General features: G+C 36.3%; 1 protein-coding gene across 2 annotated transcripts; it reads right to left on the bottom strand.

The window, feature by feature from the left end:
* Window positions 1-12,452: 12,452 nt before the first annotated feature.
* LOC117345224 (feeding circuit activating peptides-like) lies at window positions 12,453-60,433 on the bottom strand. 2 transcript variants are annotated; one of them, XM_033908245.1, is made up of 3 exons: window positions 59,718-60,432; window positions 13,864-14,416; window positions 12,453-13,704 (listed from the first exon to the last, which is right to left on the bottom strand). In XM_033908245.1, the coding sequence occupies exons 1-3, from the start codon at window positions 59,841-59,843 to the stop codon at window positions 12,815-12,817; spliced, it is 1,569 nt and encodes a 522-aa protein (XP_033764136.1). In that variant the 5' UTR covers window positions 59,844-60,432; the 3' UTR covers window positions 12,453-12,814. The 2 variants fall into 2 exon arrangements, with proteins under 2 accessions (XP_033764136.1, XP_033764135.1); XM_033908244.1 differs by having other exon boundaries at window positions 12,453-14,416; window positions 59,718-60,433.
* Between the last annotated feature and the right edge of the window lie 11,656 nt (window positions 60,434-72,089).

Genomic DNA, 72,089 nt, shown 5'->3' with positions numbered 1-72,089 from the left:
AAGTGAAAAACGAATGAACAATTCGCCGATACAAATTGCCGTAACTTGACCGGCTTTTGACGTGGCCGTGATCAAATTGTCAACATCCGAGAAAAAGAAGTTCTATCAACAATACTTTGAAAAATCCAATGCTGAAAGGATTTTTTTTCCAATTTTACTTATGATTTGATTTGCACCTCGACATATTTGATTATTTCACGGAACACACTGTACTTTGTATTGCCAAGCCACATTTTTTATAAAATACTATCTACGTCACTACGTGACGTCACGACTGTCATTGGAATTCCATTCATACAAATGCAGTTCAAGGCTATTGAGAGTGATGTCGATCTCGATCGCCATGACCCGGCGATGTTTCGTGGTGGTAATTTTAAATTCGCGGTGATTTTGGCAACTTCATGTGTGAACCAGCGAACAGTGACTCGATACGAGTATTCGATCCTTTCTGTGACATAGGATTATATGTGTTTAACCAGTTTTCTTGAAAGAATGTCATTATGACGAAGGTAGGTCCGTCGATAACGATGAAAGGCTAGGATAGCAGTTAGTTTTCCTGGTTACTCTACACAAATATACAGTACACTCTGTGTTAAAAATAGAATAAATATTTCTTTATATGAATATCGAGGGGTGTCATTTGTACCGAATGTTCCAAATACACAGGTTATATTACTGAGTTCAGTAGGCCTAGAGTGAACAATCCAGGCCCCTGTGTTGACGGAAACGGAACCTAGAAACTTCTATTTCATCGGTTATGATGTTTGACATTTTCTTTTTTATAAACTTTTCTTTTTTTATTTATGGCTTTTATTCAACTTCCTATCATTGCCAGGTGATTGTGTGTTTGCATGTTTTTAATGGCAAATGACAAACCTGTAGGGTAGGCCAGTCTGTACTGTAACTGTTACAACAGGCCTGTAGGCCTACTCTATGTATGTAGTACAGTAACGGAGTTATATTTTCGCTCAGATGAAATGTCTAATCGTTTAACCGTGTAGCCCTATTGGTTTATAGCTGATATGATATTTTTATAGTTAAATCCTACGTTTCAACCGACACCGACGATATAATAAATCTAAGGACTGTCAAATGTAAATACAAGCACACGACGTTGTAAGAGTTGTCCCCCTTGAACGCAGATTACTCCGCGCGCGTGAAATGCTATGTAATGTAAAATAGATTTATCTTACATACCTATCTTACATGGGCAAACTCTATACAACATGGCGCGATATGAGAGAAAATGTATTCCCTTGGGAAATGATCCCTAATCGTGTAGTATAGAGATAATTTATTCCCTCGAGAACTCCCCCGGGAGCTGGTCCCCGACACTTATGACTTGGAAGGGAAGAGTGCCCATTTTTTCGGGAGCTTGTTTCCAATACTGCTGTCTTGGAAGAGAATGACACATTCCCTCGGGAGCTAGGCAATGATCAGTGGTTTTAATATTTCCAATGGAACTGGTCCCTGATAGAATTATCTTGTGTGTGGCTATTCCCTCCGTAACTGTTTGTATGTATTACTTTACCTTGTACCGTATAGTGTGTAACTGTTTGTATGTATTACTTTACCTTTGTTCGTAGTGTGTAACTGTTTGTATGTATTACTTTACCTTTGTTTGTGTGTAACTGTTTGTATGTATTACTTTACCTTTGTTTGTGTGTAACTGTTTGTATGTATTACTTTACCTTTGTTTGTGTGTAACTGTTTGTATGTATTACTTTACCTTTGTTTGTGTGTAACTGTTTGTATGTATTACTTTACCTTTGTTTGTGTGTAACTGTTTGTATGTATTACTTTACCTTTGTTTGTGTGTAACTGTTTGTATGTATTACTTTACCTTTGTTTGTGTGTAACTGTTTGTATGTATTACTTTACCTTTGTTTGTGTGTAACTGTTTGTATGTATTACTTTACCTTTGTTCCGTATAGTGTGTAACTGTTTGTATGTATTACTTTACCTTTGTTTGTGTGTAACTGTTTGTATGTATTACTTTACCTTTGTTCCGTATAGTGTGTAACTGTTTGTATGTATTACTTTACCTTTGTTCCGTATAGTGTGTAACTGTTTGTATGTATTACTTTACCTTTGTTGGTGTGTAACTGTTTGTATGTCTTACTTTACCTTTGTTTGTGTGTAACTGTTTGTATGTATTACTTTACCTTTGTTTGTGTGTAACTGTTTGTATGTATTACTTTACCATTGTTTGTGTGTAACTGTTTGTATGTATTACTTTACCTTTGTTTGTGTGTAACTGTTTGTATGTATTACTTTACCTTTGTTGGTGTGTAACTGTCTGTATGTGTTACTCTACCCTTGTTTGTATCTAACTTTTTGTATGTGTTACTTTACCTTTGTTCCGTATAGTGTGTAACTGTTTGTATGTATTACTTTACCTTTGTTCCGTATAGTGTGTAACTGTTTGTATGTATTAATTTACCTTTGTTTGTGTGTAACTGTTTGTATGTATTACTTTACCTTTGTTTGTGTAACTGTTTGTATGTATTACTTTACCTTTGTTTGTGTGTAACTGTTTGTATGTATTACTTTACCTTTGTTGGTGTGTAACGTTGTATGTGTTCTCACCCTTTTTTGTATCTAACTTTTTGATGTGTTTCTTTTTCCCTTTTCCGTAAGGTGGAAATGTTTTTTTTGTATTACTTTTCCTGTGTTCCATAGTGGGGTTTAAATGTTTGTAGTGTTACTTTACCTTTTTTTTGGTGTAACTTTTTGTATGTATTACTTTACCTTTGTTTTTGGTTTTAAATGTTTTATGGTTTTTTATTTCCTTTGTTTGGTGATTTTGTATGTATTACTTTACCTTTGTTTGGGGGTTAACTGTTTGTAGTAAATTTCCTTTGTTTGGGTAACTGTTTGTATATTACTTTACCTTTGTTTTGTTATGTGTAATGTTTGTTTATTACTTTACCTTTTTACCGTATGTGTGTACTGTTTGTATGTATTTTTTACCCCTTTTTTGTGTTAACTGTTTTATGTTTTCTTTTTCCTTTGTTTGTGTGTAACTGTTTGTATGTGTTATATTACCTTTGTTTGTGTGTAACTGTTTGTATGTATTACTTTACCTTTGTTCCGTATAATGTGTAACTGTTTGTATATATTACTTTACCTTTGTTTGTGTGTAACTGTTTGTATGTATTACTTTACCTTTGTTACGTATAGTGTGTAACTGTTTGTATGTATAACTTTACCTTTGTTCCGTATAGTGTGTAACTGTTTTGTATGTATTACTTTACCTTTGGTTGTGTGTAACTGTTGGTATGTATTACTTACCTTTGTTTGTGTGTAACTGTTTATGTATTACTGTAACCTTTGTTTGTGTGTAACTGTTTGTATGTGTTACTTTACCTTTGTTTGTGTGTAACTGTTTGTATGTATTACTTTACCTTTGTTTGTGTGTAACTGTTTGTATGTATTACTTTTACCTTGTGTTGTGTGGTAACTGTTTGTATGATTACTTTTACCGTTTGTTTGTGTGTAACTGTTTGTAGTGTTACTTTACCTTTGTTTGTGTGTAACTGTTTGTATGTATTACTTTACCTTTGTTTGTGTGTAAGCTGTTTGTATGTATTACTTTACCTTGTTCCGTATAGTGTGTAACTGTTGGTATGTATTACTTTACCTTTGTACCGTATAGTGTGTAACTGTTTGTATGTATTACTTTACCTTTGTTTGTGTGTAACTGTTTGTATGTATTACTTTACCTTTGTTTGTGTGTAACTGTTTGTATGTATTACTTTACCTTTGTTTGTGTGTAACTGTTTGTATGTATTTACTTTACCTTTGTTTGTGTGTAACTGTTTGTATGTATTACTTTACCTTTGTTTGTGTGTAACTGTTTGTATGTATTACTTTACCTTTGTTTGTGTGTAACTGTTTGTATGTATTACTTTACCTTTGTTTGTGTGTAACTGTTTGTATGTATTACTTTACCTTTGTTTGTGTGTAACTGTTTGTATGTATTACTTTACCTTTGTTCGTATAGTGTGTAACTGTTTGTATGTATTACTTTACCTTGTTTGTGTGTAAACTGTTTGTATGTATTATTACTTTACCTGTGTTGTGTGTAACTGTTTGTATGTTATTACTTTACCTTTGTTTGTGTGTAACTGTTTGTATGTATTACTTTACCTTTGTTTGTGTGTAACTGTTTGTATGTATTACTTTACCTTTGTTCCGTATAGTGTGTAACTGTTGTATGTATTACTTTACCTTTGTTTGTGTGTAACTGTTTGTATGTATTACTTTACCTTTGTTTGTGTGTAACTGTTTGTATGTATTACTTTAACCTGTATGTATGTATTACTTTACCTTTGTTTGTGTGTAACTGTTTGTATGTATTACTTTACCTTTGTTTGTGTGTAACTGTTTGTATGTATTACTTTACCTTTGTTTGTGTGTAACTGTTTGTATGTATTACTTTACCTTTGTTCCGTATAGTGTGTAACTGTTTGTATGTATTACTTTACCTGTGTTCCGTATAGTGTATAACTGTTTGTATGTATTACTTTACCTTTGTACTTGTTTTGTAATGTTGTATGATTACTTTACCTTTTGTTATGTTTAACTGTTTTTGTTTCTTTTTTGTGTGTAATTTTTGTATTATTACTTTACCTTTGTTTGTGTGTACTGTTTGTATGTATTACTTCTTTTGTTTGTGTGTAACTGTTTATTGTATTCTTACCTTTGTTTGTGTGTTTTTTGTTTGTATTTTCTTTGTTTGTGTGTAACTGTTTTTGTATTACTTACCTTGTTTGTGTAACTGTTTGTATGTATTCTTTACCTTGTTGTGTTAACTGTTTGTATTATTACTTTCCTTTGTTTTAGTGTAACTGTTTGTATGTATTCCTTTACCTTTGTTTGTGTTAATTTTGTATGTTTACTTTACCTTTGTTGTATGTTGTAACTGTTTATGTATTACTTTACCTTGTTTTGTTTGTATCTGTTTGTATGTATTACTTTTTTTGTTTGTGTGTATGTTTATTTATTTCCTTTGTTTGTGGAACTGTTTGTGTATTACTTTACCTTTGTTTTGTGTATTGTTTGTATTTAGTTCCTTGTTTGTGAATGTTTGTTGTATTACTTTACCTTTGTTTCGTATAGTGTAACTGTTTGTTGTTTACTTTTTGTTTGTGTACTGTTTGTATGTACTTTACCTTTGTTTTGTAATTTTGTATTTTACTTTTTTGTTGTACTTTTTGTATGTTTTTTTGTTTGTTGTGTTAATGTTTGTTGTTTATGTACCTTTTTGTTGTTAACTGTTTGTTGTATTACTTTCCTTGTTTGTTGTAACTGTTTTGTATTTTTGTTCCTTTGTGTGTGAATGTTTGTATGTATCTTTACCTTTTTGGTTTAATTTTATGTTTTATTTTGTTTCTGTAAGTTTGTGTATTTTTATTTTTCCTTTATGTGTATTTTGTGTGTTAACTTTTTTGTACTTTACCTTTGTTTGTGTTAACTGTTTGTATGTTTACTTTACCTTTGTTCGTTATAGGTTAAGTTTGTATTATTACTTTACTTTGTTTGTGTGTAACTGTTTGTATGTATTACTTTACCTTTTTCGTCTAGTGTGTAACTGTTTGTATGTATTACTTTACCTTTGGTTTGTGTGTAACTGTTTTGTATGTATTACTTTACCTTTGTTGTGTGTAACTGTTTGTATGTATACTTTTAACCTTTGTTTGTGTGTAACTGTTTGTATGTATACTTTACCTTTGTTTTGTGTAACTGTTTGTATGTATTACTTTCCCTTGTTTGTGTGTAATTGTTTGTATGTATTACTTTACCTTTTGTTTGTGTGTAACTGTTGTATGTAGTACTTTACCTTGTTTGTGTGTAAACTGTTTGTATGTATTACTTTACCTTGTTGTGTGTAAACTGTTTGTATGTATTACTTTACCTTTGTTGTGTGTAACTGTCTGTATGTATTACTTTACCTTTGTTTGTGTGTAACTGTTTGTATTATTACTTTACCTTTGTCCGATAGTGTAAATGCTTTGTTATGTTTTTATTTATTTTTTGTTTGTGTGTACTGTTTGTATGTATTTTCTTTTACCTTTGTTCCGTATAGTGTGTAACTGTTTGTTTTCTTTACTTTGTTGTGTGTAACTGTTTGTATGTATTACTTACCTTTGTTTGTGTTGTAACGTTTGTAGTTTACTTTACCTTGTTTGTATGTAAACTGTTTGTTGTATTACTTTACTTTGTTTGTGTGTAATGTTTGTATGTATACTTTACCTTTGTTGGGTGTAACTGTTTAAAGTTTACTTTACCTTTGTTTGTGTATGTAATGTTTGTTTTATTTATTTTTGTTGTTTTTTGTATGTATTCTTTCCCTTTTTTGTTTGTGTTATGTTTGTATGTATTACTTTCCTTGTTTGTGTGTAACTGTTTGTATTTTTACTTTTTTTTCCGTTTGTGTGTAATGTTGTATGTATCTTTTACCTTTTTTTGTTGTAACTGTTTGTATGTTACTTTACCTTTGTTCCGTATAGTGTGTAACTGTTTGTATGTATTACTTTACCTTTGTTCCGTATAGTGTGTAACTGTTTGTATGTATTACTTTACCTTTGTTTGTGTGTAACTGTTTGTATGTATTACTTTACCTTTGTTCGTGTGTAACTGTTTGTATGTATTACTTTACCTTTGTTTGTGTGTAACTGTTTGTATGTATTACTTTACCTTTGTTTGTGTGTAACTGTTTGTATGTATTACTTTACCTTTGTTCGTAGTGTGTAACTGTTTGTATGTATTACTTTACCTTTGTTTGTGTGTAACTGTTTGTATGTATTACTTTACCTTTGTTCCGTATAGTGTGTAACTGTTTGTATGTATTACTTTACCTTTGTTTGTGTGTAACTGTTTGTATGTATTACTTTACCTTTGTTTGTGTGTAACTGTTTGTATGTATTACTTTACCTTTGTTTGTGTGTAACTGTTTGTATGTATTACTTTACCTTTGTTTGTGTGTAACTGTTTGTATGTATTACTTTACCTTTGTTTGTGTGTAACTGTTTGTATGTATTACTTTACCTTTGTTTGGTGTGTAACTGTTTGTATGTATTACTTTACCTTTGTTCCGTATAGTGTGTAACTGTTTGTATGTATTACTTTACCTTTGTTTGTGTGTAACTGTTTGTATGTATTACTTTACCTTTGTTTGTGTGTAACTGTTTGTATGTATTACTTTACCTTTGTTTGTGTGTAACTGTTTGTATGTATTACTTTACCTTTGTTTGTGTGTAACTGTTTGTATGTATTACTTTACCTTTGTTTGTGTGTAACTGTTTGTATGTATTACTTTACCTTTGTTTGTGTGTAACTGTTTGTATGTATTACTTTACCTTTGTTGGTGTGTAACTGTTTGTATGTATTACTTTACCTTTGTTTGTGTGTAACTGTTTGTATGTATTACTTTACCTTTGTTCCGTATAGTGTGTAACTGTTTGTATGTATTACTTTACCTTTGTTTGTGTGTAACTGTTTGTATGTATTACTTTACCTTTGTTTGTGTGTAACTGTTTGTATGTATTACTTTACCTTTGTTTGTGTGTAACTGTTTGTATGTATTACTTTACCTTTGTTTGTGTGTAACTGTTTGTATGTATTACTTTACCTTTGTTCCGTATAGTGTGTAACTGTTTGTATGTATTACTTTACCTTTGTTTGTGTGTAACTGTTTGTATGTATTACTTTACCTTTGTTCCGTATAGTGTGTAACTGTTTGTATGTATTACTTTACCTTTGTTTGTGTGTAACTGTTTGTATGTATTACTTTACCTTTGTTTGTGTGTAACTGTTTGTATGTATTACTTTACCTTTGTTTGTGTGTAACTGTTTGTATGTATTACTTTACCTTTGTTTGTGTGTAACTGTTTGTATGTATTACTTTACCTTTGTTCCGTATAGTGTGTAACTGTTTGTATGTATTACTTTACCTTTGTTTGTGTGTAACTGTTTGTATGTATTACTTTACCTTTGTTTGTGTGTAACTGTTTGTATGTATTACTTTACCTTTGTTTGTGTGTAACTGTTTGTATGTATTACTTTACCTTTGTTTGTGTGTAACTGTTTGTATGTATTACTTTACCTTTGTTTGTGTGTAACTGTTTGTATGTATTACTTTACCTTTGTTTGTGTGTAACTGTTTGTATGTATTACTTTACCTTTGTCTCGTATAGTGTGTAACTGTTTGTATGTATTACTTTACCTTTGTTTGTGTGTAACTGTTTGTATGTATTACTTTACCTTTGTTTGTGTGTAACTGTTTGTATGTATTACTTTACCTTTGTTTGTGTGTAACTGTTTGTATGTATTACTTTACCTTTGTTTGTGTGTAACTGTTTGTATGTATTACTTTACCTTTGTTTGTGTGTAACTGTTTGTATGTATTACTTTACCTTTGTTTGTGTGTAACTGTTTGTATGTATTACTTTACCTTTGTTTGTGTGTAACTGTTTGTATGTATTACTTTACCTTTGTTCCGTATAGTGTGTAACTGTTTGTATGTATTACTTTACCTTTGTTTGTGTGTAACTGTTTGTATGTATTACTTTACCTTGTTGTTGTGTGTAACTGTTTGTATGTATTACTTTACCTTTGTTTGTGTGTAACTGTTTGTATGTATTACTTTACCTTTGTACCGTATAGTGTGTAACTGTTTGTATGTATTACTTTACCTTTGTACCGTATAGTGTGTAACTGTTTGTATGTATTACTTTACCTTTGTTTGTGTGTAACTGTTTGTATGTATTACTTTACCTTTGTTTGTGTGTAACTGTTTGTATGTATTACTTTACCTTTGTTTGTGTGTAACTGTTTGTATGTATTACTTTACCTTTGTTTGTGTGTAACTGTTTGTATGTATTACTTTACCTTTGTTTGTGTGTAACTGTTTGTATGTATTACTTTACCTTTGTTTGTGTGTAACTGTTTGTATGTATTACTTTACCTTTGTTCGTATAGTGTGTAACTGTTTGTATGTATTACTTTACCTTTGTTCCGTATAGTGTGTAACTGTTTGTATGTATTACTTTACCTTTGTTTGTGTGTAACTGTTTGTATGTATTACTTTACCTTTGTTCCGTATAGTGTGTAACTGTTTGTATGTATTACTTTACCTTTGTTTGTGTGTAACTGTTTGTATGTATTACTTTACCTTTGTTTGTGTGTAACTGTTTGTATGTATTACTTTACCTTTGTTTGTGTGTAACTGTTTGTATGTATTACTTTACCTTTGTTTGTGTGTAACTGTTTGTATGTATTACTTTACCTTTGTTTGTGTGTAACTGTTTGTATGTGTTACTTTACCTTTGTTTGTGTGTAACTGTTTGTATGTATTACTTTACCTTTGTTTGTGTGTAACTGTTTGTATGTATTACTTTACCTTTGTCGTATAGTGTGTAACTGTTTGTATGTATTACTTTACCTTTGTTTGTGTGTAACTGTTTGTATGTATTACTTTACCTTTGTTTGTGTGTAACTGTTTGTATGTATTACTTTACCTTTGTTCCGTATAGTGTGTAACTGTTTGTATGTATTACTTTACCTTTGTTCCGTATAATGTGTAACTGTTTGTATGTATTACTTTACCTTTGTTTGTGTGTAACTGTTTGTATGTATTACTTTACCTTTGTTTGTGTGTAACTGTTTGTATGTATTACTTTACCTTTGTTTGTGTGTAACTGTTTGTATGTATTACTTTACCTTTGTTTGTGTGTAACTGTTTGTATGTATTACTTTACCTTTGTTCCGTATAGTGTGTAACTGTTTGTATGTATTACTTTACCTTTGTTTGTGTGTAACTGTTTGTATGTATTACTTTACCTTTGTTTGTGTGTAACTGTTTGTATGTATTACTTTACCTTTGTCTCGTATAGTGTGTAACTGTTTGTATGTATTACTTTACCTTTGTTTGTGTGTAACTGTTTGTATGTATTACTTTACCTTTGTTTGTGTGTAACTGTTTGTATGTATTACTTTACCTTTGTTTGTGTGTAACTGTTTGTATGTATTACTTTACCTTTGTTTGTGTGTAACTGTTTGTATGTATTACTTTACCTTTGTTTGTGTGTAACTGTTTGTATGTATTACTTTACCTTTGTTTGTGTGTAACTGTTTGTATGTATTACTTACCTTTGTTTGTGTGTAACTGTTTGTATGTATTACTTTACCTTTGTTCCGTATAGTGTGTAACTGTTTGTATGTATTACTTTACCTTTGTTCCGTATAGTGTAACTGTTTGTATGTATTACTTTACCTTTGTTTGTGTGTAACTGTTTGTATGTACTACTTACCTTGTTGTGTGTAAACTGTTTTGTATGTTACTTTACTTTTACCTTTTTGTGTGTAACTGTTTGTATTTATTACTTACCTTTGTTTCCGTTGTGTGGGAACTGTTTGTATGTATTACTTTACCTTTGTTCCGTTTTTGTGTACTGTTTGTATTTCTTTACCCTTTTGGTTTGTGTTTTAACTGTTTTATTTATTTCTTTACCTTTGTTTGTGTGTAACTGTTTGTATGTATTACTTTACCTTTGTTTGTGTGTAACTGTTTGTATGTATTACTTTACCTTTGTTTGTGTGTAACTGTTTGTATGTATTACTTTACCTTTGTTTGTGTGTAACTGTTTGTATGTATTACTTTACCTTTGTTTGTGTGTAACTGTTTGTATGTGTTACTTTATCTTTGTACCGTATAGTGTGTAACTGTTTGTATGTATTACTTTACCTTTGTTTGTGTGTAACTGTTTGTATGTATTACTTTACCTTTGTTCCGTATAGTATGTAACTGTTTGTATGTATTACTTTACCTTTGTTTGTGTGTAACTGTTTGTATGCATTACTTTACCTTTGTTTGTGTGTAACTGTTTGTATGTATTACTTTACCTTTGTTTGTGTGTAACTGTTTGTATGTATTACTTTACCTTTGTTTGTGTGTAACTGTTTGTATGTATTACTTTACCTTTGTTTGTGTGTAACTGTTTGTATGTATTACTTTACCTTTGTACCGTATAGTGTGTAACTGTTTGTATGTGTTACTTTACCTTTGTTTGTGTGTAACTGTTTGTATGTATTACTTTACCTTTGTTTGTGTGTAACTGTTTGTATGAATTACTTTACCTTTGTTCCGTATAGTGTGTAATTGTTTGTATGTGTTACTTTACCTTTGTTCCGTATAGTATATAACTGTTTGTATGTGTTACTTTACCTTTGTTCCGTATAGTGTGTAACTGTTTGTATGTATTACTTTACCTTTGTTTGTGTGTAACTGTTTGTATGTATTACTTTACCTTTGTTCCGTATAGTGTGTAACTGTTTGTATGTATTACTTTACCTTTGTTCCGTATAGTGTGTAACTGTTTGTATGTATTACTTTACCTTTGTTTGTGTAACTGTTTGTATGTATTACTTTACCTTTGTTTGTGTGTAACTGTTTGTATGTATTACTTTACCTTTGTTGGTGTGTAACTGTTTGTATGTATTACTTTACCTTTGTTTGTGTGTAACTGTTTGTATGTATTACTTTACCTTTGTTCCGTATAGTGTGTAACTGTTTGTATCTGCTACATTTTCAGCATGGTATGCTGCCTTACTTTCCGATATCCTAGATGATAGCTGAATTTCTCTAATGTAACGAACATGGATTTCTTTAACAGTTGACAGGAATATCGATTATTTTACAGGTGTAGGCTTGAGACAAACTGCACGTGCTCATTGCAAGCTCTCAGGAATCGTATGACGTCACGACAATAATACAAAGATCTAGCGTTTATAATGAAATCAAATCACGTCAACATTTTCTTGCATTGGTTTAAGATAACTTCCACATGAAAGATGGTAGTCTAAACAGATCAAAAAAAAAATAATCCCCCTCCTTTTGAGTTAGACACGGGGATCTGTACCCTCCGAGTAGGATTCTGAGCTTAAGCTGTCAAAACTTGGTAAGTTTTTGGCACCTTTATGGTATTTTCTCATCTTCTTAGATCTGTTTTGTATATAAAAAGTTTACTCCCTTGGGTGTGATAAGGTGAGAAGATTTCCTAAAGTTGGGAAAAATATATATTTATTTACTTTTTTTAAACTAATTCCTTGATCGGACCCATTTATTGCGTAATGTCATTTGACGCTAGCTTCAAAACCGGTTAATTGGACAGTTTTGCTGTCTTTACTGCTAATGAAAACACTTTATATCAACCCGGATATATACAACTTGTATTATCTTCTATATTTTGTGTATTAAAGCAGTTGGTTACTGAAAAACTTGCAATGTTGTCGGAAGCCAAGACGTCTACCCAGCTTGGCTTGCAATCAGTGAAGAAGAAGAAGAAGAAGAAGAAGAAGAAGAAGAAGAAGAAGAAGAAGAAGAAGAAGAAAGAAGAAGAAGCTACTAGTACTAGAATCATCATCAAAATGATAAACAAGAGGAAAGGGACTTTGAATTACATTTTTATATAAAAGAAAACAAATCAAAAACATTGTATTTGAAGAATTGTGTTAAATCTGTGAATGTATTTCCGTTAAATTTTGACATAATTAGCTGAATGTCAATTCCTTTAAAATTTCTCCTTATACATATCCAAAACATATCGCCGCTTCTTCGTCCGTCCGAGCACCGATATCCTGTACACACATACATACAGTCGCATCACTGACTTAACACAGAAGAATCCTGAAAAGATAGTCGTCTAAAAATAGATTTACTTTCATAACATCATATATCAATTAAGTTGTGTATTTGATGGACGTGAATATCTCCTGATATCATTTTCCATAATTAAAATTCATTTTCGGATCATGGTGACGTCTTTCCATCTTCAATGTTGCCTTTTGAGACCGCATCAACTGAACGTTTGTATTGGTGCAGAAACGCGCCACCTAATGGGTCGAGTCCTCGTTTGTATTGATGAAGAAATGCACCCCCAAGCGGATCGAGGGCTCTTTTGTAGCCATGAAGGTAGGTTCCACCTAGTGGGTCTAATGCCCTTTTAAAACCATGGAGATACGTACCTCCTAAAGGATCCAGTGCGCGTTTATAATTATGAAGCCAGGCACCTCCAAGAGGGTCTAAAGCTCGTTTGAATCCGTGCAGATAAGCACCTCCAAGTCGATCAAGAGACCGCTTTTCTTCACTTTCATCATCGTCCATAGCGCGCTTGAAACCATGTAAGTATGCTCCTCCAAGCCGGTCAAGTGAACGTTTTAAATCGTCGTCATCCATGGCACGTTTAAATTGATGTAAGTATGCACCACCAAGTCGATCAAGAGCGCGTTTTGAATCGACCTCGTTCTCGTCATCCATTGCGCGCTTGAACCCATGTAAGTAAGCACCACCGAGACGGTCCAGGGAACGTTTCGAATCAACGTCATCATCATCCATGGCGCGCTTAAATCCATGTAGGTATGCACCACCGAGGCGATCTAACGAACGTTTTGAATCATTATCGTCATCACCGTCATCCATGCTACGTTTGAATCCATGTAGATATGCTCCACCTAATCGGTCCAATGAGCGTTTTGAATCAACCTCATCAATACCATCATCCATAGCGCGTTTAAATCCATGTAAGTATGCACCTCCTAGCCGATCAAGTGAACGTTTTGAATCTACGTCATCATTATCCATAGCGCGCTTGTATCCGTGCAAGTATGCGCCACCTAACCGATCAAGTGAACGTTTTGAATCTACGTCATCATTATCCATAGCGCGCTTGTATCCATGCAAGTATGCGCCACCTAACCGATCAAGTGAACGTTTTGAATCAACGTCGTCATCATCATCCATAGCACGCTTGTATCCATGTAAGTATGCGCCACCTAACCGATCAAGTGAACGTTTTGAATCAACGTCACTATCATCATCATCATCATCCATAGAGCGCTTGTATCCATGTAAGTATGCGCCACCTAGCCGGTCTAGCCCGCGTTTTTTATAGCCATGTATCCACATACCTCCAAGTGGGTCAAGCGCCCTTTTATACCCATGGATGTAAACTCCACCAAGGGGGTCTAGTCCCCGTTTGTATCCGTGAATAAAGGCTCCCCCTAATCTATCAAGGGACCGTTTGGCGGGAATACCATTATCATCTTTTATCGCCTGTAGGACTCGCTTTAAAACAATGAGTTTGTCCTCCGCTGTCCCTGGAGATCCACTCTTGTCTTGTTGGACTTCGTCTTTGCCCTCCCGCGACGGGAAATCCTCATCTTCCACAATGTCCACAACGTCGTATGTATTGCTGTCCTCGTCGTCAGCCTCGCGCGTGCCTTTATGGACATAGATACCACCTAACCTGTCCAGGGGGTCATTACTGGCTGTAGTGGCCGAGTCGGTGTCGGACGTAGGCGAAGGTGTCCAGCCACGTAGATTATTCAACACCCTATGGAGGTCGTCCTGAAACTATACAAGGATGGAAAATGTTAGAAAATGCAGCTGAGGTATTATAATGGCTATTATTCATTTTAATTGATTATTTTCTGCATGAACAGTTAAAAGCATATGTACATGTATGCAATATTTTATTCGATTCGTAAACAAACTTTTTTTAAAGAACAAAGAAATAAAGTGTTTTTGTTTTTAATTTCACAAATAATATACTTAGTACAAATGAGGAAATAAGACACTTTTTCACACATGCTCATGTCTGGCCGAAACCTCTTGATCTACATATCCAAGTTGGCAGCCAGAAATATACGCCAAAGCCCGATACTCCAACATGATCACAGAGACAAATCGTTAGTTAGACGATATGAACACGTGGTCATGTCGTAAGAACCTCGGCTTACTAAACAGTAACTATAGTTCATATTAGAGTTGGCAAATGCCCTGTGTATAAAGAATAATGTATTTCATTCCATGAAAATCAGTTTTCACTTATCACAGATTGTTAATTTAAACAATCATGAACTGGATATCGCCTTCTAACATATGCTAGTGTGCTGCTCCGGACTAGCCCCGGTAAGAGATCACTAAACAGGATTGCAATTAACAATATTATCATTTTATTTTTTTTAAATACGGGGTTATTAAACATTTTATGAAGTCCACCTCTTCTCTTTATCTTCATAATTCCAGCATAACTAATGTATCACCACTTAGCCTAATGGTAAACCTGATTGATCATACATACGAGTACCCTTCATATTAACAGTGTTATTTTTCCGGGAGATCAAATGATATCGTCCTACTGATGTTACTTTCTGTTGTGTTACGAATCAATGTAGACATGAACATAGCATGTGTATTTTTTTTCTATTTTTCTTTTCTTCATTTGCTTGTTTTGGGGATTTCTAAAAAAATCACAATATTTAAAAAAAAGAAAGATCTGGATTATGATATCTGAATATAACATTCTACTGTTTGACGCACGTCTTAGGTCGCAGTTTATAACGAGTTACCCCGCTTGAGATTTAACAAACGAAATTGTGTACATATATATGAATGGCTAAAGCGGAGTAACTCGTTATAAACTGTAACCTAGGATATGCTGTCCATTATACACTGGGTTTTTGTGTGGTCTTATATAAAGTCTCCTATTTCTTGGCGATACGGATATCTTCATCCTCACGATATTTCATTGTCCCATGCCCCAGTCAACTAGAATACAGCTTTTTTTGGTACATTGATTAGTAGAGTTGACTATTAATTCCTGTAAAGCGAGTTAGTTTGTAATTAAGTAGAGGATATTTTCACGTACAAATGTCCCACTGATAGGTTATCACTTTGCTCGGTTGATAATCTGATTAGCTAGGTAATCCCGATTTTATGTTCTTTTTTTTAATGTTTGCGGGAAGTACATTGGTTGAAGTAGGGTGACGTACCAAAGTAAAGAATCATAATAGGACATTAAAACCATGTAATATACAGGAGTATGTAAATGAGCGCTAGGCCACCTGGACTGAGTAGGTCGTACCCCTTGATGCTACAAAATGTAATTGATATTGTGCATGTTTAAACTTTACATCAAGTCCTATGTAATTTTTAACACTCGGTTAAGTTATTCGACAGACTGATACGTAATAATATCAGTGATTTTATTATTATTAGAACATGCACTTATGTTATTACCGACGTATATTCAAATTACACTGGTTGTTGTCTTAAAATATAAGTTACATCGAATTTACATATTTGAATTATAAATATATTAATACATAAGGCCATTAAAGACGATTTACGTTAGAGATGCAATTTACATGAACTACAGTGTCAATGTTTCATTTAAAAAAATTTTTCAACTGTTACAATCAATCAAACATTTAAGGACCTGCCAGAATTTGGAGGTGGAGGAAAGCCGGAGTACCCAGAGAAAAACCACCGGCCTACGGTCAGTACCTGGCAACTGCCCCACGTAGGTTTCGAACTCGCAACCCAGATGGTGGAAGGCTAGTGATAAAGTGTCGGGACATCTCACTTGTTGCATGGTACCATGTATGTGTCTTTACATCTTATTACCGGGTATTTCTGATTAGCGTCATTGTGCGGCATTTCAGCATGTATGCATCATATGGCAAGGTTGTAAGAGGCAACTAAATTTGGGATGTAATATTTTCTTTTGTTTCTAAAGAAATTACTCCCTCCTAGTGCCACCATTGACACTGCCTCTCTTTTGGAATTTAGTTGAGCGTTTGCCTCTCTGAGGAAGACTTTGGGTATTGTCCCCTGGCTGACATATATCGGAGTCCCTAAAGATTTTATCTATTAATTACTACTGCGTAATGCTTAGCATTTGTGGAGTGGGACGACTTGCTCTTCCGTTGTCAGTATAATGTGACCGGGTGCGGTGTCCTGCTGGATGTCTTCGGCAGTATACTTCAGTGGAGTAGCACTTTAAAGTTTGCATATGTCCCACGCTACCATAAGGACGCGAACAAACTACGACAGACTCCCACACACAATCACCACACATAAAATCTCACACACAATTCAATTCAAGTTTATTCCTTAGGCCTTTCAGCCCATAAGAGAAAATTACAACATGTGTATAGATATAAATGCATACAAGTACGTACAATTAGATGAATATATGACAGACGGAGAGTGATCATAATAATAATGGTATTTTCAGGACAATTCAGACATATTGTATATGGAAAATAAGTTACAAACTTTAATAATATACAATCAACCTTTTAGTTTTTTCTGCCCTTTTCCTGAAAGCTAACCCAATAAATTTTCCAATTTTATTCAGTTCTTTTACATTATTAACGCTTAACAATTTTATTAATTTAAAAAAAACTTGGTTTTGTATAATAATACTTCTTAATATATTTTGCACGAATTCTGCATAAAATGGACACTGTAGTAAAAAATGAAATTCGTCTTCAATTTCTTCTAAATGACACCATCGGGAAATGACCAAAGCTGTTGATAGGACTTCAACAGGAATAATCTTTCAAAATAAACCACGTACAGATTACAATTACACACTATAACTGTTCACATGGGTCAGTGCACGTGAGATGGAGATCATTTTGGTATGCTGTCACGCAAGCTTTTCATCAGGATACGTTCATAATGTTAAAACGATCCTTAAATGAATTTTTCATATGACATACATGTCCTAATCACAGCACTTAAATGATGCATTTAACCTGGCACATCATGAAAAGATCAATGAATTTATAAAAGTATACAGTACTCTGTCACATAAAGCGATAGTGCACTTCAGTTGGTTGTTAAATATGGATAGCCTTTATGAACCTGTTATCGTCGGCGAGATGTTAAGATATCTAACCGGTTATCTAGGTCAGAATATCTTGTACTTTTTATGATATACATATAATAAATTGTGTCACCTTAAGGGCACATGCACCAGACCACAATAACGTATTAAAACTTTTCATGTCTGAAAATATCGTTTTCTCGTCTGTTATTTGACATATTCGGGACGATCTATATTACAAGAATGTTGTTTACAAGAGTTCCATCTCGCCAACCCCTGCCCTACCGCCACCCACCACCACCACCACCAACAACACAATTTACCATATCAACAACATCACCAATAACAACAACACCGCAAATGCAACCATTGCCAACAATAAAAACACCATCACCGCCAACAACAACAAAAACGCAACCACCAGCAGCAACAACAGCATCAGCAACAACAACAGAAAAAAAACGATATCAATAATAGCAATGCCAACAACACCAAGAACACCAACAGCGACGTCACCGCTAACAGCAACAAAGACACCATCGACAATAACAACAAAAACATCACCGCCAATAACAACAAAAACATCACCGCCAATAACAACAAAATCATCACCGCCAATAACAACAAAACTGCAAACACCACCATCGCGAGCAACAATTTTAACAACACGATCACAGCTATAACCAACAACAACATGATATAAATTGGAACCAATACTGTCTCGTGATGAACACAAGGGATGGGTAAACAGGTAGTGTAATGACTATGGATTATCAGGCGGATGAATACACAGTCATGTATTTCAAACCTAAATTGTATCAATCATGATATCAGCAGCGGACATATGTATCATATTATCCCAATATGATTATAAGTGGCAACATATATTGCCTCCATCCCGCTCAGCGACCTGAGACGCTTTGTTTCATCCCTCAAGTCTCATTAACGGTATCCTTTATTCATATTATCTGGAATTGACTGTAATTTGTCGCATTTATGAGAATATATCATAATTCTACGAAGAGTGACCCACGTGCATTATAGATGGCTACGATAAAAACACGTTAATTATGGAAAAATAATATGGAGTTGCTAACCCGAACACGTTTTCCCGATTAAACCATCCATCTGTCGCACATTAACGTCCATTGTGTAATATGGAAAGGAAAAGAATCTCGTTCCGCGGAAAATGATAGTCCCTAAGTGAGCTAGCCGCGGATGTATATCCGGTATAATGGTTCCACAGCATTGTAAAATTACTCATAGATAAAAACTTGCTCATCCAATTTGAGCCTAACACGCAAAATCACAACATAGAACTCCATCCGCTCATAGTCGGATGACCAAGTTATTCGTCTAAACGGTTTTAAGAGGATATGGCACTTTTTTCTGGCCACTGTTGATATTAGGCATCAATGCATGTGTATTATAATATCGTTTTGTATTAAAATGCAGTATGAATATCATCGCAACTCCGACAAAAACACGTTCATCAATCTTCCATTTCAACTCCGGATTACCCTTCCTGTACAGTCCAACTATCTCTCATCACAACTCCGGATTACCCTACCTGTACAGTCCGACTATCTCTCATCACAACTCCGAATAACCCTACCTGTACAGTCCGACTATCTCTCATCACAACTCCGGATTACCCTACCTGTACAGTCCGCCTATCTCTCATCACAACTCCGGATTACCCTACCTGTACAGTCCGACTATCTCTCATCACAACTCCGAATTACCCTACCTGTACAGTCCGACTATCTCTCATCACAACTCCGGATTACCTTACCTGTACAGTCCAACTATCGCAATCCATAGACAAACAATACCCCGTACAACTATCTCTCATCACAACTCCGGATTACTCTACCTGTACAGTCCGACTATCTCTTATTACAACTCCGGATTACCCTACCTGTACAGTCCGCCTATCTCTCATCACAACTCCGGGTAACCCTACCTGTACAGTCCGACTATCTCTCATCACAACTCCGGATTACTCTACCTGTACAGTCCGATTATCTCTCATCACAACTCCGGATTACTCTACCTGTACAGTCCGACTATCTCTCATCACAACTCCGGATTACTCTACCTGTACAGTCCGATTAACGTAATCTATAGACAAACAATACCACGTACAACTATCTCTCATCACAACTCCGGATTACTCTACCTGTACAGTCCGACTATCTCTCATCACAACTCCGGATTACCTAACCTGTACAGTCCAACTATCTCTCATCACAACTCCGGATTATCTTACCTGTACAGTCCGACTATCGTAATCTATAGACAAACCATACCCCGTACAACTATCTCTCATCACAACTCCGGATTACTCTAACTGTACAGTCCGACTATCTCTCATCACAACTCCGGATTACTCTACCTGTACAGTCCGACTATCGCAATCTATAGACAAACAATACCCCGTACAACTATCTCTCATCACAACTCCGGATTACTCTATCTGTACAGTCCGACTATCGTAATCTATAGACAAACCATACCCCGTACAACTATCTCCCATCACAACTCCGGATTACCCTACCTGTACAGTATAACTATCTCTCATCACAACTCCAGATTACTCTACCTGTACAGTCCGACTATCGCAATCTATAGACAAACCATACCACGTACAACTATCTCTCATCACAACTCCGGATTACCTTACCTGTACAGTCCGACTATCGCAATCTATAGACAAACAATACCACGTCCAACTATCATCACAACTCAGGTAATCCAACGACTCATCCGCAGCCGTTACAATTGACAACGAGATGCATTTATGCCTGTATACATGCAATAACTCTTTATATTCTCGTGGAGAACATATTGAAATACAATATGGTCATAAAAATGCCAAAGGGTTGTGCATCCGATCTGTTTCCGAGACGAAACTATCGCATGCCTATCGCAGCAAGTGATCCCGTTAGACTCGACTGGCATGTGGGAGGCATTCGGGTTGCTGGCATTTATGACAAAATAAATGACACTGAAGAGTATAATATCATTGTCGTCATGTATATCTTCCCAGCATGACTCTTGAACATCGAACAAAGAAATAATATGGAAGACTATCATGTTCAAAGGAATTAATAGACTTCAAAGACATATCGAAATTGACGTGAAACTGTATATGTATGGAATGTGACATTTCGGTCAGCTGTTCACTTCACATGTCAGATACTGTCGGAATGAGTTTTCCTTTCCTCGTTAACGTTAAAACGTGTTTCATCAGAAGGGAATTATTAGACATACAAGTAGATATTGATGTTCTGAGATGATGTGATGATTTACAAGCAAACTAATTATAAATGCAACTAACCTGCGGCTTAAAATTCGATTTTCTAAGTTTTTTTGTTTTTTTTTTAGTTTTTTTCAGATATGAAACTGTATGGGGGTTTGATTTAAACACGGAAGCATATAGTTTAAACGATTATCATAGATAAAATTCTAAAACAGTAGTAAAAATGAAAACGTCTGTCTCATGCAGTAGTTTAATTCCACTCACATTGCTCTTTCCAGACAAAATCGACTTATTCGTTAAGTATAATATTAATGTAAATAAGAATAAAAAGGAAATATGATCAGCTACAATGCCCTTCTTCCTTGGTTTTAACTACATGTACTCTCAACTAAATTAGACAATAAAACAGCTATGGTGTCTGTTGCCGGCGAGTTGTGTCTGTTCACCATTTCATCCGTCGTAAATGTCTGGATTAACTGTCGTTTGATGTCCACTAAGCCCCACAATACCCTTATCGCAGTTCACTGGCACATATATAGACATACCACCTTTTGTTAAACGTTCGCCCCTATGAGAAAAGCTTTGGGTTATGTCCCCTGGCCAAGACACCATATAGTTGGTATTCTTGCTTAACGCACAGCAGTTTGGGAGTGGTATGACACTGGGTGGGGTGTCCTGCTTGATGTCTTCGGCAGCATACTTCAGTAAGATCGCACTTTAATATCGGCATCAATTTCGCGTTATGTTATCAGAAACATAGCACATACACTTTACTCTTGTATCTCAAACAGCGACGGTTGTCCTAAATGGTCATAGGACTTACGAACATACATTATGCTATTTGAGCTCACTGGCTAATGTGATGCCATCCTGTCTCTAAAAATCGGCTACAAAATTAGTAGGACAGTGATGGTACGCACAAATCAACGCAATGATATTGAACTAGTTCTCCATTTAAAGGAAAATTGCCTTTCCTTATTTGAAAGTTGAAAGTTATTTAAAAAGTAAATGTGAGTCATGTATGGTCAAACATTAACGTCCAATCTACAGAGTAAGGTATTTGGTAGAAAGTCTTAGGTCACAGCTAAATCAAAGTTTTTTCATACAAACGTTTGGTTCATTGTAACCAATCATTATTGGTCACGGAAACGTGCGAGTTTGTAGGGCTTCCGGTAATAAACTCTCGTCCAAGTTGTTGGTATGGTCTAGAGATCAGCAGTGTTACCAATCTGCTTCCAAACCAATATGTCACGTAGAGGATTAGGATTGTTAATTTTAAATTGAGAGCCCAGACGACTTCACAATTATTCTCCCCTTTTAGGGGTTATAAGGGGACTATTTAGACTGTTAATGTGAATTTCATGAGCGAGAAAATGGTAAAACCGAAACTCTTTAATATCACAGCCAAGCGGCAAGTAGGTAATCAACACATCGAGTCTACATTTATAAGACCTAGCTGTTCAGAGGCTGTAATACCTACATGTATATACACATAAACTTTTTCCCTCAACATCAGATTGCCTCACGACAATGATAATAAAGGCGAAAGACGCCAGGTTGAGATTTGGCTTTTTATTTGATATTTCAGATCTTAGTCGAAGTTGGGATTGTATTTTGCTGTTTTATGACGAGTGTTAACTCCAATAAAGATAAGCCTTTTCATTCCACCTATGACGCTATATGTATACGTCTAACAGACAACCATACAGCGGATCATTTTCGCGGGTCAAACTTTTCGCGATTATCTATTAAACGAAACAATTAACTTTTATCGAATTAAAATTTCGCGATCTGACTATAACAGGATATCTAAATTCCGCGAATACTGCTCGAATATGTATCATATAGGTCGATATTGTTTCTTCAGCAAACTCATTATCTCTTACTTGAATTTCTTATTCATCCTTTTACCTTAGAGTATATTTCATTTCCCCCCGTGTCGGTGTAACGCACACTCTACTATATATTGCCACTGGATACATTTGATCAGCTATGTCCGGCCTGCCTACCACATCCACAGCATATTCGACAAATCATGACATTCTGTATTAATTGGGGACGAATAAAAAAAAGGTCAATATATTCAACAAAACAGAATACAACACGAATGGAAATACCCAAACAAGCGACTAGGTAAACACGGTGGGTCTTTTTTGTTGGGAAACATCATGTAGCGCAAATACAGTAACTGGTACCTTTGTACTAGTGTCAGCAGATAGCATACGTAGTGCACCTTGGTAGCAAACAGACATTGAACACGGTGCATCACCATAGCAAATATAACATTGACATTGTACATGAAGTTCACGTCCGTGCCAGACCTGTTCTGTTTCAACAAATCAAAGCACGGACATATCATTTCTCTAGTTAAACACAACGCATCTCTGTAACAGATATATAATTTGCACAACAAATGAGACACGTTTGACATAAAAGTAGGACTATAATAAAAACACGCTCACCACGCTGTTCAGGGTCGGACGTATTTTCTAATACGGTTGTCTTGTGAATTAACAACATCAACATGTGATTATAGCTATCTTCACGTGACCAAAGCTGTCTTCACGTGACCAAAGCTGTCTTCACGTGACCAAAGCTGTCTTCACGTGACCAAAGCTATCAATGAAGGGTCATACATTTAGCTTTTTGTCGACATTAACTGTCGTCACGTGAAATTTAACCGTGGTCATGTGACATTAACTTTCGTCACATGACATAAACTGCCGTCGCGTAACATAAACTGCCGTGACGTGGCAATAATTGTTGTCATGGAACAAAGCTGGTGTCATGCGGCATTAGGTCCAATATATTGTCACATGTGTGTCTTTACCTGGGTAATATCTAGTGGGCTGTTCACCTCTACTGTTACACACACCTATTTCAATTTTGGAAATCGACCTGTCAGTTAATCGAGGTTTGTGATTGTTAGGGAGGTAACGTTGGTAGTATTGACGGTATTACAAGTTAAAATCATTACTGCTCCAGCGTCTTATCCTTAATCCCTGAGATGAACATGTAAACTAAGCAGCTAAAGTGATTTTGTTTCTTTAATCGTCATTGGCTCGTTACACGTATCGCTACTGGTTGTTTCCAGGGAAAACACGCGGACGAATCTAAGACATCATATGATATGATATTACAGATATACTAAACCATTTATAGTGCTTTTACACGAAACTGCCAAAGTAACCTAAATTATTGCTGCTCTGTCGTCAAAGAAAAATTGTGTATGTATTTGTTATCTACTTTAATGTAAGAAGTCGATATTATCAATCCATTAAGGATCTACTATTAATACATATTTATTTTACGGAGGATCATAATTTCCCCCAGCATTTCTCATTATACCACCGCTTTTCTCCTTCCGGGGTTTATTTTCCGACCGTCCTTCCTACATTTGTTTGTGTCAGCTCTAAAGAAGATTCATTGTCAACTAATCTTAGCACAGCTATCTCAGCTTAACAACGGCAAATATTCAATATCTGACCAACTTTTCCATGGACAACACTACTTTTTAACGATCCTAGAGATATAGCACCTAACGTTTCAACCATAAGAAATTCGATCTATAACACTAAATACATTGTATATCGCAGCAAACGCCTTCAATCATTCGAAATTCGATCAATAATCGTACAGATATCGCAGCTATCGTTTCAACAAAATTCTAAATCAAAATTCGATCAATAATCATAAAGATTTCACAGTTTACCTTTAATATAAGTTCATATGTCGATAAATATTCCGAGGGATATCGATGCCATTTTTTTTTTTCAAAATTCAGCACAAAGCATGCTCAAATAGACATCTAAACACTTTTAAATTAAATCGTTAATTTTGTTAATTCACTCTAGTTTACTTTTTTGGAAGATTTACTGATTGGCTTTAACACGTCAAAAAGTATATAATTATCATTATTATAACTAATATCATTTAGGTTATAGCCAAGAATGGATAGTTACATTGAGGATCTTACAAACATCCAATCACCACTCCCTTAACCCCAACAAACATCCAATCACCGCTTCCTCAACCCCAACAAACATCCAATCACCACTCCCTCAACCCCAGCAAATATCCGATCACCACTCCCTCAACCCCAACAAACATCCAATCACCACTCCCTCAAACCCAACAACCATCCAATCACCACTCCCTCAACCCCAACAAACATCCGATCACCACTCCCTCAAACCCAACAACCATCCAATCACTACTTTCTCAACCCCAACAAACATCCGATCACCACTCCCTCAAACCCAACAACCATCCAATCACTACTTTCTCAACCCCAACAAACATCCGATCACCACTCCCTCAAACCCAACAACCATCCGATCACCACTCCCTCAACCCCAACAACCATCCAATCACCACTCCCTCAACCCCAACAACCATCCAATCACCACTCCCTCAACCCCAACAACCATCCAATCACCACTCCCTCAAACCCAACAACCATCCAATCACCGCTTCCTCAAACCCAACAACCATCCAATCACCACTCCCTCAACCCCAACAAACATCCGATCACCACTCCCTCAAACCCAACAACCATCCAATCACTACTTTCTCAACCCCAACAAACATCCAATCACCGCTTCCTCAAACCCAACAAACATCCAATCACCGCTTCCTCAACCCCAACAAACATCCAATCACCATTCCCTCAAACAAAACAAACATCCAATGACCGCTTCCTCAAACCCAACAAACATCCAATCACCGCTTCCTCAACCCCAACAAACATCCAATCACCATTCCCTCAAACAAAACAAACATCCAACCACCGCTTTCTCAAACCCACAATCATCCAATCACCGCTCCCCCAAACCCAACAACCATCCAATTACCATTCCCTCAAACATAACAAGCATCCAATCACCGCTCCCCCAAACCCAACAAACATCCAATTACCATTCTCTCAAACATAACAAGCATCCAATCACCGCTTCCTCAAACCTACAATCATCCAATCACCGCTCCCCCAAACCCAACAACCATCCAATTACCATTCCCTCAAACATAACAAGCATCCAATCACCGCTCCCCCAAACCCAACAAACATCCAATCACCGCTCCCCCAAACCCGACAAACATCCCATCACCACTCCCTCAAACCCAATAGACATTTACCAAACATCAGAAAGACTACCTAAACACGTTCCTATCTGTTCTGTACCACCTGCGGAACATCATTGTTGATGTGTCTGTTCCGAGTCGGTGCTCAACGATTGTATAAACTATATTCATCACATCAAACAATTCACCCAGGCACAGTTACAAAATGTAATTCCGCATCTAGCATGATATATATATTGATACAGGGAAACATGCACCTGTGGGTTTGAATTATTGTATTCTCTGATTAATTTCTGAACCATGCTTAAGAGAAAAATAAAATAGCACTAGAACAAATATATATTAGGGTTTACCCTCTGGGACCAATTAACGATAAAATTGCGCAAGCTGCATCCTTTGCTTACTATATTATCAGACTTCAGGTCGTCTCCGACTTTTGCGGCCGACTGTGGATGAACTCGTCCTTAGGTAGCGTGGAATTTATTTTCTACATTCATTATAAATATTATCTGATATCAGACGCCATATTTACATTCGCAATATCTACACTATATATCTCCAACAATCTGTTATGCAAGTATTCTATGAACCCATTATTTATATTTCGTGATTATTATCATCACGTCTGTGGCCGAGTGGTTAAGATGTCCCGATACTTTATCTCTAGCCCTCCATATCTGGGTCGCGAGTTCGAAACCCACGTGGAGCAGTTGCCTGGTACTGACCGTAGGTCGGAAGTTTTTTCTCCGGGTACTCCGGCTTCCCGCCACCTCCAAAACCTGGCACCTACTTAAATGATTCTGACTGTTAATAGGACGTTAAACGAAATAATCCAAAAGTGACTATTACCATTAGTGACTTGATTGTCATATAAATCCAATCGAAATAGGTAGACTATGCAAACTGATTGAAGTTTCGTTTCGTCAGCTGATAAATCCTTTTCGTGGCTGAGGAAGGATGGGAAGGCCTTACATGTAAATGTGGGTACCAGAAGAATCTGAATCTTTCTTCCAAAGAAATCGAAGAGTTTGTTTGCTGACGGCTCAATTGCAATATTTAGGATGTCTTTGATTTATTTTTCACATGTTGTTTTCAGTGGTGTTTCCGTCTTCTATTTAAGTGGTTTTAATAAAAAGGTCAAGGACACATTGCCAAAACCCTCAAACTAAAATATATCGATGTTTTGCTAGTTGTATAAGAAAACAATCAACATATCAGGACGAAGTTTTATATATGCTGTACTAGGCATAAACTCAAACAGTGCTTATATCGCAATTTACTCGTAACGTTTAATAGTTTACTATCATGCTGTATACGCGTGAAATCTGTTCGGAACCCCTCGCTTCTTCTCGATAGATAGTTGTTTATACGTCACCTTGTTTTTGTTTTTGTTTTTTGTACAGTCAGGGTCATGTTGAGGCTTGATCTCCTTATAGTAACTGATGGCTACCTCACTGAACAACATACAGGATGCCCGTCGCGGGTCATACAGAGCAATGAAGGTAAAGTGTCTAGCTCAAGGACAAGTATCACAAGGAACAAAAGCCGACACGGGTAGGGAGCGTTGAACCACGCCCCTCGGTTATTATACTGGGACAACTTAGTCATGCGCTTTACACGACTGAGCTATCGCGGCTCCTTTATATAACGATTTCTTTGATAAACGTTGACAAAAACATTGATCCGGTTCTGGCAGCATTATCATAACTACCATTATTCACATTTCGATCACTTTTGTTCAATTAAGTGTTTTTATTGCGGATTGAAAGAAGAAACTCCTTTGAAAATCTGACTTTCGTTTTCTTTCCTTGTGGTGCCATGTAGAAGTATTGAAATACCCCCAATGGAACCCTTCTGATTCCAAGTTTAGAATCGTTCCGCCTGTCATGCTCAGCGAAAGTGACATCACTTGACCTAAATTTTACTTGGTGAGTGCTGTCGATGAATGAGATGTTTTCACGCTCGTAAAACGTGGTTTTATTTCTCACTGTACTTTCAAGTGTCTCAATAGAATCCTACTTTTGTTCATATTTGGTCGTCGTTCAATCGATTTTAGGTTGTACCTTTGTTTACATCGCGTGTACTCGATCGTTTTCGTGGAAATATTCAGTTCAAACGTTTGGATGGCTTTCTATTACGACTGATAGAGATTTATGAAGTCTTTGAGAATGAAAAGCGTTACAACATGACGTGGTTTGACTGGCAATATGCAATTTCAAATCAGAAAGTTAAATCCGATACTTTTCGGTCATTTCACAGCTGAAAAAATCATCATCGATTTTTTTCTAAGCACATTGCATGTAACATTGGGGCGTGCATCACATACCCATGGCCGTCTGAAGTTTCCTCACACCCCAAGAGATGTGTCTTTCTGACCAGAGTTACACCAAACTACGTCTTAGAACAATTTTATCGCTGACAACAGGGGAGGGATTTGTTCGTACGTAAATGTCATCCCTTGTCCTCTGGGACATTAAAGTGTGTCTAAAGACTGATCCCATCAGCAGCATAAGCCATCAGTGTCCATATTGAGCATACTGTTAAGACATTAATCTAACTCAAGTGCACTGGCCTCTATATGACACAGAATCATGGAAAACAAGGATGTCCAAACGAAGGAATGTCATTTATAGCATCTGGTTACAAAAAATATTTGTCTTTTTTACCTCAATGTTTTGTCATACGTACAACTTATATATATCTGTGGATATATTAGTCATCTACGTTGCGGACGTGGAGACTGGAATTGATCTGCTATGCTTATTACAACCATAGGACATTTATCACTTCCTTGATTTCTAATCAACCTTAAATTCTTGATTTCCTCTGCCAGGTATACGGTAAGAAAATAGCTCTTCAATATTTCAAGGATTAATCCTGGATGATACATCATATTATATATATATCTGTATATTAAAAAGCAAATGACTTAGACCGAAATTGCTCCCAATGCAGCAATAATTTCAACATGTCTAAGCCAACTCTGTGTCATGTATTATCACCACAAAGGCGAAAGGACAAATGTACATGCACATTGCATATCTTACTTATATGATATTGATACGCTTGATTTATTGAATTATTGGTCCTCATTTTGACCGCCATTTTATCTGTTTGTGTTGTGTATCGAAGTATTTATGTATTATTGTAGCGTCATAACATTTCAACCTTTTTTTTTTATTTTTAAGATATAATTAGATAATAACAGACACGTGTTCACTTTGTCATCATTACTTGGTAACGTATATAGCAAGTGTAACCTGTTGTTGCTTGGTAACGTATGTAACAAGCATAACCTGTTGTTGCTTGGTAACGTATATAGCAAGTGTAACCTGCTGTTGCTTGGTAACGTATGTAACAATTGTAACCTGTTGTTGCTTGATATTGTCTGTGTCACGTCGCATATGCTGTTGCTTAGTAACGTCTCAGATAAATGTCACCTATTGTTAAATACTAACGTTTGTACCACGTGTCACCTGCTGTTGCTTGGTAACGCATGTAACAAGTGTATCCTGTTGTTGCTTGGTAACGTATGTAACAAGTGTATTCTGTTGTTGCTTGGTAACTTATGTAACAAGTGTAACCTGTTGTTGCTTGGTAACGTATGTAACAAGTGTAACCTGTTGTTGTTTGGTAACGTATGTAACAAGTGTAACCTGTTGTTGTTTGGTAACGTATGTAACAAGTGTAACCTGCAGTCACTTAGTTACGTCTGTAATACGCGACACCTTCCGGTGTTTGATGATTTCTGTGACAATTGTCTCAATCTGTTATCCGACTCATTAACCGATGCCTTGCATTTTCAGTAGCTTTTTTTTCTATTTTTAATTGCGTTCTGTAGATTATTCAATTATTCCTTTACTTTGCAAATCATCATATTTAGAATTCATCTTCGAATGCGCTGTTATGTGTGCTAATTTAAAGTTATAGATATATTCTAAAAGAAATAGTGATGTTCGTTAGTCATCTTGTGTTCAAAGCAGGTATTGTCTTCCAAATTCCGTAGGATATCTTTCATCATCGACATACAGGTATGACATTTAATTTTAATACACCATTGAAATAATAGATGCTATCGCTGTTACCATTTTAGCTCGAATACAAAGACTTCCAGCAGATCAAAGTATATATCCGTAATGCACAGCACACTAAGAACCAGCTGATATGTCAAAACGGTTTTCTCTATCACGCGACACAACGCTATTTTAAATAAGCCGGGCATTTAAAAGATAGCATAATTAAATGATGAAAATCTATAATTTTTAAGAAGCAAAAGAGCAAAACCAAAACCACAAATAGAAAGTGTAATTCTAAAAAAGGAATTAAAAAGTATGCATAGCCTGCCAAAAACAAAACAAACAAACAAAAACAAAAAACAAAAAAAACGGAGACTAAGACCAGGTGATTCGTAAGATTGGGCGTCCTCTTCTTCATAGACGACAAAAAAAACGGAGACTAAGACCAGGTGATCCGTAAGATTGGGCGTCCTCTTCTTCATAGACGACATTCGCATGTCTAATCCAGGTTTAGTCACACTCTCAAAAAAGATTAATATGTTTCTATTAACTGTAATTAGTATGTTTCAGTAAGGAGATGTTATAAACCCTTAAGTAAATCAGTCTTGTAGATAGTTCAGATATTATGGTGAGCTCTTTATCATCACTAATGAAAGACTCAGATCAAGAATAACTGATAGGAAATGTGACATTCTGATGGTTAACATGCAAAGCGCTATTTATCACAATAGAACTATGTAAGCCTTCTGGGTCCGCACTCTCGGTTTCCTGTCGTCCTGCCAACACCTATACTTCTACTGAACTATTTAGCTAAAACAAAATGTGATCCTTTACTAGAATAAATATAAGGGATATTGGGTTAACATTTATAATAACTTTATAGTAGAGTTTCGGGGAAATACGGTTTCGCGGCTTGCTTTTAGTAATCAGTACATACAATGAACTGCCTGTTGTCGTTTATTTACAAAAGTGTGAGTAATGTGATCCATTGACTCTCATGTTAAATTTAGTAGACCTGCTCACGGCTAGATAATCCAATCAGTTTTATTTGATATAGTGAAAAATAGACGATTTCTACAGTAAATCGAGTGCAAAATGATCGTGTTCTTAATTAAATCAGCTAAAATTGTCTCTGTCAAGAGCCTGGAGCTTGTAATCTTTACCTTTGAAGGCAGTGCCCTAGTTTGTTTTAAAGAGAATGGGGATATCTATTCGAGCTGTTATATGTGTATGTATCAATTAAAACAAGACAGGAGAATACTAATATATATTCCATAACATCAAATGACAGAGTCGCATATATTTGTTTTTATCGTGATTTAAAATCTGTAGGTTCATCCAGGAATGGAATAAAAATGCACACAATATACTGGCCACACAACGATAGCGTCACAGAATAGCAATGCCAGTCAAAGAACAACTCCGAAAAATCTACAATACTATTTTACTTTTGAGGCATTTGGAACTCATCCAGAAACAAAGGTAGCCACAAATATGTCCATGTAACGTTGCCATGGTATATTATCCGATATTAAGTCTTTCATGTCAGAGTTACGGTCGTAATCCAGGTCCTAATAATATCCACTGAAGATCGTAATGGGAGCATGGAATTGTAAGCGCTCGTGCAAGTTTTATAAGGAATCACGAGACAGGTTAAACATGCGTTATCTGCCAGCGTCACGTTAACACAAACAACATGTTTACGACCCTCAGGAAGTCTCGCATTAACGGACAATTACATTATCTTGTCAATTAAACATTTAATACTCTATTAAATTAATAAACGTCCAAAATTTAACTTTATTTTTCGTATTAAACCTTGGAATGAAATGGCAGTAGTACAGTATCATGACAAGGCTTTATAGAAATTTAAATCAACCATACAAAGCTTTGTGATTGTTGACTGAGCAAAGTGTGAACAACCCTTTGTACATGTAATATGAACCAAAGCCGAGCTTAAACATAAATATTGCAAAACGTGTTCCCAGTCATGAGGTTAGTTTCTCTACAGATGATAAATTGCCTGTTAAACGTCAGCACAGCTTTTGTTTTCGTTCGGATGCGTTTTATACATATTGTGAACTGCTCAGAAATAATTCGTGGTTGATAACCTTCCTACAGACTGTACTCCCAGTATAAGGAGTCCACGTGATATGTCCAAGACCGTAACTTTATCAGATCTAGACTCAAATTCCATGCATGATATATAGACATAAAAGGCAAATAGCAATACTATAGGCGCCTAAATATTTTTCACGACAACCAATTAACTGACTTCCCGTAAAGACCATTTAATTTTGTCGTTAACATGCATACATATAATATGTTAATAGTCTTAAAACATCAAAACTTTTGAACAATTTAAAATTATTTTTTGATAAGTTTTAATACGAAATTTTATATACGATATGGTTAATAGTATTCATGGAATATCATTTTATTTTATGAATGATGTTTCTTTTGTATAATTAACCACAAGGAGACAGAATAACAAAGTTTGTTGATCAAAAATCGTGATATTGAACTGACTGAGATATTATTCCGCCAAAGAGTTCGTACTGGTGCTCCAAAACAACTCTAAGCGTTAGTTCGCTTCAAAGCGTTCAGAAGATCGTTAATATGTAAAAAAAAAAAAAAATCCATTATATATATGTGAAGTTATTTACAGTAAGAGGTTCACAGAGTTATTTATTTTAAGTGTAGGGGGAACGATAACTCCGCTAGGAGATTGAATATTTCGCCTTCCTCTGTTTCAGGGTTGCTTCCCTTCGTTAAGAATTTGCCAAATTCTCAGACAGAGCAGACACGGAATCATATTAAAAAGTTAACTAAATCTGTTATCTTCCAAAAGTGTCATAATCTTCGTAGACAAACACTATTTCAATTATGATTTTCTGCCAAATCATCACACCGAATCCCATGCGTCTCCTAAGGATATCGTACAAATAAAAGCAATTGCGACGAAGAAAGAAATACCATACAAACCCCATTACAAACGGAACGCTTCACTTACTGTTCTCATTATGGTTTTATTGATATTCCCATGGTGTCGAAACTCACTAGATTTTAAATAAAAAAAACCAAAGAGAGCGAATATTGCATGACAGATTCGAATTATATTGATTCGATAAAGCACAGCACCAATAATTAAGAAAAAGTTGTGAGGTATGCATGTGATCTTAATAAGGAGGGGGTTATGATAAACACCCATTGTTGTGTTTTATTAATGAAGTGTACACTTGTATGAATACGGAGTAACACGAACGTTGGTCCAGGTCGTAACGCCAAGAATACACAGAAATTGTTTTTAATTTGATCAATCGCAAATGTGTTTTTTTTTTAAGTTAGTCGACAATTTCTCTCCCTTCATACTTTTTTTTTATTTTCATTTTGCCTTTTATCTCAAGTCAGATAAAACATTGTATATTTATATATTTTTAAAATAAGAAACACATCAATAATAAAAATGGGTGCCCGTTTTATACGAGATTTTACCATAGTTTTTCAGTGATAACATATCAGTGACGAGACTCGATTTACAGTTATGTATGACCTTGACCGGAACATCGTGTCGGCTGATATCAGAGAGGGGAGTCACGTGATGGAAATGAGTAGGTGAAATGTGGATATCAAGGAGATGTGGTCAATAGCATCAGTACTTTACTGTAATTCATAACACTTCAATACACTGTTTAGATTTTACTATTAGTTAACTATGGTAGCTAGTTACGCCAACAGCCCGATCGGAAAGCCGACACGGGGTGTCGAATTATCTCTCATACTAGTCAACCGAGGTAAGTCGCTGCTAAACACCGAACATTTTACAATCGAGTAGAGATAATTATTTTAGTTAACACAGTTCTTGATTCAGTAGTTAATTAGCTGAATACTGCTTTGCAACCTTGTTGTTATTTGTGTAATAACTAGATGATAAAACATCGCCTATAAACATGTGTGATATAATAGAAATCATAATTCAAAACATAAAAAAATCAGCGATTTATCATGTTGTTGTTGTTGTTGTTGTTGTTGTTGTTGTTGTTTTTTCTATACTACGACATGCGATTTCAGTGACGTTTGACTGTTATTATTACAAGGGTAAGCATTTTATATTTATAATGATATAAAATCAAACGCTTATTTTTCTCTATGCCATATACTAATTTAAGGCTGAAAAAATACTTCGGAAATTTATTTGAATATCAACGAATTAAATTTTATATTACAGCGGTTTATGTTTGCTGTGAAGATTGTTCTATGTTGCTGAAGCATCAAAATCAAATATTCCCTGACATTTTCTAAATTGAAAATACCATATGCATAATGAAATAGGATATTCAGAAAGCTGGTAACGATTGTTGTCAGTGATGTTTTTTTTTTTCAAAACCTGTTATCTTTTATCATTCTTATTCACGTGCATAGTTCATAATAATAGAAAAGCGATTGACCGGAAACGCCAGCAGCAATTACGATATGGGGGAGTGTACAGGAAGTAACCAGAACGTGTATTATTTCCGGTCAGCTCGAACAACCGGAAGCCTAAAATATTATTTGACTGCTTAAAGAGAAGCTATTGTTGACCTAAAGAGCGGTTTTACATAAATACTAGGTCTGTAAGCATAAGACGAATAAGAAATTAGGTCTAAAATCAAATTTACGAGCAAGTTTAAGTGTGTAAAACAGGAGCTTTCAGTGTGCGTTATATATAAGTTGTGTCAATGGTCCGTTGGCACTCTATCATCATGATTAAGAATTGGAATCCAATCGCCGTTCCTTCACTAGCTGGTCTCGTCAGTCACGGAGAAACACAGATTTCCGCCAAATGTTCAAACACTATCCGTATAGCCGACAATCACTTTTTAAAGCATATCCTTTATTTACATATCCGTCTTCCATCCACATAGTCCATATATGTCCTCTATTTACATATCCGTCCTCCATCCACATAGTCCATATCTTACCTTTATTTACATATCCGTCTTCCATCCACATAGTCCATATATGTCCTCTATTTACATATCCGTCCTCCATCCACATAGCCCATATCTGTCCTATTTACATATCCGTCTTCCATCCACATAGTCCATATCTTACCTACATTTACATATCCGTCTTCTATCCACATAGTCCATATCTGTCCTATTTTTACATATCCGTCCTCCATCCACATAGTCCATATCTTACCTTTATTTCCATATCCGTCCTCCATCCACATAGCCCATATCTGTCCTATTTTTACATATCCGTCTTCACAGCCCATATGTGTGCTCTAATTACATATCCGTCCTCCATCCACATAGTCCATATATGTCCTCTATTTACATATCCGTCTTCCATCCACATAGCCCATATCTGTCCTATTTTTACATATCCGTCTTCCATCCACATAGCCCATATCTGTCCTCTATTTACATATCCGTCTTCCATCCACATAGCCCATATCTGTCCTATTTCCATATCCGTCCTCCATCCACATAGCCCATATCTGTCCTATTTTTACATATCCGTCTTCCATCCACATAGTCCATATATGTCCTCTATTTACATATCCGTCCTCCATCCACATAGCCCATATCTGTCCTATTTTTACATATCCGTCTTCCATCCACATAGTCCATATCTGTCCTCTATTTACATATCCGTCTTCCATCCACATAGCCCATATCTGTCCTATTTTTACATATCCGTCCTCCATCCACATAGCCCATATCTGTCCTATTTACATATCCGTCCTCCATCCACATAGTCCATATCTGTCCTCTATTTACATATCCGTCCTCCATCCACATAGTCCATATCTCTCCTCTATTTACATATCCGTCTTCCATCCACATAGTCCATATCTGTCCTATTTTTACATATCCGTCCTCCATCCACATAGTCCATATCTTACCTTTATTTCCATATCCGTCCTCCATCCACATAGCCCATATCTGTCCTATTTTTACATATCCGTCTTCACAGCCCATATGTGTGCTCTAATTACATATTCGTCTCCAACCGCTTTCTTTCGGTATATTTACGTAAATAATACATTCCATATATCCGTCAGCTATCGTAACATAGTGACCTATATCCACATATTTCAGAGCAAATTTTATTATAACTTTTGTCAAAAGTTATATAATGGAGTACTTATATATAACCACAAGACTTTGAACTCATTTCTGTGGCATCATTGTTATAGATTACCTGCTATGAATTAATAAACATGATTACAAAACTGTAGTCTTAAACCTATCACCCTCTATCGTCATATACATGTACATTGTGTCAGACCCTTATCAACATATCAAACCATGAGTATTACGTCACATCCACTAACGACGTACACGCACATGCATGTAACAATGCCCCACAAGTTTAATATTCTAAAGTCAAAAGAAGATAAAAGGGATAATCAGGGAGTTTAAGTTTGTAATTTTCAATAAACGTTTAATATGTGGATCGAACGCAAATCTAGATGCTATTTACAAACCCACTTTCGGAGATCTACTGTATTAGATTGAGAAGACAAGAGACTGTAATTTCTGTTTTGCCATCATTAATACCTAACGCCACATTACCAGTCCGCTACGTCAGAACAATGGGGGCCGCTGCTGATAGGACAGCTATAGACAATGCATGGAATAGCACTAATACCGATAACATCAGACTGGATCGGAGATGGAACCTCGCCATTAATGGGAGAGGATGTGTCTATATTAGCGATAATGGGGTCGTTTACTACATCCTAATATTGGTGAAAGTCTTAATCACTTTGATTGTATCTCATACACAGGTATATTCTTCCACTATCGATTATGACAGCGCGTTTCCTTTAACACATAATACTTAAGTAAGATATTTAATAGCTTCACCCATAAGAATGGTATCTAATTCAGGTATGTGTCAAGAAATCCTTAGCGTTTAGCTCTCGCGTGGTGATGCTAAATGAAGACATGTTTACCGAGTATTTGTTGTGGATTGGTATAGCCGCAATGACGTCAGATAAAATGGGGATGATAGGGCATGACCTCGTCTCCATCTCCAGTCTGTCCGATACGATAATAAAGACTGATGACAAAAAATGTAGAGGGACACCCGATACTGTGACTTTTAAGCATCCTCTATAAAAGGAGGTCCTCTAGATACACCTACTAGGACAACGGATGTTATGTCATAATAAAAAGACCTAGCGCCAAAACGTAAGAATATTGTAATTATTCCTATAATACACTGAAGTCTAAATTTGTTTATTCTATTATACAAATTAAAGAGAAAGTTCCAGACTAAAGCATAAACATTACAAAATTTTATCTATAATTAACGTAAAAGTTTATTATAGTATTTAAAACTGTGTTCAATTACAAAAGGTATATCGCAAAGGAAATGGAAACGAGAAATTATAATTTAGGCAAAGAAATAGATAAGTTTGGTAAAAAGTCATCGTCATAAAAACTGTTCCGTGTATATGACGTACATTTTTGCCACAAGCACCATACATATGCTGTGAAAAGAGGAATAAAGACTATAAAACGGAATATAATGACTGGATTAGGGACGGAGAGTATGGAAATGCTATGAGAAGAGTATACAGAAAATGGACTGGACTACGGAATAGAGACTGGAGAACGACTTAAATACAGGGATCAAAGAATGAAGAATGGAGTACGGCGACTGGACTAGAGAATAGAGACTACTGGAGTACGACTTAAATACAGAGGTCAAAGACTGAAGTCTGGAGTACGGCGACTGGACTAGAGAATAGAGACTGAAGAATGGAGTACGGCGATTGGACTACGGGATAGAGACTGAAGAATGGAGTACGGCGATTGGACTACGGGATAGAGACTGAAGAATGGAGTACGGCGATTGGACTACGGGATAGAGACTGAAGAATGGAGTACGGCGATTGGACTACGGGATAGAGACTGAAGAATGGAGTACGGCGACTGGACTACGGGATAGAGACTGGAGAATGGAGTACGGCGATTGGACTACGGAATTGAGACTGCAGAATGGAGTACGGCGACTGGACTACGGAATTGAGACTGAAGAATGGAGTACGGCGACTGGACTACGGGATAGAGACTGAAGAATGGAGTACGGCGACTGGACTACAGAATAGAGACTGAAGAATGGAGTACGGCGACTGGACTACGGAATAGAGACTGAAGAATGGAGTACGGCGACTGGACTACGGGATAGAGACTGAAGAATGGAGTACGGCGACTGGACTACAGAATAGAGACTGAAGAATGGAGTACGGCGACTGGACTACGGGATAGAGACTGAAGAATGGAGTACGGCGACTGGACTACGGAATAGAGACTGAAGAATGGAGTACGGCGACTGGACTACGGAATAGAGACTGAAGAATGGAGTACGGCGATTGGACTACGGGATAGAGACTGAAGAATGGAGTACGGCGACTGGACTACGGAATAGAGACTGAAGAATGGAGTACGGCGACTGGACTACGGAATAGAGACTGAAGAATGGAGTACGGCGATTGGACAACGGGATAGAGACTGAAGAATGGAGTACGGCGACTGGACTACGGAATAGAGACTGAAGAATGGAGTACGGCGATTGGACTACGGGATAGAGACTGAAGAATGGAGTACGGCGATTGGACTACGGGATAGAGACTGAAGAATGGAGTACGGCGACTGGACTACGGGATAGAGACTGAAGAATGGAGTACGGCGATTGGACTACAGAATAGAGACTGAAGAATGGAGTACGGCGACTGGACTACGGGATAGAGACTGAAGAATGGAGTACGGCGACTGGACTACGGGATAGAGACTGAAGAATGGAGTACGGCGACTGGACTACAGAATAGAGACTGAAGAATGGAGTACGGCGATTGGACTACGGGATAGAGACTGAAGAATGGAGTACGGCGACTGGACTACGGGATAGAGACTGAAGAATGGAGTACGGCGACTGGACTACGGAATAGAGACTGAAGAATGGAGTACGGCGACTGGACTACGGGATAGAGACTGAAGAATGGAGTACGGCGACTGGACTACGGAATAGAGACTGAAGAATGGAGTACGGCGACTGGACTACGGAATAGAGACTGAAGAATGGAGTACGGCGACTGGACTACGGAATAGAGACTGAAGAATGGAGTACGGCGACTGGACTACGGGATAGAGACTGAAGAATGGAGTACGGCGACTGGACTACGGGATAGAGACTGAAGAATGGAGTACGGCGACTGGACTACAGAATAGAGACTGAAGAATGGAGTACGGCGATTGGACTACAGAATAGAGACTGAAGAATGGAGTACGGCGATTGGACTACGGAATAGAGACTGAAGAATGGAGTACGGCGACTGGACTACGGGATAGAGACTGAAGAATGGAGTACGGCGACTGGACTACGGGATAGAGACTGAAGAATGGAGTACGGCGACTGGACTACAGAATAGAGACTGAAGAATGGAGTACGGCGATTGGACTACAGAATAGAGACTGAAGAATGGAGTACGGCGATTGGACTACAGAATAGAGACTGAAGAATGGAGTACGGCGATTGGACTACAGAATAGAGACTGAAGAATGGAGTACGGCGACTGGACTACAGAATAGAGACTGAAGAATGGAGTACGGCGACTGGACTACAGAATAGAGACTGAAGAATGGAGTACGGCGATTGGACTACGGAATAGAGACTGAAGAATGGAGTACGGCGACTGGACTACAGAATAGAGACTAAAGAATGGAGTACGGCGACTGGACTACAGAATAGAGACTGAAGAATGGAGTACGGCGACTGGACTACGGGATAGAGACTAAAGAATGGAGTACGGCGACTGGACTACAGAATAGAGACTGAAGAATGGAGTACGGCGATTGGACTACGGGATAGAGACTAAAGAATGGAGTACGGCGACTGGACTACGGGATAGAGACTGAAGAATGGAGTACGGCGATTGGACTACGGGATAGAGACTAAAGAATGGAGTACGGCGACTGGACTACGGAATAGAGACTGAAGAATGGAGTACGGCGATTGGACTACGGGATAGAGACTAAAGAATGGAGTACGGCGACTGGACTACGGGATAGAGACTGAAGAATGGAGTACGGCGACTGGACTACAGAATAGAGACTGAAGAATGGAGTACGGCGACTGGACTACGGAATAGAGACTGAAGAATGGAGTACGGCGACTGGACTACGGGATAGAGACTGAAGAATGGAGTACGGCGACTGGACTACGGGATAGAGACTGAAGAATGGAGTACGGCGATTGGACTACGGGATAGAGACTGAAGAATGGAGTACGGCGACTGGACTACGGGATAGAGACTGAAGAATGGAGTACGGCGACTGGACTACGGGATAGAGACTGAAGAATGGAGTACGGCGACTGGACTACGGGATAGAGACTGAAGAATGGAGTACGGCGATTGGACTACGGGATAGAGACTGAAGAATGGAGTACGGCGACTGGACTACGGGATAGAGACTGAAGAATGGAGTACGGCGACTGGACTACAGAATAGAGACTGAAGAATGGAGTACGGCGATTGGACTACGGAATAGAGACTGAAGAATGGAGTACGGCGACTGGACAACGGGATAGAGACTGAAGAATGGAGTACGGTGATTGGACTACGGGATAGAGACTGAAGAATGGAGTACGGCGACTGGACTACGGGATAGAGACTAAAGAATGGAGTACGGCGACTGGACTACGGGATAGAGACTGAAGAATGGAGTACGGCGACTGGACTACGGAATAGAGACTGATGAATGGAGTACGGCGACTGGACTACGGGATAGAGACTGAAGAATGGAGTACGGCGACTGGACAACGGGATAGAGACTGAAGAATGGAGTACGGCGACTGGACTCCGGAATAGAGACTGAAGAACGACTTAAATACAGAGGTCAAAGATTGAAGAATGAAGTACGGCAACTGGACTAAGGGAGAAGAGAGACTGAATTATGTCTTACAAAGATTTTAATACCAAGTTAAGAGAATGGAATAAGGAGCAAGGTGACGAGTTTGATACAACGTGTCAAGAGTACGGGATACGACGACCGTAGCACGGAAGTCAGTGTCACGTGAGTACAGAGAGGTCTCCTAGCACCCATCTGTTCTATTATCTCACACTCTCGACTTATTTAGAATAGAAATACATTAATCTGACAAGACTTGAAAGGATCAACCTTTCCTAATCAGTAATTATTTCTGACGAGGTCGACTTTCCTTAGAGAATTAAACTTTGTTAATTAACAAACTTTGGGAAACATTAACTTGTAATCCTGTATAAATCTCTCAATCCATCCATCAACAGTCGGATGGACAAGGTCGAACCCAAATTAGATTTGCACGAGATCACGGATAAAATGGTATACTCTCGGGTTGTCAAAATGTCACAAAGCGAACGTCTACATTAAGTTTCTTCGCACCGATTTGTTTCTGGTACGGTATCCTACAATATCCCTTTAATCTCAATTCTGTTAGTTTGCAATTTTGTTTCATGGTTTCAACTATATATAACACAATTTCGGAAAATAACATACATGCAGGAGTCATATTTGTAGTTATATCAATGATTTATAGGAGAAAATCAAAATAAATAAATAATGAAACTATTCCAGATAAATCTGTTTGTAATCAGTTAAATTATCTGACAGTGTACCCTGCTTTTGATGGTAATCCCGAGTAATATCAAATCTATTTAAGTACAGATTGATTACTAGAAATAAACTCCAAAAGTTTTAATTTAACCGAAACCGAAATTAGACTTTTGCGAATGATTGTAGTAACATTGTAATATAACGACCTGGTGGCACTCGGTGTATCTCTCGTAAAAGTAGTGGCACACGTGGGTATAATAGACAATATCGCGTTTTACTGTTGGTCGTGTAATTTAACTCTCAATTGACACTATATTTGTCTTTCCACAAATTGTTGAAATGTATTCCCTTGTCACGGAATCAATTAATTTGTTAATTAGCCCGCCATGCTTTGCCATGAATACAACGCTACATCACCTTGTGTTATTAGCTGCAAATGTCAATCAAAGACAAACTACTTACGTCATCAGCCAGGGGTATACATATCACCTTAAAGTTGTTGGAAGGCCAACATAACACTAGCTAGCGTGGTTGAGACGGTATCGACCAATAGACGGAGTCATAAAAAACCACAGATACAAATGAAGACGTAGCTCTAACTGAGAATCAGACCAGATGTTTGTGAAGAGTAAGCGTCTTCTTACTCATCGACGAAATCCTTAACGTAAATCTATGTCTACGTATTAAGAGTTATGTCATATATCATATATAAAAGAGAACGTGGAAATTGACAACGGAACTACCAGGCATAACAAAAATGTTAACTGTATTTGACAGATTCCATTAAAATGTCGTTAAATGTATATGTTGTATATACTTTTACTAATAGGGTATGTGTTGGCTTGAATTTGGAGTATACAATGTTAAGGCATCTAGGAAGGCTACATAGCGTGTACCCTCGGTTTTCAATTATAGGAATAATAATAAATTGTACTTTTATAGCTTCGGGTGAGTTTTAAACTCAAAAATCAATAAAATTATGCATGTAAACTTTTGGATATAAGATTAATTGGGTAAAATTGTAAATGGTGCATGAGTATATGAATTTACGATATTCCAGACAGGCGGTATGCGGAAGCTATCTATAAATAGTAATGATTATTGCATTTAATCCTTGATCATATAGCGGAAATGGCTACCCACCTCAGATCTGCGATTAGCGCTGGCTGCAGCCGTGAAATTTTCAGTTCTAGGTTTCTGTTCAATACGGTCGTAAAATAAGAGCAGGACTCGTTATTTACATTTTATATCCCATTGAATATGTCTCTATCACGTACGGACACGCATGCTAAAGCTTAGCATTTTATCTGTTCAACGGAAATAGAATAAAACAAATTTCCGGAATTTTCATTACGGCCCTTGTTCCGACTTTTAGAATATAATCCGTATTTTAGCCAGGCTAAGAAGCAATTGCGATCGTTTATTTTCGAGAATACATCAATATATTTTACGCATCCACTATCTTAAACCGTCGGGAAGCCTGATCTATCTGAGGTGTTTAGACTATATACATTGTATTTTATCACTAGAATTAATATTGTGCATGGACTAAACTTTGTCAGTATCAAGAAAACTGGACCATTTTAGTACCGTTTATGTTTGTTGGCGATTCATTTGATCTGAACACAAATCCTAAAACATTTGCTGGAGAGACCTTTGGTATGAGTCCATAGAGATCTGCTATAGAAAAACTGCCAATTAAAAGATAAAAGTTGTATAGTGCCTTTTCTCTCAGCAGAAGCCATTTTGTCGTAAAATTTTAAAACCTTAGCCGAATGTACTGTGACACGTGTTAATACTATCAAAACTTATCTTCAGGGAAAAAAAAGTAAAAAAGAGAATGTTTGACCTATTTACACGCTACACGTGGCCTTTTATTAAACAATCCCTAATATCCTCCCTATCGAAGATACTAATTAGATTTAGACTACAAGCATATACCTGTACGGATTTGTCCACTTACTCTACGTCCGTCCTCCAGAGATACTGCTATTCAATTACAGCCGAACGGAATAACACTTCCTTCGTGTTTCGTGAAATCGGGGCGGTATTAATTCTCGTGGGCAAAACAAGACTGATAATTAAAAATGGACACACGACCATCCGTGTGACGGTCTTCCTCTGACAAACACAAGTCTTAATCGTGCGTGCCTGCTAACACAACAGGCAAAATAAGCTAACTTGATACCATCGACCATTTCATCAGATCGAGTCCAGAGTTTGTTGGTATGGAGGAAGAGGGTATATGATTATTTTTATCTTGATAGACGACCTCATCTTGTATCTGTTTATAAGAATCCAAGATATAGTTTCCATATACAATGTATAAACATGTAAAGGTTTAGTATTTCGTTGTACTGTAATACAGCATTGTACATAAAACAGCTCTGCTGAGAACGAGGCTCTAAATACAGGTTACGCGCGCATGAAAGCGTATTAGTAAGACCATGACAAAAAATAATTAAAAACCGGATATGGATTAGGTTAAAGAAATCTCAACACCCATGTTCAATCATATACTTACTGTCACGGACATAAAACAACTCAATATTTGCTTTTTTTCCAAAATAGCATAGAATGTGAGGTTATGTTAACCTCAACTTTACATATGTAAATATTGGAATATCAATACAATACACCACAGGTACTTGGGACAGATTCCCAATCCACGGTCCATATCTACATGTTTATGGTAATATCTACTACATATACTATGACCATGGTATGGGGATAAGAACCGACTCCCTATGTCAAGCACTACTGAAGTACAATATTGTACTTATCACGCCTACGTGCTTTGGTATTAATAAATATTAGATACTAACGCAGGACTCAAAAGAAATGCCAATCAAATGACACACGGCGGACCGAACTCGGTCTGGTCCTAGGTACAGCCGCTAAGATGTTCTGTATTACTTGTGATCCGATCTACAACTGTATATCCTGTCCAGATCAGTATTAATCCTCAGTTGTCCCTCTCCATCGTCTCTAGCCACGTCCCTATCCCCTTCCACCTTCCTCCTCCCCCTTCCTCCATCTGTGTTCCCAATCATATATCTACGAACTTCCAAAATTAAAGCAGCCGCTATACAATCCGAACGGCGTAATGTGACATAGGAAATTGAGCGTTGATTTCATTAGACGCTGTTCAATAGCACATGGGCATCACTTAGAGAGACAAAGAATGATTCACAGATAGGCAGGATGTAATGGATAAATACGACGATGGACATTTAGAGTAAGTCATGTTACCACGTATGAATAGGAGAATTAGTCAGAACTATCAAATAGAGGAAAGGCAGAGAAATGTTTTTTTGGGAGACCATCACAATTTGCATATATCCGTTAAACTGTGTATCATTACGGGACAAATTGGTCGATGTACAAAATGTCCATTTAGCGAATAATACGATAATGCTTGCAAATATCTAGTCCTTTATTTATATTAATATTCATTGGGAAATGTTTATAATGACCTATTTTCCTGTTAACTAGTGGGGGGTGGGTGGGTGGGGTTGGGTGGGGGTGCTCTTGCCCTCCTAAAAAACGTAGAGTAAGGTACCTACAGAAACATTTCAGTTTCAGGTTTCAGACATTATGTTATTCCTGCACCACTTTAGTATTTGACCCCTATGATTCCTGATAACTTCGGCTTGAGTGAACCCAATGAAACAATCGTCTTATTGAGCGGATTTCTATGTGATATATACGAGCATATTATATACATTTCTTTTAATATTGTGGGGAAGACATTTCAATGTCTTTTTGGCGGTTAACCTCACAATGGCTTATTATCTTATATTTGATCAAAGTGATATTTTATATATGTATTTGGTATATACGTGTGTATGAGCAATTTCATATCATAATGTTGTATTATCACTTTTTCGTAATTAATAAATGTGTTTAACCCTATATTGGCTTATTATTTTATGTTTGATCAAAGTGTTATTTTATATATGTATTTGGTATATATGATTAATTTCATCCCATAGTCTTGTATTATCACTTTTTCGTAATTAATAAATATTTTGTCACCCTCTGTGAGGATGGCCTTATTCATTCAATACAGTTGTTGAGTTGTTTCTTGTAAGTGTGTAGATACTACATATTTCTCTTAATACGCAGCCATGATACACGTGTATTATATTGTTTAACGGTCCATCGGCAACTTGAGTCAAGCTCACTAATGTGTGTAGAAATCAAAACGGTAGGTTTCAATCACATTCAATACGCCGAAATACTCTACAAAATCTCCTGATCACCCTAGTAGAAAGAACAGTACACAACATAATATTCCTAACTTTGAATGAACCAGAATCACACGCTATGTTCATACATGTACATTTAATACGGATTACTTATCAGTAATATCCTTTGAATACATAATGACTTAGAATGTACGGTCCCCCAGATACCATAATTGTTAGTAATGAAATATTAAATGGATAAATATCTGGCTGAGTAGAGATCTAACGCACCTAATCCCTTCTCTCTACCGACAAATTATATACGTCAGGGCGTCTATATAAACCACCAAAGCCTTTCATTTTAGAGGGATCACAAGATTCTATACCAGTTTGGTGGGGAGTGTCGCTAGGAATTATATTTCGAACAAGTTTTATTTGAAGGTTATTTTTGATTATTTCATGTTCATTTGTATCTATGGCTCGATGCAGATCGACACTGATAAACGACTGATTGGTTATCGTATGCGAGTCCATCAGTTGTAAATTACTGTTTCATATCGACAGTCTACATGTATATAATGAATAAGTAAATTTGGCTCAAAATTCAACATCCGACATTCTACATTCAACTTACGACGTTCAATGTTCCAAACTCAGCCTATTCAATGTTCAGATTTTAAATGTTGTGTCAGCGCGACATACGACATTCAAGATTAAAACAATATAATACTCAGAATCTGAATGGTGTGTCAGCTCAAAAAACGACATGACATTCGAGCCAACTTCACACAGCTGCTTAAATATAGTATTTCCATATAGCCGTCCTCCCCTCCCGAATCATGAATAGTTTTTCTATAAAATAAGATAGTTGCCAGTTTGTCTATACATATATGTATGTAATTTAATAACAAAACTATGATAAATTCAAAAGCGATAAAAACAATATAAACAAAAATATAGATTTTCAAGGATAATACGACCAGGTGAGTCAGTTGAGTAAGCGTCTTCATCAAACACGACATCTGCCATACAAAGCTATGTCTAATCCGGCAATGAACAAAGGGTGATGACAATTGAAACTCCAGACATATCATATCGTATACGGAAATGGAGTATCCAATGGTGACAACATAACTACCAGATATATCATATCGTATACGGAAAAGAATATTTAATGTTACGGCGTGTGATGGTAACAACAGAACCACCAGATATATCATATCGCATAAGGAAATATCATAGTTAATGTTACGGAGGTGGATGGTGCCAACAGAACCGCCAGGGATATCTTTACAATGTTGAATATTAAACATATTGGCGTGAAATTGGGTAGCGTGACATGACATTCGGGATTCGCCAACTGGTTTGTGCAGGGTTTGTGTATGGGGAATGCACGATATACGGACGACAGTAAAAAATGGTTAATTGCTTATGAATTGGAACGCTTAGCGGTTAAATAAAGAAATTGAACTGAAAATACAGTGATATGAATACAACTGCATGCACGGCATGGAATGTCATCGACAAAACTATCGGAGAAATGTCGTTTGAAATGTTCGGTCTTAAATCAGTATAGCTATGGACATTTGATCGTGAATTCAAACATCTCTCTATGAAAATAAATTCATCAGTTGATTATTTATGTTTTCCATAAAACGCACGATGCATCCAAATGCATATCTCACAAAACATCTGCAAGTAGAGCCATCAAAATAATCAATTTGTCACTAGCATGTGTATCATAACACTTTCACTAAAACACATCGACATGAACATCAAAGTAACCAATGTGTCATTGAAACGTGTATTGTTGATATTTCCAGTAAACTATGTTTTTTACATGTACGTCCTCGCAACAGTCGGAGCCATAAGGGGAGGTGTGCCAAGGTGACACATATAAAGAACGAAAACAAAGCAAAGAAAGAGAGAGTTATCAGTAAAGAAAGGCCGATTTTATATCCCATGTACAGCAATGGGAGCAGAGGATCTATTTTGATCTCTTTAATACCCCCCGAAGACGTGAAAGACAATTGCCGAGTCACCAAGGGGTGGGGGCACTGTAGTCGCCTTTTACGATCAACAGGCACTGGGATAGCGCGTTCCTTATTCTGGGTTCTCTCCAATGCCCCGTGATCACAAGGCAAAGGAGACAAACCTCTGCAAGGGCGGGGAGTGGAGTTGACGGCACGGGCTCACAATTCGTCACCTCTTATATCCGTGTTATGTTTATTGTTTTGTTGTTATACATGTATTTATACTGATGGGCTGTAAGGCCTAAAGTTAAAGAGGCTTACCCGCTGACGGACCGGTAAACGGCACATCTCCGATCACTAAATAAACTTCAGTACACGTTTCTATGTGACAAAATTAGAGGCTTTCCGACTTTATTTCTTGAAAACAATTACAGAATATGTATTTAAAAGACGTTTTAAAACTCAACCTGAGAGGGAAATGTATGGAATATAACGGCAAATATTCTTTGTAAATCGCCGCTGCCTTTGAAGTTATCACTGTGCGGCACTGTGCACGTGCTTGTTTCTTTGATGTGTCAATCAAATTAGACTCCACTTTATAGCGGGGACTTATTGCGGGTTGCGATTAATAAATAATATTTAAAAAATGAGGTTTTAATATCACTTTTCAGCGTTTTATAAGGAAAATAAAATGAAAAACTCAAGAAATCCAGCAATCTGTCATGTGTAAAAAATCTTTTTCTATTAGCCAATTTTTCTGATCTCTCTGCGGGCAAGCCTCTTTAAATAAAAAAAAAATGAAAATTGAAAACATGCAGTTAGATATTCTTTGCTCACTCATGTACGGGTTTCCAGTATATATAATTATAATCTATTATGAACAGTAAAATGATATGTGTCCATTAACATGTACTATTGATGCTCCCAATGTAATCAGTGCGTGATCTGTATACTATATTATCAATACTTCTAAGAAAATCTTCATCAAATGGACATAAAATATCAATTTTAATACCAATGTATGACGTGGCCCATGATACCAATTTAACTAAATGTCGTCATAAAAAATCGACGTTAATATATTCATTATCGCTTTGTCTTTATTTTTCCAACAGACTGTTTGCTTTTTTCTCTGATGTTGGTCCCAGGATGCCCATACTGTCGGCCACTACTGTACTGAGTACACCTTCCGTACGACTGCAGTTATTGGAGTTTTGTAATTAAGAAATCGAGCTACTTATCCCAGCGGCATAATCTAGCGAGTTCAGGATATGAACGAAAGAATACATCAAATAAAAGTAAGTAATTATAAAACTAGTAAACCACACCCATAAAGTAGCATTGTGGTATATTAGAGTAACGGAACAAACGGAATTTGACTGTGTATCTACCACCGGCTTTTCAACACTCCATATCAGTTAATCGCTAACGTGTCTTGTTGGTAGTTCTCGGGTTAAAATTGCTTATAAATAAATTTTATTGGAATATTTAACACTCACCAGTCGAACGTGATGATAGTTTGATTAAAGCATTGCCCTCCCGGGACGTCTCTATAGTCTATTCATTAAGGGTTACGCCACAGGGAAGCTGCTTGGCCGAGCACACCAAAGGCGCCATGGCGCGCCTATTTCGACATTGCTTCATTTCCAGACAGATGTGATTTTGGGATTTCCTGATCCCTCAATTTGTCTTTTCTTTTGATTTAGAGGTATTTGTTATTTCTGTAAACTTTTGTGCATCTAAGTGAAACTTCACCCTAAACCTCCATATGTAGGCTAGTCTGTAGAACTTCATGTATAATTCGCATTTTAAAAAATCATTTTCATCGTTTCGCCATTTCAAAATGTTCAGACTTGACTGACTTTTGACTGGATTAGTAAGGGAGAGTTGAAATAAAGACTTTCATTTCTTCAATATGCCGTTTATCCTCGGTCAGTAGAGTACGTGTGCCTTTTATTGATATCAGATTCCGAGGAAAGCATCAATTACATTGGGAAAAACCACATCGTAAACGCAAAATCGTGTCTGAAAAAAATCCCATGCATTACAAATGATTGACAACCACTCACACCCCTCATATACATGGTACATATGTATGAGTGAGGAGGCTGTTTACTGATAGCGGTCAGCCTGAATGCTACTTATCTTATTCGTGGAGTTATTAGTTTTGACAAATGTACCATTATAACTGGGAGGGGGTCCCTACTTTAAATTCTCGTTTGACATGCATCGCATATAAGTATCCGTTTTCTGTCTGTTTGATCCCTCAACTAAAACTAAAATCATCTTCTTGAAATAAGTACATGCACTAGCGCTGAAATATGAACGAAATTGATAAAGATAGATTTTTAAAATATCCCTAACGTACACAAATAATCCACCTTCAGGAAAAAATGAAATTCCAGGTTTTTATCCAGAAATCATATCTCTCAATGTTGGTACGTTTGAGTGTAAAACATGGTTATAAAATCGAAAGTAGAGTCCACCGACCATCACTGCGCAAATATATTCTTAAAGTGGATGTGCGCAGTTGTATGAGCTGCGGCTATTTCTGACTGGGCGATTAGATGCCATAGGTCGTGAGTTCGAGGCCCGGCCATAACATTTCCGGAATAAGATTTTCTGCGTCAACTGTAACTTAGATATGGATATTACAAATACCTAAACCTATGCTCACTAATATAATATGTTGTTTATGTGGTTGAAAAAGAAAAAGAAATGGGTAAAACTAATTAAGTTTACAGATGTAATAGGAAGGAGACATGAAAAATACCATGCCCGTGCTGGGCTTTGTACTAGCGACCTTTCGCTCACAAGGCAAACATCCTACCACTAGGCTAAAGGGAAAGTCCCGATAGTATGAGCTGGTAAGGTGACCTTACCCTCTCTACTTTTACACAAATGGTAAGCATACGGCATTGTACGCTTTTGCACGATCACAATTTCAGACGTCGAGTCACCTCATATCGTTCATACAATGGTAATTCGATTAGCTAGTGCACTTTAAAATAGTCAATGTCATCCTCAAAGCTTAACAATTGAAATCATAAAGATATTAAAAAGCACGATTCTGACAAAACAAGCAAAATCCCTTTTGCTTTATGAACAGGTTAAACGGATATTGGCGTCGAGATAAATGACTTCCGGATATACAATTCCGCTGTCAGGTCATCATGGCGGTTTCCTACTCCACTGAGAATGATGAGCTGGAACTTAATAACCTTCCCAAGGTCATAGCAATTAGTGGGCAATGGAGGGTAGTGGACAGTTGGATTAGACATCACCCCAGACGATACTGACCATTAGTCCAAATGGCTGCACGGTCCCTTGTTTTCGTGCTTAATACATTTACTTGAATAATAGTCAGTTCTCATCGACCAACCAAAGGACATTCTTCGGTTTTAGTGTGGTTTTTGTTTCAGATAACTAGTCAAAACATCTAAGGACATGGAGTACTTCTGTTTAAGAACACATAGTCCCAAACAGTTTAACGTGATATTTATTAAGTCCAGAAGTAATCACTTAAATTGATTTATAGAAAATGCTTTAAAATGATAGTTTAACTTAAAACAAGAAATATCTTTAAAACAGATAAACGGCATAGTTTTGATGCTGGTCTTTATAAAGTAAAACGAAATAATGCGTATCAGCACGGGAAACAAAATTATATCAGTTTGAATCATTTTTTTGTGATAATAAGACTGCTTTTGAATCAGCAATACAATTTTATTAATGCGTCATTTGAAAAGGTACATCCACTTTTTCAGCTTGCATTCAATCTTAACTTTGCTTCGTTTTTAACTGCATATCTGCATTTACCGTTTTATTGACCAATGACGTACTTCATCTTGACCAGTAACGCCACCTGTCGCATCATATCCGGTGCCAAACGAATATTATACGGCTATGCCGAAAAGGATACTTGAAAAAAAAGAATTTCTTAAGGAATCGGACACAAATAGACAGAACCTGGATGTAAGTGATACAAATTATAACTATATTGTTATGTCCTTTTTATTATCAATAGCTACTGTTTTTGATGTGACGAAGCCGTGACGTCACTTGGCGCGATAATGGAGGCTTCGTTGTACAAATGTCTGTGTTTATCCTCGTCCTCGCGGGAGTTTATGGAGATGTGAAATGTTCCACCGTGAATATTCCCACGGAACATTGTGTTCAGACTACTGTGAAAAGCGACGTTGGATGCCGATTTGTTGGCAGTGTTGTTTGTGTTGACATTACACGTGTTTGTCGACGACAGTGTCAGCATTTTATTCTGAGTAACCGTTGAAGACAAGTTGTAATAAACTACATTGCCGTTTTCATGAGGATTTTATTAAATAATGTTATTATTTGTTTATTTGAAAAGAATCTAGACTAGATATGTCTCATCGGACAACGCAACCGCAATTTTCTATCGGAGTTAAAATATGTTACTAGGGGTCATAAAATAGATGTTTGCTAGGCCTAATTAACATCTTATAGTATGAATATAATTAAAAAAAACTTAGGATGTGTACATCTATATATATATTGAATCAATTATGCAATTGACAGTTAATAATGCGTTTTAGATCTTATACCGCCAGAGTATTACTATGAATGGAAATGAACGTCTTCCATTGACTGGTCATTGTTTCACAATCCCAATATAATCCTTTTAGTGATGGTTCATTAGAACAATGACCCTATGTCGGTCAACAAGAGCGGCAGTTCATTTTCAGTTTTAACCAATCAGATCATTTCATTTTAGTGTTAACCAGTCTGAAAAGTATCATGTTTGATATTAACCAGTCTGTGCCATTTGAAGTATTGGCCAATCAGAAGAGAACTCTCTACGCAACGGCAACTTGTGTTTTTGTTGTTGCTTTTTTGTTGTTAAGTGTTTTTTGTTTTGTTTTTTTTTTGTTTAGTTTTTTTTCCCGAGTTACACTGTTTGTTCATTCCTTTGACTTTGTATCGTACCGTATTACAAGAATGGAGTTTAATGAACAGACAATTGATTCAATTCAACAATAAAGATAAATGACATTTTTTCTTAACACGTTCATTTGATCCCTTGGTGCCATTGTCCTGGTTGTGGTTCTACGCCGTGTGGAGAATCGTATAAACGTTTGTGATGAACTGTTTGTGTACATCGTCTGTGAGAAATTTATACGTTGACTAACAAGGATACGGAAACACTGTGTATAAAATCCTTATGTATTTACGAAAACATCAATCGACATCTTAACAGATGAGCTCCAAACGAATGCTTTAAAACAGAGATAAGAAAGTAATTTCTTTAATTAAGAGTGTGATTGAAGTAAACCATTTATCTAACATTCACATTGCGTGTGCGAGCGATGTTTTCTGTGTCTGTTAGTTGGGATGGGTAGTTAACATCCCTTACGGGCATGTTTTATATAAGGCCAACATACTACTTGTATGTGGGAACTAATCTGCCTACCGAGTCTTCTCTGACCTTCCAACAAACCAACTGTGTATTTAGAATTTCTTGTGTTCTTTCATGAATTTTTAGATTTGTGTTAACGTATTAAGCTGTTAACGCAATATGTCTTACACAATAAAAACATATCTCGTTTATTGCTCCGTCAGATTTGTTTTTCAACTTTCTTTTAAATTGCTATACTATCATCTATATCAACCACCTGGCGTGTGAATTTGGCCTTTAGATTGGTGATATTTTGAACAACAAAAGAATACTTCCGTTTAAACATAACTATAATTCAAACTTAAAATCGATAAAGCAGATGGAAAATATCGAACACAAAGATAAACTTACACGACAAGGAAACACCTGTAAACATGTAGACCAGGAGTTGCGGAAGAATAAGTGATAGATTACCGTGTGATGACTATCGAGTATTCTAATTGAAGGTGCGTGTGTTGTATTGTATTGAACATATAAGATAAAATTGCACACTCGTAAATAGGAAGACCCAAGCAATGTAAGTATGAAAATGTTTCGCCAAGGTGTATAATTGTATTGATCTACAATATATATTTGATATTCTTATATGAATTAAGCTTGCATTGTTTCCCTTGGTCGAAATTTAATATTTGAACACTTAAGTCGTTTGTGAGTAGTTTTTTAATTGATATTGACCACGTTGTGTAAACATGTTTTATGATCATACAGTATATTCTGACTCATTGATTTCAACCGGGGTTGACAGTATGGCTTACTCGAATATTTCCTTTGCTTTTTTTAATATCTCCATATAGGTATTTTGTTGGTTATCTCTATGAAATATATAATGGTTAATTTCATTCAGTTTTTGAACCATTACACATATTAATGAGCTGTTTATTAATACTTTTAAGCGATATTATGATTTTTGGCAAGTTGTTTAAAATGCGTAAGTTATGTCGACCATGAACGGCAATACATAGATACCGTGTACACTGGCATTAACGTTTGAGCTAGATGTATGTATACATCTATAACTTAAAGGTCGTTAAAGTATAATGTCCTGCGGCAATATATGTTCGAGATTAATGATAAAATATTAGTTTACATCACCTTCACTTTGTTAAGCAGTTGTTGGTTTACCTCTCTCGTGACAGTTGTTGATAATCTAGTCGATTTGACTAATCAAAGTTTAACAACAATCTTAAAATCATGATAAAATCATTTCTGGTAAAAGTAACTAAAATTTTACGAAACTTTAAGACTCGTCAGTCTCTCTCGCTCTCTAACTGCTAAATTTAAGGAGAACACACACTTAGGATTTGAAGTAAGGGGAAATTAAATTTTCACTAATGTGATTTAGCTTATCACCTTTTGAACAACTGGGTCCAGGTTTTTTAGTCTGATAATCTGGTAACAGTGTGTGGAAATGCCTTCGCGAGATAATTGTGTGATACTGGTGACAAGACCACTAAACTGTACGAACGTATTACTACTTTACCATATCACGCCCTTATAAACGTCAAACAGTGTGATCTGTCGAAATAATACCTATTCCCACCTGGTTTTAGCGCATTGTTTCACTTAACACGGTTCAGAATTTTTCACTTTAAATGCTGCAATGTGATCGTATGTAAATGTAAATCTAATGCCCTCAATATATCTCTGAAGAGGACAACCGTGAAATCTCGCGAGATTTTGAAGAGATTCAATGACCTCACGGAAGTGAAAGGTCATGGATAAAAATAATGCTGCGATGTTAACTTGTTCGTACCGAGACTTTTTCAGCAAAACGATAAACACGATTGATAGCAATGCACATACCAGTAAAAGATTTAAAATCGACGGGATACAGATAGAATCAGAATACTGAAGCTTTATGTTGGCCTTGGTATCTTATCGAGGGACATAATACGCGTACGTCAGCCTGTTAAATACTTGACCGTATTCTTCATAGGGGTTGTTACGAATTTCCGCCGTAAAGTGAATCATGGCGGCTTATAAAATATCACTTGTTTACTGGATTATTTAGAAAAAGATTGCACAAAAGATATCCACGATATGAACACATCCATACAATGTGAGACTAGAGCCACAAATGAATTGAACTGCACCTTCAAGTGTATTCGATCTTATAAATCTCGTTAATGATGATACGATTTGAAACATAGCAGGCGGCTAAAGCAGCTGGCAAGAAATGTCATAATCTAGATGGGAAGTTGAAATAGTTCCCTTATTCAATAAATTCAAATTTTTCAATATTTGGTTTCAAAATGACGTCAGGTACATATCTTGGATATTCTAAACATTATCGCTATTCATTTGAATCAAAACGTGATAATACAAAATATAAAGATTACCAACATATGGACATATTCGGACATAATACAAGCTGATAACCAAGAAATGTCTGTTCAAATGCTCTTTACAAAATACATGCAAAACTGAACCCGAAAAAGGATTGCTTGATCATCCCCACCATCTGGTGCGCAGAGACAACCGCATTGTAGTATTGAGAATGCCCTTCTGTACGGCTGCGACTCCAGGAGTCAGTCTGGTCTATACGGAAATCATCCATGATAACGTAGAGCTCACAGCCAGCAGCCTGTTTGTCACCTTGACCTACAGACTGAAGTTGCCTTTATTATCCATACACACTGAAGTTGAGCTAATATACTGTCTAGTAAGTAACGTGAACTCACAAACAAAAGTTGTTTTTCGCCACAATCTTACAGACAGGGTGGGAACTTTTCGTCACCTTGATCTCTCAGATAGGTAATCTGACCACCGTTCTTGTTATTTAGAGAAGGACTACTAAATTACAAGAAATACTTCCGGACGGAGAACTAAACAGACGAAGACCAAACATGTAAACCTGTATTACAACTTGTGGTTATCTTTATATATTCAGGACTTCAATTACGGTCACTAAAATCCCAATTGAACACACAGTATAATTGTTTTAAAAGAAAGGAAGGACAACGTGCGCATCAAATACACTTCATCATACTTATTTATCTACGTGAAGGGATTAGGGTAAATCTATATGAGACGGTTAGGGTAAATCTATATGAGGCGGTTAGGGTAAATCTATATGAGACGGTTATATATATAAGGGTGTTGTGATATATCTACGTGAAGGGATTAGGGTAAATCTATATGAGACGGTTAGGGTAAATCTATATGAGAGGTTAGGGTAAATATATATGAGAGGTTAGGGTAAATATATATGAGACGGTTGGGGTATATCTATATGAGACGGTTACCGTATATATATACAATGTATATATAAGGGGGTTGTTATATATCTACGTGAAGGAGTTAGGGTATATCTGTATGATAGGGTTGGGATAATTTCATATAAGGGGGTTCAGGTATATCTATATCTATATGAGGGGGTTGGGGTATATCTATATGAGAGGGTTGGGGTATATCTATATGAGAGGGTCGGGGTATATCTATATGAGGGGGCCGGGGTATATATATATGAGAGGGTTGGGTATATCTATATGAGGGGGCCGGGGTATATCTATATGAGAGGGTTGGGGCATATCTATGTGAGGGGGTTTGGGTATTCTATATGATAGGGTTAGGGTATATCTATATGACATGCTTGGGGTATATCTATATGAGGGGGTTGGGTATATCTATATGAGGGGGTTGGAGTATATCTATACGAGGGGGTTGGGTATATCTATAAGAGAGCTCACGATTATATTCCGTGCTCTCAAGATCGGCACGATGCGATCTCAGAACATCGCCCTTCACTCATATCATGGAGATTGTGTAAACGTTTATGTAGTATTATGACTTTTGCTTTTGATCCCCGTTCATACTGCTTTGATCACATATGCAATCATAAATTCGTTAGCTATTGTCTACTAACTCTTCCTTTGTAATGAATTATCGTATACAACGAAATACCACACAACAGGTCAAATTCCGCTTAATTGACCCGATTCGTATATAATAAGCGCTTCTCTAAAAGGCCTTCATTTTGTTTTGACATTTGACATTTAGTGTTAATGTCTTAATTCTTCCATTATATATATTTAAGTATTATTTTATCAATCCCTAATATCAGCCAACAACTAATATCAAACAATTACTTATATTTTACTAAATTGCATATCTGTATGTATATATCACAAATACTTCAGAAACCGTTAGTCCAAAGTATCGCTGGCCGGACAGAGTATAGATAAGATTAACAGTGACAGATGATAGACTAGATTTACAGAGACAGAGCAGATACTACATTTACAGTGACAGAGTAGAGACTACATTTATAGGGACAGGGCAGAGACTAGTACAGAGACAGATCATGGACTAGATTTACAAAAACAGAGACAGAGACTACATTTATAGAGACAGAGCATGGACTACATTTATAGAGACAGAGCATGGACTACATTTATAGAGACAGAGCAGGGACTACATTTATAGAGACAGAGCATGGACTAGATTTATAGAGACAGAGACAGAGCAGGGACTAGATTTATAGAGACAGAGCAGAGACAACATTTACAGTGACAGAGTAGAGACTACATTTATAGGGACAGGGCAGAGACTAGTACAGAGACAGATCATGGACTAGATTTACAAAAACAGAGACAGAGACTACATTTATAGAGACAGAGCATGGACTACATTTATAGAGACAGAGCATGGACTACATTTATAGAGACAGAGCAGGGACTACATTTATAGAGACAGAGCATGGACTACATTTATAGAGACAGAGACAGAGCATGGACTACATTTATAGAGACAGAGCATGGACTAGATTTATATAGACAGAGACAGAGCATGGACTAGATTTATAGAGACAGAGCATGGACTACATTTATAGAGACAGAGCATGGACTAGATTTATATAGACAGAGACAGAGCAGGGACTAGATTTATAGAGACAGAGCATGGACTGGATTTACAGAGACAGATAATGGACTATGTTAACAGTGACAGAGCATGGACTAGATTTACAGAGACAGATAATGGACTATGTTAACAGTGACAGAGCATGGACTAGATTTACAGAGACAGAGCAGAGACAACATTTATAGTGACAGATCATGGACTAGATTTACAGAGACAGAGCAGAGACAACATTTATAGAGACAGAGCATGGACTAGATTTACAGAGACAGAGCAGAGACAACATTTATAGAGACAGAGCATGGACTAGATTGATAGAGACAGAGCAGAGACAAAATTTACAGAGACAGAGCAGAGACTAGACTTACAGAGACAGAGAAGAGACAGAATTTAAACAGAAACAAAACAAAAGGAACATCAAGCGAAAAACAAATGTCAAAATGGACATGCGTCACGAGTCCATATAAAACCATGCGTTTTATATTCTCTGTACAGAAACATTGTCCCGGTCATCATTTATTCATACTGACAGTAACAGGTTGTTGCAGTGTTAGACAAAGTGATGTATATTCCCAGATATTGGCTAGCAAGAAATGACAAAAATCACGCTTGACATGCATTGAATAGGCTTATTTGAAATATGTTGTACCAGATAGAATGAACGTGATCATTGTCTCAAATCATTGCCTAGCTATGCATTTGGCGTATATTGTAAATGTCCAGAGTGAAGGTCATCTGTTAAGAAATGTTAAAGTTTTCCACAAATAGATGTTGTACTATTACAAACGTAGGTAATAAAGAAACTCCAAAGGTATATAATTCCATATAAACCTCTGTACTAATGGATCGTAATAAGATGGGTATTTCTTGATTACGGTGAGAGCAGCTTTCAATGTGAAACATGTAGCACGGCTGTCCGCGATAAATTGTGCAAAGGACACACCGGTGATACAGTATAGCGGTTTTGGCCTCTATGACTAACCACTGATGATAAGGATCAAAATTGTTGACACCTAGGAGGCGACGAAAGTCCAGATTAATCTGGATGGAGTAGCCTTATAATCAAATAATAAATCCTAATTTTCAATATTGGATTTCGAAAATACGTTAAGTACATGTGTACGTTATGAATTATGTCTTTATTAAAATGAAATAAATCTGACCTTGTTGAAATTATTTATTTATTTAATGCCATCCGTGGTTTTGCGTTAAGGTTGCTCTAGTGTCTGCTTTGGTAGAGATTTCGAACTTTATACTCGTTTTTGACATCTTAAATCTGCAATTCATGTTCTTTTTTCAAATTATAATGTAAATTTAATCATTCTTAATCGAGATATTGTAACAATATTAATGTCAGTTCTTTAATATTGATCTCTAACCTGTATACATTTACAACAGCCGATCATTTACTGTAACTAGCTTTAGGAATAATACAATCGACAAGTCAGAGTTGATATTTGTATGTTGACATAACTTTGTTGCCGGCGAGTAATGTTTATACCGGCTGTTTAGTTAGACTGAGATAGGATGCTTGTCTAGGGAACCAGCCGATACAACAAATATGTGGGTACATGGTGGGGAAACTTGGGTGACGTATAATATGGTATGGTAGGATTAAGACTAACCTCAGTTGATCGCTGGACACGTTTCGGCTGGTTGTTTGTTGAAACCGGAGAATCCTGCTTGGCTGGAGCGCCATTGACCAATACCATCCAGCAAAATATAGTTATGACCACAGATTTGGCAAACATATCGATACTCTTCAAATATGCCGCTTGGTCCTATAGGTGTTTCCCCGTATGTCCTTTTCGTCTGCTCACACCTTTGTAGTTTCAACGTTTCTCTTCAACGCTAATAGCAATTTTAAAACAAATTATTCTACGAACTTTAAGTTGCTGTCCAGTTTTGAAAATAAACGTTGATTAAATTCCTTAATTTACGTATATAGTTTCCTTAAAAGATGAAAAAATCTCGTGTAGACACCATGAAATGTCTATCTATTAGTTTGTGTGAACGTGTTGCGCCGGGAGGGTGTTATACGTAGCATGTTATCAGGTAAGCCCTCCTCCGGTCCTTGTGTCAATTCGAAGTGGACAAGGTCCTTTAAGTAGCAGAGCTGAACCCCCACACAAATCTTTAAGGTCAGATGTGTGTGCGTCGACTTATAGGCGGTTATCTAATTGTTTCTGTCGCGAAAAGCCGACGGTAAATACAACTACCGGGATATAATGTATCCACGCCACGTGGTTTCAACACCATCCCTCACAGGTAGTAACGGCCTAAACATTGATTTGGTAACAATGATTAACATAACTTCCTCGCGTAATTTATCCCGACACACGGAAACCGCCAGGTAAGTACTGGTCAATGATTGAGAGACATTGATTAACATATAACAGTCACACCCTTTGCTGGCCATGTGCGTTCTACACGCCGTTCCCACCATGTCATTGCGATTTAACATCAGTAGCACCAGCAGCCAATCAAACCAGGCGTAGTAATTGTATATTAGAGGTGACGAATCACGGCAGGCGTGTTATTTGATGGAGGCAGGGTTATCAGCTTCAGTGCTTGGTCTACTTTTGCAGTATGTCTAGTTAGTGTAGTCCACATACACGCAAACCTCCGTTTCACTGTAAGCCTAGGCCGGTGTTTCATCGTAACATGGGCATCCTAGAGTTATTGATATTTACATTTTTATAATCTTTCTCGACAGGAAATAAATCATACAACTTAACATTTCACACTGTTTAATATAATACATTTCTTTTTTTTTTGTACATTTATTTTAATGTTTTAAATGTTCATAGTACGGAATCTGTCCATATCAGCCAACGTTCGTCGTTGAAATGAAGTAGGTATTAGTTGAAAGCCGCATGATAGCTTGTTAAATCTGAGTCTAAAATACCCCTAAAATGTGAGGCTATTTCACGCATATCTATGATCATGTTATCATTTTTAGGTCAAAGGCAGACGTGACAACACAAAGGGAATAATATTTGATATACATTTCGGATAATATTCAAAGTTATGGATTTATTACATACTGTTAAAATATTGAAGTTATCGTCTGTCCCTCTGTAAAAGGTTTGCCAAGTTGACACAAGTCCCTTTTAAATATAAAACTGTTAATGAATATCAAATGTAGAGTCAAGTGCAGTACTCCAGATCTATGGCTGTGACAATAGGTTATTTATGGTAATGCCTATAATGCATATAACGATCTATTGCACATACAGCATCATAACCAGCACGGTATTTAAGTTTTATCGGTTATGTACAGTATGGTGTAGTAACACATATTTAATTACGTTTGTACCGGTGAGATATCTAAAAATATTCATTCTATAAACTGATATTTCTCACTTGTGAACTTGTGAAAAATATTTTTTTTTTTTCTGATATTCTTCATTTGTGAAAAACATCACTTTTTTCTGCTGTGACCAATGAAAACACTGCTTACAAACAACAGCAGGGAAAATTAAAAGCTGACCCGGTATATTTTGCTATATAGGTGCTATAAGCAGTATATCTAACACCTCTTCAGTGATACCAAATAAATTTCACTCGTGTGACCAAAATTTTTGATGTTTTTTTAATTCGTGTTGCGAACTCATGAAAAATATCAAAATATTGGCCCCATTGGTGAAATATATTAGGTATTTACTGACGACATTATTAGATTAGATATCCTCTTTCTTTTTTTCGAATGTTCATTTTTTACGATGATAATGATGACACTATACCATCAGTATCTATCACTTTAAACCTTTTTCTTCTGCAAAAATATCCCCGAAATAATAACACATTTTACGCTGAGATTTATATTACTTACACATACCAGGAAATTAAATGGTGTCTATTAGCCCTGTGCTTCACGATGAAATGTGTTTATATTGATTTGCCATGTGAACTTACTTATATTAGGAATTATATAATAAAGAAAACCTAACGCAAATTATGCTCAAAGGTGACAAAACTATGCCATATTAGGAAGTACACGTTTTCCACTTCATTGGTGACATTTGTTGGACCATAGTAATTCTAATTTCCTTAAAGTGACGAACACAATCTTTCAAATTGAATTAGACTGTATTATACAGCTTCTAGATCTCGTCAGTGATTGTAAGGGCGTAACGTGTTGATGATAGGAAGCGACCAAAACAGACTTGAAAATGATCATAAGAAACACTTTTTGCTGATTTGCAAGTACTTCTTTGTCGATTTGTATGTACCTCTTTGCTGATTTGTAGGTATCTCTTTGTCGATTTGTATGTACCTCTTTGCTGATTTGTAGGTATCTCTTTGTCGATTTGTATGTACCTCTTTGCTGATATGTAGGTACGTATTTGTTGATTTGTATGTTCATCTTTCTTGATTTGCAGGTATCTCTTTGTTGATTTGTATGTTCATCTTTGTCGATTTGTATGTACCTCTTTGTCGATTTGCAGGTACCTCGTTATTGATTTGTAGGTACAATGTACCTATTTGTAGATATATATGTACCTCTTTATTGATTTGTAGGTATCTCTTTGTTGATTTGTATGTTCATCTTTGTCGATTTGTATGTACCTCTTTGTCGATTTGCAGGTACCTCGTTAATGATTTGTAGGTACAATGTACCTATTTGTAGATGTATATGTACCTCTTTATTGATTTGTAGGTACCTATTTGTTGGTTTGTAGTACATATTTGTTTGTTTGTAGGTACCTATTTGTATTTGTAGGTACCTATTTGTTTGTTTGTAGGTACCTATTTGTATTTGTAGGTACCTATTTGTATTTGTAGGTACCTATTTGTATTTGTAGGTACTTATTTGTTGGTTTGTAGTACCTATTTCTATTTGTAGGTACCTATTTGTATTTGTAGGTACCTATTTGTTGATTTGTAGGTACCTATTTGTAGGTACTTATTTGTTGGTTTGTAGTACCTATTTGTATTTGTAGGTACCTATTTGTATTTGTAGGTACCTATTTGTATTTGTTGGTACTTATTTGTTGGTTTGTAGTACCTATTTGTATTTGTAGGTACCTATTTGTATTTGTAGGTACTTATTTGTTGGTTTGTAGTACCTATTTGTATTTGTAGGTACCTATTTGTATTTGTAGGTACCTATTTGTATTTGTAGGTACCTATTTGTATTTGTAGGTACTTATAGCTTATTTGTATTTGTAGGTACCTATTTGTATTTGTAGGTACCTATTTGTATTTGTAGGTACCTATTTGTATTTGTAGGTACCTATTTGTTGATTTGTAGGTACCTATTTGTTGGTTTGTAGGTACCTATTTGTATTTGTAGGTACCTATTTGTATTTGTAGGTACCTATTTGTATTTGTAGGTACCTATTTGTTGGTTTGTAGGTACCTATTTGTTGATTTGTAGGTACCTATTTGTATTTGTAGGTACCTATTTGTATTTGTAGGTACCTATTTGTATTTGTAGGTACTTATTTGTTGATTTGTAGGTACCTATTTGTTGGCTTGTAGGTACCTATTTGTTAATTGTAGGTACATATTTGTTGGTTTGTAGGTACCTATTTTTGGTTTGTAGGTACCTATTTGTATTTGTAGGTACCACATTGTTGATTTATAGGTACCACTTTGTGGATTTGTAGGGTGGGTACCGATTTTTACTTTAAAAAAACAAACTATTTGATGTATAAACTGTGGAATTGAGCAGTACACATAAATACTTGATAATGTGTTTAGGGAACATGTAATGTATTTCATAAGTCTATAATCTCGTTTTAAAATTGATATGATTTGTTGTGGTTCTTGGTATATTGATATAAGGGATTGTAAAGACATTTATTAACTTTTCAACTTCACTCGATATGAAATCAGCGTTAACATTTAACTCGTACGTTAGGAGAAGCAAGCACGTTCCTATCAAGAAAGTTAAAGTTAATCACCCGTTTGAAAATCAAATCAAAATCGTTACGCCGATCATTTGCTTATTACCAATAGGTTCATATATGTCCACGATCAAATCCTCAGTGTAAGATGCATTGGCGTTTGTGGTGTGAACCTGGTACAGCCAAATTTACTGAAATGCCAACTACAAATCAAGTACCTAGGTTTATTTACACGATCTTGTTCCTGATGTACTTAAAATGTAATTCTTGTCAATATAAATGCTTTATGTTTTTTTATACTTTAAGCTTATGATTTACGTGTTTTTTTAAAGGTCACGAAAACTTCAATCAATGATAGAAATGTTAATTTGATCTACATAACATAAATAGCATTATATTTTCATAATAATATGCAATGCTATTGCAATTCCCCCACCATAGGAATTGGTATAGACAATGAACTACTACATCCCTAACATGATAAAGCTGTGTGGTGAGAAGTACTAAAGGGGCCTTCGTGTCATATGTACCAATGGGTAGGTTCAAATGTTCCCCTAGGTCAGGTTATTCACCGTGACGTTCGTGTCACGGAATCAAGAACATTTTATACGTTTTAATTATTTATTGATAGTTAGTCGGGTAATGTTTTAACAATACCGACCAGTAATGTCCTAATGCATCAGTGTACGTGTACGGCATTTTGAAATTAGAAACGGTAAAAGTTTTATATCGGAATTTGATGAGTTATCGCATACCAGCCGATGGATGCTATTGCCGAGAGTGTTCATGCCTCATCAACTAGACTAGTGATATCAGAACTGCCGTTCATTAAACTCTGGTTAGCAGAGACTGGTGTTTCCTATGCGAATGTATTATGATACAAAGCTTTTAGGCAGAGTCTGATTTAGTAATAATACTTTACGGGATGAGGTGTTGTTGGCCAGGACGACCATCACCTAATATGTAATTTGCCACTGGGCAAGCCCGACACAGATACCTAATAATGAAACTGTTCTATAGTAGAACTACATTAATGACAGACGTTACGTAATTACGTCTTATAGGGCACAGCTTTTGTATCAATGTCGAGTTAAAAGGTACATTACAGACAAAACGTATATATATTTATGTTCCTCAAACTTAAAAATAACACAATACATATAGACATTGAAAGCACTAAGACTATCGAAATAGAAATGGCGCAAACAAAGGATTTTCTTTTCTTGATATGAAATGCACATGCGCAAGATGATTTTTATATTTAACTTAGAATTTCAACCAATCAATTTGTCCAGAAATATATACCTCTTTGTTTACAAACAATAACAAAGTTAAAGATGCTTACCCCTTACATAGTACCACTATTCTCATGCTTACCCATTACTTATCGCAACTCAATAAAATTACATACGGACTGACATCAGGCCAATATTTAAAATTAAAATCGAAATTTAATATTTAACTTTTCAAACGAAATTATTCTTAAGTTCTCGCAAGCATAAATTAAGCTAATTAATTAGCTGCCATTTACTTAAGCAATCACGACTAATATACAAGTGTGGGTACATATTGAGATACAACTGTTAAAAAACTGTTATTACTTGCTTGTTTTAGATGTCAATTTTTCCCTTCCGCAACGCTCGGTCAGTCTATTTTCTGGTGTAATGTATAAGATGAAATTAATATGTCTGTTTGATTACACAAAAGTAATAAATATGTAATGGAAATAAGACTCACAAAAACTACATTTTGGAGATTCAAGTCTTTTATTTTCTAAGTACTGCTGAAAGTTTCTAAAACTAAAACGCACAGTAAATCACTTAAGTTTGCCCTGTCCTATTACCTGCTGTTCCACATGAACAATCAAGATGTTTAAAATTGCCAACAAAGACATAGAATTTACGGTATTCACGAGAAAATTATCAAGAGCGTTATATAATATTCATATTTCGCGCCGCAGTCTTCCGTTACACCGATACTAATCTGAGCTCCATCTACCAGCGCATATATGTAGTCTGCATCACATGAATTTTGATTTGTCATTTTGATCAACGTCATAGAAATACTTCGCAAATCGCTAAGGATGAGTCGATTATGATTGCGAATAATTGCATTACTGTGACATAATGTTGGCGCCATGTTGATCTTCAATTTTGTCTGGCACTTTGATAATATTTATATTGGCAATGAATACAATCTTAGCGTTTAATTGTTAATTAATCCTATTGGATTGATAGCTCAATTGATAAAATTATGAAGTAAGTGACGCGTTCTCGACACACGACAGTAGCATGATGCCATTTTACATGCATTCGACATTATGTCTGTTACAAATTTACAATACATTGAAGCTATCTTCAAGCAACATTTGTAATTAATCATGCCATAACATTAAGATTCCCCCCGTAGTCCATTACTTTAAAGGGTATACTACAGACATACGGGGTATAACATTTATCTCTTTTTTCTTCAAAACAATTTGAAAGTTAGATACAATACGGCCAAAATAAATTTAACTGTTTCATGCATCCGTTTTATATTTTCACTTTTGAATTTCAACAAAAATGTTAAATACATGCTGATATTCTAAACGGCTCACCATTAAAATGTGACAAGGAGTTTACGGTAAACTTTGGGTACTAAGAATCCACCAGCAGTGTCTTCCAACTCATATTATTGTATAAATGGCACACGTACAGGGTATGAAGATAGAGGATGCAAATACAACATACTACTAGTGTAAAGGAATTTAAACAACACTATAGAAATACAAACTGAGAGTTAGATTACATCCTAACATGAATTAGACTGCATTATACAGCTGTTTCGTCCTTCTAAGACTCATCAGAGATGCTAAGGGCCCAAAGTGAACAGCAATCAATACTGTGAAGTGGGTGATGTAGATAGGTTGTCACGTATTCTCTGACAGTTACGTTTACCCTACAGCCTTATTACTACACATTTTATGTTGTACAGAAATCATTACTTCTTTTAAAATGTACGGTACACTGTTCACGAAGCAATGTTTGATGATAAAATTACACCCCTAATTCTCTCGTTCTACCCCTGTTACTTGATAGCCATGCAATAACGATAAACTATTAATAATATTTTTGAAATAATTTTGGAAATGAAAAGAAATAAACAATTCGATATCAGTGGCAATAGAACCTCACGTCACTATGGCAACGATTTGAGAACAACAACAACAAGAGCATATCCACATTACGAGGAGACATTAACTCAAAACCGATATAAGTGGCGAAACATGACCAGCATAACGTTTAGAAGTAGACTCTTGACATGATACGAGGAGATTAAGATGCAGCAGTAACATACGTACAAATTAATATAATTAATGTTCGCTATTGAAATGTTATCATGTTCTGTAAAGCTGGTAATATTTGCGTTGTATCTAATTTCGCAATATTCGCATATTCAATTCATTCAGTATTCAGTATCAAATGCCTAAGCATTGTACTAAAATATACACATGTGAAATGTATACGTTGATTAAATAATAGATACAGCATATGCCAAAAAACTGATCAAAGAGAACAATAAACTGGGATTTCCCTATGGAAGTTTTTCAGGGATGAAATTGGTCCAAAGTTCAAAACAAACTTGTGAACACAAACGTTAATACATTAGGATACACAATGACACTTATATACATCATACAATTCAGCTGGAATGCATAAAACACTTCTATGATATATAAGGAACAAACTTATCAAAACCACATTGAAAAAAATGTCTACACTGGCCATCATTTTCTGACTTTGTACCTTTAAAATATAATGGTGAAGTACATGTACAGTAATCTTACTTTTGTTTTATATGGTTCAAACTAGCAGGTTTATACGTTCAAAAAGTTTAAAGAAAATGAACATGTGCTTAAATGAATAGACGGATTAACAATGTCTCCATTGTTTCATCGACGAAGTATTTAATTTTCGAAATGTTCTGCTATACTCACAAACAAAATAAAGTGTGTTTCGTTCCTATGAATTTGCTCCACTATACTGTATATTAGGAAAGTTTTCTACATTTCAGCTCATAGACGGTTACATGAGATAGGGTTTTGTCAGTAATGGTCACAAGATACCATTGGTGTCAGGTGAAGATATTATCGTTAATCCTCTGTCTATGCCGAGGTGATTACATCCAAGCCCAGAGATAGAGTGTGGTCAACCGCAGGGAACCAGAATCCGGGATTTTGACTTCCAATGGCCTTGAGATTAACAACTCATACACTATTCAACGGCGTGTCCCGGACTAATTTATAGATGGGTTTTTTTCTCTCTTTTTTCCGTTTTTTTTAATTTCGAAAAAAGGAATATAGATCGGGTTTTGTCAAATACTACCGCCCTCAATTAATCTAGTGCAGATATTTAGCACCACCCTAGTCCAATATGTCAGATTTGGGAACACTGGGATTATGTAATACCCTACTCCTGATTATCGGTTCATTCTATCGGTATAAGAGTTTTCCTCTGTGTATTTTCTTTTTCTTTTTTTTCTTTTTCTTTTTTTTTTATAATTTGAATTGGTGTTCTCTCGCATTAGGATTTTCTCTCTTGTTTCTATTTTCACGATGACATTATAGGCATTCATCTTCGTACGGCATTATTTTCGGATATACAGTTTATACGTATTCGGACATATATGTTGAAAAAAATATCTGGCTCCTAAATGTCAAATTAAAACCCTAATTTAGCATAGGCCTTCAGGTATGTACGAGGGCCGATTGAGATGTTGTGAGACTCATATTGAAGGATTGGAATTTTGCCGGATATGTTGTATTATTTTTCAACATAATCCCCTTCAGTATCTATACACTTTTGCTAGCGGTGTTTAAGGGCCTCAATGCCACTTTTATATAACCCAATTTCTTGGCTGTTCAGAAAGTCTTCCACTGCACGTATGACGTCATCATAGGACTGAAAGTAGGTGCCTGAAATAAATGATTGTTTGTCCCTTTTTGAGATAATATATCAGCAGAATACCATCTAAATCCCAGAAAACCGAGGCCATGACCTTCACAGCTGATGTAAAAGTCTTTACCTTCTTTGGCGGGGTGTGTGTGTGTGTGTGGGGGGGGGGGGGGGGGGCATCATCCAGGGTGCTTCCATTGTTTCGATTGCTGTTTAGCCTCTGGGGTAAAATGATTGACCCATGTTTCATCGTTAGTGACAAATCTCTGAAGAATTTTGGTAGGATCTTCCTCAAAGAGGTTCAGATTAGCACGCGATTATGTCCTTTGGTACACGGCCCTATATAGACAGAGAATAGAAGGACTCAAAAAGAACATCCTTGGGTACTTCCGTCAATACGAGGCTCACAACATATCAATCATCCCTCTTTCACTTCATAATTTGCCATTCTATTTCCAAGTGCAATTGAATGAAACGAATCGGGGTGTAACATAATCTATAGTAAGATATGAACGTTACTGTTTTTAGAGATGAATATTCCAATGACATTAAAAGCATTAATAAATTCTAGCACCCCAGTAACTGTCAGGGAATGGGTGGTTATTATATGTACATTCAGATCACAAGGTCATGCAGAGATCTTTTACCAGTACACATTTTTACTGGTCTGGAAGAAAATGGTTATGAGAGAAACTACTAACAAAAAAGTCAAATTAACTGGTGTTATAGAGAAGAGGTTGGGGCTGTGTGACATATAAACAATAGTGATGTGTCATATCCTAACATGTTTTGTCAGTATTGACATACATATACTGTAATAATCGCTCACATACACCGACACTAAACATCACTAAGACCGTGTTATAGAAAAACCGTTTCGTAAAATAGGTCACACGACCCTCGACCGTATACGCCGGTAAATCAAATTTCCAAGGCATTTAACTTTGGTTTTATGGTATCAAAGAGCCATATACTTCTATCACTTGAAGCCTCCATGTCACTACTTACTTATTGCCTGTCCTCCAGATCTTTGGGTTAGATTTTGACGCCTCTCTCGGCCATTACATAGCTAGTAAAATGCAATATAAGTTCAGAATGATCTAAGGTATGTCAATGCACTTTTGATTATGTGTTATTTTATAGCACTATTAGGCTACAAAGAGGAACAAGAGAATGGTGCCTGAAAATGATGACGTGAAAAGATAAAACGGCGGCAACATAGAAACTTATTATTCATCTACAAGAGATCTTAATACAGGGAAACTAAGATAATGTTTACCGGAAAAGAAAGAACAGCGTTTTGAAGTCCATGTGAGCTGTCAGTTATATATGTTTTGAATCCAAGAATTTTCATGTTCTCAAAACAATAAAAGGTCAGCTGACAACTAAACATTTATATATTTTAACATCCAATAAGGGTGAAATAGGTAAACGTCTTACCCGTCTCTCTACCTACGTACAGTATAAGAGTGCATTAGGACGAAACGTCGCGCTAGGAATGTGACAGCTTACTTCCACTAATTCCGCCTATTTTGGGTAACTGGTTTAAGCGGGCAGAACACTGACACTAGGCTATTGTACTCTTTGCTTTATAAAGGAAACTGACGTTTTCGAAAGCTCGCAAATTAAGTTTTCAATTTCTGTTTGTGTGCAAATCAAGCTTGTTATATAGAGGATAAATGATAATAAAAGATGTTTTCCAAAAAGTCTATGAACCCATATAAATAGAAAACCGACGTAATAATATAAACGAATCGTTATTGAAAAAAGTGCCTTTAACATCACAAATCATAAATCGCATTTGGATATACTCTTTAACATCCCAGAAGACATTCGGATGTACTCTTTAACATCATAGAACACATTTAGATATACTCTTTTTATCAAAGAACACATTTGGATATAGTCTTTAACATCAAAGAACACATCTGGATATACTCTTTGATATCAAAGAACAACTTTAGATGCACTCTTTAATACCAAAGAACACATTCGGATGTACTCTTTAACATCACAGAACACATTCGGATGTACTCTTTACTTTAGCATCATTGACAACACACGTTCGGATATACTCTTTAACATCATAGAACACATTTGGATGTGCTTTTAAACATCATAGAACACATTCGGATATACTCTTTTGACCAAAGGAGATTTTCAGCGAACAAGAACCCCTTCCCAGTTAATTCTGTTAGGAAACCATCCGTACATACGAATACCAACTCAAATTAGGCTTACATAGAAACAATACATGCATATAGATACCCTAATTTGGATACCATCAACATACTTTGTCCGAAAGAAAGATATATTTTTTATACTTGGGATGTCATGAAACCCAGTTTCTAGATTTACATGTTGAATGTCTTCAAAAGACGCGTACCCTTCCAGAACGCCAAGTCTGATTCTTCTTGTCCTTTGTCACTTTGCCAAGGATTGTCATGGATATATATATATATATATTTCTGTGTTTTGTCCTCGAATAATCATTTTTCAGCTCTGTATTACGGTTCCGTAATGAAGTCGGTATTCTCTGATTTTTTCTAACATACATGAAGGTCCTCTTCAATATATCATCTTGACATTCATGTTACAAAATATCCCAATGTGTAGTTTCCAGAATACGAATATTCCCATAAAGCCTTCTGAAATCCTGAAGCTAAGTGCAGTTCGTAAAACAGACCGCCGGCGACACTGGTCATATTTCGGTTTTCCTGGCAATCCTGAATGTCACATTGCTTTACTGTTTATGTACGCAGTGGGGGGTATTGTCTGAGAGAGGGATTAAGGCATAGTGTTATGACGAAGAGGCGTCGTTTCACTGGTGAAATAGGTTTTGGTTTTGGATGTAGTCGCCCACTAATTACTGAAATCTTGCGCGACCGCTAAGAATCCACCACGTTCTCTGCGGATATATACCATATTGTTATTACTCTAGTGTGATCTTTTGCTATGGTTGTTTTGCACCTTATTATCGTATAGCACGCTATGTTAGTAGAATGTTTCACTGTGGTTGATGCTTGTAAATATAGGCGTTTATGAAATTATCAGCTAAAACCAAGTCCTTCCGCTTTAGTTATGATTTCATTTTTAGACTCAATATCTCACATTATTGTAAAACGATTAATTGTGTTGAAATACACATGTACTTCCAACCTTGTGTGTCGATTATTAAGGGACATTTTCTAGAGTCTTGTTATTT

This window comes from Pecten maximus, chromosome 16 (assembly GCF_902652985.1).
Source record: "Pecten maximus chromosome 16, xPecMax1.1, whole genome shotgun sequence".
Taxonomy (NCBI): domain Eukaryota; kingdom Metazoa; phylum Mollusca; class Bivalvia; order Pectinida; family Pectinidae; genus Pecten; species Pecten maximus.
The sequence above is the reverse complement of the archived record's forward strand: the minus strand, read 5'-3'. Positions and strand labels throughout refer to the sequence as shown.

Excerpts from the sequence above, each read along its gene's own strand:
- LOC117345224 (XM_033908244.1), bottom strand. The coding sequence starts at position 59,843 with ATGTTTGCCAAATCTGTGGTCATAACTATATTTTGCTGGATGGTATTG. Across the intron at positions 14,417-59,717 it reads GTGTCCAGCGATCAACTGAG|TTTCAGGACGACCTCCATAG; the intron begins GTTAGTCTTAAT and ends ATCCTTGTATAG.